Here is a 72089-nt window from a genome sequence, read left to right on the forward strand (position 1 = left end):
GTTCATGTAGATTTCATCCATTTTTCTGTTGTTGGGCGAACCCTGTATCTTTCTTGGGGTCCTGTTTTCTACATAGCCTGCCTGAAGTTGATAGTATCAGTCTAGTCATCTTTGTTTTACATCTAGCATTCTCCTATGAGTGAGTACATACCATGTTTGTCTTTCTGAGTCTGGGTTACCTCACTCAGGATGATTTTTTCTAGATCCATCCATTTGCCTGCAAACTTCATAATGTCAGTGTTTTTCTCTGCTGAGTAGTACTCCATTGTGTATATGACCACATTTAAGGTGTTAAGAGTGAAGAGTAGGCAATCACATTTTTCTTAATAAAGATACAATCATTTTACTCAATAATGGATGAAAGGGCACACAATATAAACAGTAAATAGTCATATCAAAATACCAAACAACAAGAACCAAAGAGAGTACAAATGAATTCAAAACCTTAAACAATAACAAAGAAAACCAAAAAACCCAAAGCAAACAAAACCCAACAAAAAACAAACAAAAAAATTATGCTAAGCAGCTTGCTAAATTAACAGATTAAAGGGTTAGGTTAATCATGCAACAGACTTTGAGGCACAGTCAAAAGCCTGTGGCTGGCCTTGAAAACATGGTAGGAAGGCAGTCACAAATGTAAAAGACCATTTCAAAGCAAGTATAGCAAGGCCCCATGGGACTTGGAATGTGTATTCTTCTGAGGAGGCTTCAATCCAAGGGTGGAGAGCGCCATGGGTTCAAGTGGATTGTGGCTTCTTTGGCCTCCTCAGTTCTCTCAAAGCTGTTGTGTGAGAAAGAAAGTCAATCAGTCCCAGAGGCATCTTGGCTAGGCCACAGGCTAGACAAAATCAGGGCCTATTCACACTGGAAGCCAATGTCAAGAGCCCCCAGTCCCCATGAATGCCATGGTTGCACAGGTTGGAATGCAGTGGTGGCTTACTTGCCTGTGATACTTCCTGCTCCTGCTGCAGCTGCTCTGTCTGCAGGAGGCTCTCATCCTGGGCTGTGACATGTTCCAGGTCATGCTGGAGATTTTCTGACCTAGAGGAGGAAGGCAGTTAGGGAACAGGCCTGGTGGGGACCTGCTGTGTCAGCTGTTGAGCCTGAACCAGCTCTAGTCATCTGGACAGTCCAGCATGACCTCTCAGCTCAGGTCATTCCTTGATTTCCTAGGAGAGTAGTGTCAGAGTGCACCTTAGCCTGGATTTAACTCTGTGTTTTAAAATCTGCTAGAAGACAAACTGAGAACTACACAGTGCTGGACAAGAAATTCCACACATTTCTACAGCTGTCCAGATACAATATTTTGAGAAAAACATAACACTGTATCAAGGTCTGAGTGACAGCTCAGGGCAGATGTACATGGCCCTGATTAGATAACAGGTTAATGAGCAACCTGGGAAACTGAATGTAGTCCCTCTAGAGAGCCTACAAAATAAAAGCAGTGAAGGTTCTGATTATTCGTACAGCACAAAGACCTGCCTGAATTCAAAACCTCAACCCCTAAATAATCTTATGTCCAGAAAAATCTTTTCTCAGGAGACAGATGCACACTGCAGAGAGCTTATAATCAGCAGGAGTGTGCTGCATGCAGATCTAACCAAAAGTAGGAACTTCTCTTTCAATGTGATGTTCTGGAAGGAAAATAAATTAACAAGAGCACACACTGTCCTTCAAAATTAACCCTCCTCCTGCTAAGTTGAGGACTACCATAGGGAGATTTATGGGGAGACATAGGGGACACTGAGAAGATACCAGAGATCTCCGAAGGGAATAAGGGGTACACATTCCTCAGAAACACTAAGGCTCAAACATAGTGTTTCCTGGAGAAGTTCTTGTTAACAGGGCCAGCACAACACCCTGAGGTGGTCTTTCACTGCCTGTGGATGAGAGCCATCCAGATGGGAAGATTCCCAAAAAGGACAGAGATATAGGTACAGTTGACCTACATCTTTCTAACTACTCCTCCCAGTTTGGGCTCCTACCTCATCTCATAAACACTGAAGTGATGTTGCAGCTTTTCTGCCAAGTCCCTTTGCTGGGTGACCAGCTCCTCCTGATTCAGCAGGCCCTTCAGTCTTTCATCCAGGATTTCTTGCTCCTGTTCATTAGAAGATTGTGTTCTCAGGGGAGAGTTCTCACTGTCATGCACACACATAAAGTCAAGGACACACAGAAGTACATTTATGCACCCATGCAAGCCCACTGTAATGCACTAACATGATCAATTTCGCTGCCAATTCTAACAGAAGGAGCAATCACCAAGAATACTATTGAGAAGAAGATTAAATTTCTTTGGATGAGAAATGAACACAGTGGCAATTAGAGATAGGCACAGTACTTTCTCAATAAAGTTAGTTGGTCTCCATCATCATTAAAAATATAACGAGTAATTTCAGAGAAAAACACACACATGAGTTTACACATTCACAAACACTAGTACTTTTAAGCACCCATATCCCCAACACACACACACAAGCATTTACCCATACACATACAGGAAATATGGGCACACAAACACCCACTCACCAACAGGAGGTCATAAACAGAAACCAAAGGAACAATAATGTCCAAATAATAGTCAGCATTCACACACAGAGAGAAGTTCACCACACAGCTGTACACAAATGCATGCACGCACGCACATGCACACGCGCGCGCGCACACACACACACACACACACACACACACACACACACACGCACATGATATAGTCAGTAACACAATATCAGCAAGGAAATGCACTGTGGGATTCCGTGTTGTGAAGCCAATGAGTCAAACAAGACATTTCCTTTGTGTTAGCTGTGTGTAATGAAAAGGAAGAAGTCTAGTTTTTATTTTTAAAATAGCTGTATTGTTTGATTTTGTTATTTATTAAAGAACACATGTATACCAAAGCAATAAGAGTGTATAAACACAGGAGAAACTACTCCCTCCTTTTTCTTTCTGAGCAATTAAAACTTGTGACAATTATATAAGACAAAACAAGACAGAAGGCCCCATTGAAGAACAGGAGATCCAGAGTCCTGGCCAGCCCAAATAGCCCAAACAGATAATTTTATGTTCAGTGAATGACCTTGGTTCAAGGGAACAAGAGAGTAAGCAACAGATGACAACATGGGGTTTCATTATGTAGCCTCTGAACACACCCGTGTATGTACACATTTACATACACCTGTCAGGATCACACACAGACAACAGGAATCAAAAGCAAGCAGAAAAAAAGAAGAGGATATCATATTGAGGAAACAGATAAATTTAGATTATGCACATCAGATGTTTCCACAGAGGCCTACAACAGATCTATCCATCTTCTGGGAACTAAAACTGCCTAGAGGAGAGCACACAGCTTAGTCAAACTATGTTGAGGTGATTGGAGAAAATGTTCTCTTCAAGCCTTAAACCTGTCACCCCAACCCTCAAGCTGTCAAAGTCCTCCCACATCGATGGTCATTCAGTCAGCTCCAGACTGGAAACTCCAGGATGGGAGAACTGCCCAGCACCACTCACAGAAAACAGGGCTGACAAGCTGATACTCAGCTTCTGAGAGTGTGACCCAAGACTTAAGCTAAAGAAAGAGAACAAAATGGAAGGCAGGAAGAAAGGACAAGCCCACTTGCCACCCCAAAAGTTGACAATGAAAAACATTCACTTGGCATTGTCTATGGCTCTAGTCCTTGCAAGCTGCTTCCTACTTATGATCTCACAGGACCCCAGAATGTAAATGAGCCACAGGCCACTGACGTAATGAATGAGAGCTCTGTGATATTCTACAAGTAGCTCCCTGCATGACAGATTCTAATATAATGACATGTAGGTGTGTGGTATCTCACAGACCCATCTCTCTGAATGTACTGCAATTTCAGCAGACCAGGAAGGTTTGCTTTCCAATCAGCTAGTATCTAGCAAGAGGCTAACTCGACAGGAAGACTTGTGAATGATCACAGAAATGGATTCTGGATGGGTGGGTGGGTGCTTACATGGGTGTTTTTATTTTATGGTTGGACAGTTGGGAAGTCTGCCCCTACTGCTTCAGCCTACCTGCTGCTGCTCAGCACAGGGGTCACACACCTTCTCATGGGCCTCCTTTAAGAGCTTCTTCAACTTCTCACAGGTCTCATGCTCTTCAATCTGCTCCTTCAACAGCAGCATGTTCTGATGTCTCAACAGATGGACATTGTTCCTTAGCTGATTACACTCTGGTAGGATCTGGCCATTGAGGTAACTAAACAATCACCAAAACATGGTGAGCCACAGTGAGCCTCTATTTGCCATCCTGCATCCAAGTACCACCAACCATGAAAAGTCTGAGGTCAACAGAACAAGAATGGAGCTCTCAGTAGACTAGCCAGCATCACTCAAATACAGGCTAAATCCAGAGAATAGCCAAATTGCAGACAAATTCAAACTACTTCTGAAAATCCAGGTACCAAAAGGGATCTTGTCCCTCTGAGAAAAGGGTACAGTCCACACCTGTGCTTAACTGTTCCTGATATTGGGAAAGCATCAGCAGGTAGAGGCAAAACACTCTGAATGAGGGCAGAAGTTTCAACAGGAATAACTTCTCTCTACAGATCCCAGGCAAATCAGATCTGTGAAGCCCCTGCCAGCACCCAGAGAACCTGGGCTTCAAGAAATCCCTTCATGGTACAAACCATTATTCTGTCTTAGGTCTCCTGAGTTGGGCAGGACAATAATAGGAGGGCCTCAGTGTTTTTTCACACTTAGCAAAATTGAGTCCAAGAGGCAAAAATTGAAGGGCCACAAGGCAGGCTATGGGCTCAAAGGCACACAGGCTAGAAACAGAGCCCTCACTTTGAGTCAAGGACAAAGAAGTGCAGAATCAGTCCCTCCCAAGCTATTGGCCACTTACCTAAAGTATTCAGTCTCCTCCATCAGCCCCTTGCACTTGTCCAAGACTTCACTCATCTCCAATGGCATTTTCTGGAGAGCCGACATCACCTGCTTGTGTTCCATTTCAAGCATCTCTGTTTCAAAGTTCAGCCTGTGGTAGGGCATGGCCCCAGGAAAAATGAACCCCATGAACACAGGCAACAAGGATCACATAAATAAGGCTGTGTCATGGACTACTCCAGCACAGTAGATGCCACAGCCTGGTATTTAAACACTGGGACTTCCTGGTGCTTATTAAACATTCTATCTTGTGCTCAGAACATAACAGCCAGAAGGTTTAAGGTGAGGGATCCAGTTCATGAGCACCCAGAGTGGGAATGGAGCTATAGATAAGTGCTCTAAGAAGTTGCCATGAATCTGTGCCACATATCTGAAAACACAAGAAACCTATGGTAACATTTCTCCTATCTCTAGAACAGGGATTCTCATTCCTGGGTGCCAATAGCTACACAGTGACCCAGAGCAAACAATTAGTATTTGCCGGGAGGAGCCCCAATTTCGGAATGGTTTTATAAACTGCACAGTGATTCTTATGTTCTAAAACGGTGAGCACAGTGACCAGGAGGTGTGATGCTCAAAATGAGGTTCCTTTGCTTCACCAGTGCTGTAATCTGGACCCATGTTAAATCCTCAGACCCTTTAACAGACCCAATGCTCTAAGGATTGTGCAACACACACACACAGACACACACACACACACACACACACACACACACACACACACACACCACATGAAATCAGGATGCCCAAGATGTTGAAATGTGGCATTGCCACAGAGTATAAGAAGACCAGAGGGGAGCTTCTGGACACACCTTTAGTCAGATGAATAAACCAGGGCATTCCAGCTGCTTTCATGAGCTTTCATACACAATCATCTGCTGGTCAAGTACAAAGATTCTCCACAAACTCACAGTACCTAGCATCTCCCTCAAACTAACACCTATCAAGGTCTCTTGAAGTACATGTTGAGGGTACACACACTACTATCTGTATCCCAAGAGTGCAATTTAGGCCACACATTCTGCTTTTCATTTCGAGGAAGCAGAACAGCCTGTGTCCCTATCTCATTCCTCCCCGGGTTCCAAGTCTGCATCTCAAAGGAACTCATGAAAACTAGTTTAGGCAGCAGGACACCCTGGAATTTCAGCCTCCTGTGCCTCAGGAAACCTGGGATTGATACTGTGGTTTCAAGAAGGTCAGCAGAGAACTGTGCATAATGACTACCTGTTGTTCAAATCCTTGCAAGTATAATTGGCTAGGATACCACGAAGCTCGTTTCTCTCACATTCCATGTCATGTAATCGAATGGTGAGTTTTTCGATTTTTTTCATGTCTTGCTCCTGCTCCTATCTGTAAAGGTGGAGAGTTGGGATGGTGCCTCTCCAGTAGTCCCTGCAGGTAGATAAAACAAATTAACTTGTATTCTTGAATGGCAAGGACCAGGAGAGACCATGCTGAATCCCAAGAAGAAGCCTAAGGGAATGAACGCTAGGGACCCAGGGAACCTTCCAAACAGCAGGAAAGCTATGCTCAAACTCTGCCCACTGAGCTCTGTCTCTGTCCTCAACCACTGTGGATATTACGTGCCTCCCTCCCTAATGCAGTACCCTGGCCCTGGAAGGCATAAGCAATGCCAGCCAAGTAGAATTGGAGAACAGTGTCAGCTACCATCTGATGTGATTGAAGCAAAGCCTGTTGTCCCTAGAGCTTAGCAGCACCAAAACCTAATCACATGTGTTCAGGACCAAAACATCTGCTGATGTGCTGTGTGGCCTAGGTGGTTTCCCTCCCTTCCTATTGGCATCAGATTTCCATGGAAACTGAGTAATCCACTAGGATGAAGTGCAGCAATGCCCTACCGAGAGAGGGCTAGCTCAGTGGTCCATCTGTTTCTCCCAATCCTCTTTCTCAGTCAGAAGGAATTGAAGGAATTCCCAGAAAAGCATCTGCAACCTGGACAAATCATGGCTCTCCTAAACTAACCTTTTGAAACTCTTGACTCTGGGTCTGCTCTTTAGAAAGCCAGAAAAGCTGGACTCACCCATTACTACCCAGAAACTCCCAGCTGCTGAGCTACACTACTAGAAATATCAGCTCAAGTTCACCTCCTCCAGGAAGTGTCTTGTCCCCTGCCCTGGACTCACTGTGCCTTTCCCAGAACCATTTGTTTCTCCAGGTTTTACACTGAGACCAAAGGCCAGCTTCCTTCTGTCTCTCTCTGGTCTCTCCATGTTCTCCATTCTCTCTCCCAAGCAGCCTGCTCAGTCTTACCAACATGTCCATGAGAAATGAAGGAATAACCCACAATCATTGGTTGCCACAAAACTGGTGACATCACAGAGAACACCAAGCACTCTCCATGATAGAATAGAATCTCCATGGAAGGGATGATTAGGGTCACCCCCGGCAGTCCTCACTTATCCACTAACTAGCTCTTCTGCAGTTCATCAAAAGCCATGTTGCCCTTCCCAGCAGCCTTCCCAGAAATACAAGGGAAGACCTTCAGCACCTCCTCCTTACAAAGCCAGAGATCTCTTTCTGTTTCATTAGAATATTTTCACTACTTCATGTATGGGAAGTTGAAGACTCACTTCAAAATACATCTCAGGCAATGATTTTGCCCTTCTTGATATCTGTAATCAATAACATGAGAAAAAATGTTGCTAGGGAATTAAGTCAGAATGGTGAGAAGGAAAGGTTGATCCTCTGATGTCAACAAGAACATTGTGTGGGATTCACAAGGCTTTTTACAATATATGGATATGGTAGGAGTTTGTGGGTGTCCTGTCAGAACAAAGAAATGTCCCTTAGTTAATGAGAAATATTTCCCTGAATCATCAGCAGAATAAATTCAAGCCAACACGACATTAGCAAATGTGGAATCAGTTAGTGACATGTCAGGCTGGATGGTAAGAACTGGGACTCTGCAGGTGATCCCTGAGACACAAGAGCAAACACTGCCAGGAAGAGTGATGGTCCATTCCTCTACTCAGGTGTCAGGAAAGATGAATGGCTAGTGAGAGGCCCGACACAGATAAGAAAGGACAAATGTGTCACAGTCATGGGGACAATATGTAGTGTGTCACTGCTATGTTGCTTCACCTAGTGTGACACAGAGACTAATTTCTTGATCTGGACCTATCTGTGAAGATGCCCATGCCCTTAGGAAGGAGAAGGGCACAGCCAGTTTAAAGAATACTCATGGGAGCATGAGAAATCAGGCAAAGGACACAGGAGACATATGAGGTGTCCTTTACTTTAGACCTTTGCAGAGCTGCACATCACACTTATCAATTTCCTGGCAGCACTGAAATGAGGAGATGGCACCATGTTCAGCCTGGATGGCAAATTCTGCAGAAGACTGGACTGTAGTTTCAGGAAAGTACTTGGTGGAACCAAGAATACATGAGTGATGTGAGGTAAACTATGTCCATTCAGATGTTATATCACCCTGACAACCAAGTTAGACAAAGTTAAGTATCTCAGTAATTCCCTCGTCTAGAAGTCAAAGCACAGTACGGCCCTAGGCATTACCTCATCTCAGTCAAATCTGACCCACTGAAGGATCCTCAGGAAGTAATTGACAGGTGAGTTTTATCCTAGCAATTTCTCAATGACAAGACTTGAGTCTCCCCCTCTGTGGATGTCAGTTCTCCTATCTCTCTATAGGGAGGTGGATGTCTCAGAAATCAGCAGGTTTCCTCTCTCTCCCTAGACAATATGACCCAGGGGACAACCTCCTAAAGCTTATTCACAGCTACAGAGAATGCTCTGTAGCTTCAGAGCCCTCAGCCAAGTGCTTTGAAAAACCAGGAGAAAATTGCTACAGTCACACTCAGGTAGTGTATGGAGGCCCACCTCACTTGCTCTTTGCTTCAGACTCTCCTGTTAATAGGGAAGCCATGCAGGGGCAGAACATGGTCATCAGATTCACAAAGCCATCCTCACTGACAGTCCAAGACACCCAGAGCTGGCAGGAAGGGGGCAGTCTCAGTCCAGGTTCACTGAATCTAACAGCTCTCAGGCTGAACTGCAGACCTGTGTGCCATCAGCAGTTGGTGACTCAGAAACCACAGGGGTCATTTGAAGACAGCAGCACTTGGTGGATCCTGCCCTGCTAGTGGCTGTGATGTAAAGTATGAGAACTTCAGGCTTTGCCAGGGCACCATCCTTCCCCTATTATTACTGGCACACAACTAAAGGACTCCAGTGTGTGGGGGACGGAACACAATTATGGTACAGAAATCTCATTACTTTCTCTGTGCCTCCTCCCCATGCAGAGTGAAAGCAGATGACAGAGCAAAGCAGGTAAAGCCTTGTCAATTCCTGAATCTGCCAAACTAACCATCATGGATCCTTGATCTGGGTCCTCTCTTTAGGAACCCAGAGGAGGATAAGCCTATTCCTTTCCACAAGTTCCCAGTTCTTGAGCCCTAGCTATGGAAGGCTCAACACAATTACAACCAGAAAGTTGCCCAGCCCCTCCTGAACTCACTGCGTCTTCCCCAGGTCCTGAGATTTCTCCATGTTGTCCAGTGAAACCTAGGGCCTGCTTCTTTCTTTCTCGCTCTGGTCTCTCCATGCTGTGTATTCTCTCACTCAACTAGACACCTCAGTCTTGACCACATCTCTGTTGGGGAACCTTACAGCACTGAACTAATGTCCTAAGCTCACGTGGTGTTGCTACAACACTAGTGACATCAGAGAGGGTTCCAAGAGCTCTCAAGGATACAGTAGAATTCCAGAGAAGAGACTGCTGATGTCATGGGGCACAGCCTTTGCTTCCTTGCTAATTCTTCATGAATTGACCAGAAGCTGATGTTTCTTTCCAGGAATCTCTGCTGTGACACAGGGGAAGGCATTCAGCTCCTCCTCTTTACAAAGCTATAGATTTCTTTCTGCTTCATTAGAATCTTTTCACTACTTCACCCATGAGGAGTTGGAACCTCATTTATAAACATTGACAATAGTTGGCCCTTCCCACCCTATAGGGAGGCTACTCATTACCCCCATATTTTCCCAGAATACTCTTCAGTAGGAGCAGTAGTAAATATTACTTAGAAGTTTAGAGGTGGGAGAAACAGTAAGAAAATACAGGATAGCCTGGAGAGGAGCTGAGTGTCTCTGCCCTAGGGTGTTTAAAGGAAAGCCAAGGGGTGGAGCAAAAGACCTCCCCCCAGAGCAGCCAAGTGCTGACCATCTCAGACACCTGCACTCAGGCCCTTGGTCAAATCATCCTCTCTATGCAGACCGGCTGGGTAAAGCCACTAGGAAACCTAAAACTGGGCTCCAACACCATTCTAATACCCATAGCCAATAATATGAGAAATCAAGCATTGCAAGAAATTAGTCAGGATAATGTGGAGGAGGAGGATTGAGTCCCTTGAAGTAAACAAGTCCCTAGAGAAGGCTAAGGTTAAGGGATGGTGGCCATTGGGAATTTATAAGTGAGCTGAGACTCTTCTGAGACCCAAACTGTTGTACAATGTCCTCTCTACATAGACCGTGTGTTAGTCAGGGCTCTGTAGCACAGCAGAAGTGATAAAATGAATCTCTCTATATATTGAAAAGAGATTTGTTATAATTACTTACAAGCTGTACTGTGGCTAATCCAACAATGGCTGGCTATGGATAGAAATTCAAAGAATCCAGCAGTTGCTCAGTCTACAAGTCTGGATGCCTCAGCTGTCTGCAGTCTATGCTGTAATCATAAAGTACTATGCTCCAATGTCAGTGAAGAAATGGATGTGCTAACAAGGTGGAGGAAGCAGAGAGAGAAGGAAAAGCTTTCTTCTTCCAGGCCTTTTTATAGTCTTCCAGCAGAAAGCATGGTCCAGATTACGTGTCGATTAAAGATCTGAATTAAAGGTGTGACTTCCTACCCCAAAGATCCAGACTAGAAATAGATCTTCCAACTTCAAATGAAGTAGAAATGGCCGACAGCAGTGCGCTCAATTTTCTGGGTGTTAGTTGATCTTAGATGTAGTCACCTGACAACAAGAACAGCCATCACAGTTGTGTTCTCTTCTTCACTGGTATTCATGAGCAATTGACCAGAGGGTGAAAGGAAGGAGGGATGATGATCCAAATTCATATCTGGATCTCCTGTAGATCTCATGTCATGATGATGTTCAGTGGCCTTTTTATGACCATGGATGGCTAATATAGGATGAAATACCACTCTGTGCATTCTTGGGTAAGAGGGATCGACTAGAAACCCAGTTACAAAAAAATGCAGTCGATCTCTGTAACTGAAGATTTGGAATTCAAATAATTATGCTATGTCTGGTAGGAACTGTGTTGGAAAAGGGTCCAAGAGGCAGAAAATGGGTACTCCTTCCTTAAAGAAATAGGAAGAAAGCAAACACACTGGACATGTCAGAAAGAGTGGGATCTCAGAAGTAGCCTGTGAATTTGGACTTGAACTCCTACAGACCACATTTTGCTTACTCCATGCATTGTGAGAAAGGAAAATCTCCTACTGAAGAAAGGAGAACCCTGGGAAGACGTCTGTGGGGTCTTCATTGTAAACAACAGCTAGGAGCCTCCGATTGTTTTCTAAGCAAAAACGATTTATTAAGTTTGAAATTTCTCTGGTGGTCAAAGAGGCAGGATTTGGAGACAGCAGCAACAGGAAACAAATCGTACTCCAGAGTTAAATCATCTTACAGAGCTCACCACTGACACTAGCATGATGAGCATGGACACTACAGTGTGTGCCACCAAGAACACTGGGTTTGTGCCTGGTGCTGCTTTAGAAGTTTTCAAAAATCTATGGCTCTGAAAACGGGATACAGCCTTCTCCAAATCATCAAGCAGAAGGGGCCCATCCATTTCTTTAGAACATACGCTTATAAGGGGCAGGATTTCTGATGGGAACTCTTCCACCAAAACAGTGCAAGGATGGTCACAGGTGCTGGCATCCAACAGCCAATCCCCATGCCCACCCTGCAGCCTCCAGAAGGGGCTTCAATAGTCAAATTTACCAAATTTTCCTTTGTGGCTTGTGTGATTGTCACTTATTTTAAAGAGAGTTACATTTTCCAATATAAATTCTTTGAAATTTTCTTCATACATTTGAAACTTCACGTTGGACATAGAATTCTATTCATAGAGGGTCAATGTTCTTTGCAGTAAGCTGAGATTAATGTTTTCCCCTTTATGGCTTGCTGGGATGGCTAATCTTGGCTGTCTACTTAACACGCAGTGAAGGTTTGACTTCCTCAGACTAGCTTGTAGGTGTGCTCCTTTGGCATTTTCATGATTGCTAATTGATTGAGGAGGGCTCAGTCCTGTGTGGGTAGTGGCAACCCCAGGCATGTGAGCCTGGGCCATAGAGGAAAGGTAGCTGAGCAGAACAGTTAGCAGCATTCCTCTGTGGTTTCAAGCCCCTGCCTTTGGATCTTGCCTTGGCTTCCCTTGATGATGGACCTGTGAGGTGAATAAACACTTTACTTTCCCAGATTGGCTTTTGGACTTTTATCAGAGCAACAGAAAGCTAACTAGAACATTTGACATATTCTCAGAGCATGCTCTGATAACCCATCCTTTTCTATGTTGTCTGTAGCCTCTTTTTTCAACAAATACAAAGTTTGTGGACACTGCATCTGTTACAATACCCACTCTACCAATCTCACTGACTGCTTACATAACTCTACTGAAGTATTTTTTATTTTTTAATTTCATATGACGTATTTCTGTCTAATATGGCATGCTCCCTACTTTTCCCTCTTTAAAAGTACCTCTGGATGTTTTTACCTTTTCCACTTTATGAATTATCCTTTGCCCCATAATAGAGTATTTATGGATAAATTATTAAGTTCCACAGAAAAGGGGTCATTATTGCATTCACATTTCCTAATTCAAGATTTATTGCATTAGTATTATCAATTTAGCAAAATTGACCTTTTCTATTACCTACTTATCTACCAAACTTTAAAAACTTCCATTCATTTCAGTCTTGAAGGTATCTCAGAACATCAGCTTTAAGGGTCTTGAATATATTTAGATTTCTCTTGGGTATTTCATAGCTGTTTTTATTAATAGTATGCTTTAAAATTATGCTAGTCCAAATGTCTAATTTGTTTTAAGCCTATTGTGAGTGGAATTGTTTCCCTGATTTCCTTATCAGTTGTTTTGTCATTGGTATAAAGGAAGGCCACTGACTTTTTTGCTTTCTTCCACTGTTATCGATGTATTTATCAGCCTTAAGGGACTTCTAATAAATTATTAGTTTTATTTGTTAAGAATCATATCATCTGCAAATAAGGACACTTTGACTTCCCCCTTTTCTGTTTGTATCCCCTCTATCTACCTCAGTTGTCTTATTGCTCTAGCTAAGAGCTCAAGTACTATACTGAATGGGAGAGGACAGAGTGAATATCCTTTCCTTGTTCCTGAATGTTTGGGAATTGTTTTGACGGTTTTTTTTCACTTAGCATGATGCTGCCATTGGCTTTTTCTACAATGAATTTATTATGTTGAAATATATACCCTATATACCTAGATTCTCCAAGACTTTCATCATGAATGGAGGTTGGACTTCTACAAAGGCCATTTTTTTTCATATACTCAGATGGTCATGTAGTTTCTGTCTTTTATTCCTTTTATGTGGTAGCATAAATATGTAGATTTATTTTATCAAATTATCCTTGCAGGTCTTGGGTGAAGACCACTTGATCACAGTGTGTGATTATTCTTTGATGTGATCCTGAACTTGTTTGCAAGTATTCTATTGAGAATTTATGTGTATATGTTCCTCAGGGTAATTTCCTGTAATTCTATCTACCCATTCATCTATCTATCCATTATTGATCTATCTATCTATCTATCTATCTATCTATCTATCTATCTATCATTTACCTATTTATTTACTTTCCTACCTATCTATGTATCTATCTGTCTCCCTCTCTCAATATCACGGTATTCCTGGCATAAAAAAAAAGGAATTTTAAGAGATCATTCATTTTTTATTTTATTGGATAATCTCAGGAGTATTAGTTGTCCTTTAAATGTTTGGTTCAATACTACACTGATTCTGTCCTGGTCTAGGCTTCTTTTTGTTGGGCCATTTCTAATTACTGCTTCTATACCATTAATTAGTATGAGACTATTATTATTCACATTATCTTGATATAATTTTGGTGGATCACAGACACACAGACATCTAGAAAATTAATCAATATTTTGAAAAGCTTTTTTGAATTTGGTGGAATGAAGATTCTTAAGGTTTGAATTCCCTCCATGTCTCCTTTTTCCTCCAGTGTTTTATTATTTTCATCCTCCTCTTCTTATTGGTTAATTTGGCTAAAGGTGTGTCCATCTTGTTAGTGTTTTCAAAGAATTGACTCTTTGTTTCACTGTATCTTTATATATTTCTGTTTATTTCACTGATTTCAGCCATATTTAATGGGACACCTGTATCATACCCTTTCCACAAGGCTGAAAGACCATCATGAAAGATGGGACAGAAAGATAATAGGAGCCAGAGGTCAGGGAGGATTAGAGCAAACAGTGTCTTCTGGCCATGACAGGACCACTGCACTTATGACCCACAGCACCTGTGGTCACTTATACAATATCAAGCCAGTAAACTTTCAAACATGGTATTGTATTCCCCCAAATATTGTGCATACTAATAAACTTATCAAGGGTCAGAGACAGAGCACAATAATAAACATAAAGGACAAGCAGTGGTAGCACACGCCTTTAATCCTAGCATTCCAGAGGCAGAAATCCATGTGTTCAAGGATTCAGCCAAGCATGGTGACTCACGCCTTTAATCCCAGAAAGCGAGCCTTTAATCCCAAGGAGTGGTGGTAGAAAGCAGAAGGATATATAAGGCATGGAGACCAGAAACTAGAAGCATTTGGCTGGTTAAGCATTTGGCTGGTTAAGCATTCAGGCTTTTGAACATCAATTCAGCTGAGACCCATTCTGGATGAGGACTCAGAGGCCTCAAGTCTGAGGAAACAGGACCAGCTGAGGAATTGGCATGGTGAGATAGCTGTGGCTTGTTCTGCATCTTATCTACCAGCATTCGCCTCAATAACTGGCCTCTGGTTTGATTATATTAATAAGAATTATTCAGATTCCTGCTACAATAGAGTGGGAAGGGTGCTTGAGCCCCTCTCTTGACTGATGAACAAAGGATGAACAATGGCTTCTGGCAGAGAGAGAGTCAGCTTTCTTCAAGAGCCTGTCACTGGGGTTATTTAAACGTAATTTAATGATGAACATACAAAGTTGGGCATCACAGATGTCGGGGCAGATTTGGATGAATTACTGGGAGGAGTTTGGGGTGAATATGATCATAAAGCATTTTATGAAATTCTTAAAGAATAAGTGAAAATACATTGAAGTATATTCATTAAATTACTAATGTAAAGAATGGATTATTGTATAGAAATCATTTATTAAATAGCTTTATTGAATTCTGTTAACTCTAATGTGTCTGTCCACTTGTGGGATCAACCATGGAGCATTATCTATTCTGCCACTAATAATGTTTTATTCCAAATGGTAACCTAAAAAATGGGAAAAGGATTGTTTTTGTTTTTTGAGGCAGGTTTTCTGTGTGTAGTTTTGGTGCCTGTCTGGATCTTGCGCTGTAGACCAGGCTGTCCTTGAACTCACAGAGATCTTCCTGGCTATGCCTCCCAAGTGCTGGGATTAAAGGCATGCACCACTAACACCTGGCTGGGAAAAGGATTTTTATCAACTATTTATCCAATAGAGTGATAATATCAAAAATATGTAAAGAACTAAAAAAAACTGAATATCAGGAAAATGAATGACAATTAAAAATGAGTTACAGAACTAAACACAATTTTCAGTAGGGGAAATTCTTGTGTCTGCAAAACACTTAAAAAATGTTCAGTATCCTTAGTCATCAGGGCAATGCAAATCAAAACTACTTTGAGACTTCATGTTACATGAGGCAGAACAGATAAGTTTAATAACATAAATGACATCTAATATCGCCAGGATGTGGAATACAGGAAACACTCATCCATTGCCAGTGGGAATGCAAACTTGTATGGCCACTTTGGAAATAGGTGTGGCTGTTTCTTGGGAAGCTAGGAATCGATCAAGACCCAGCTATGCCTCTCTTGGCATATACCCAAAGGATTCTTCACCTACCACAGAGACACTTACCTTCTCAACCGTGTTCATTGCTGCTCTATTTATAATAGCCAGAAATTGGAGACATCCTAGGTGTCCCTCAACACATGAATGTCTAAAGAAAATGTGGTTCACTTACAGAGATGGGCTATTACTAAGCAGTTAAAAAAGAAAAAAAAAAAGAAAGAAAACCATGAAATTTGCAGGTAAATGGATGAAGTTAGAAAAAGTCATCCTGAGTGAGATAACCCAGACACCGAAATACAAATATGGTATGTTGTCAATTATATATGGGTATTAGCTATTGAGTCAAAGATATATCAGTATAACCACAGGTTAGGTATAGATTTAGGGACTCACAAGGAGGGAGAGATCTCCATGAAGGGGGAATAGAATAGATTGCTGTGGATGAATGAGTAATGGAGTCTGAAACAGCATGGTCAAATGCGGAGGGACACAGAAGAGGGGTAAATGAAGAAATATAGGGAGGGAGAGGTAAAATTCAGGGCCATTTGAGGGATCTTATGGAAGCCTAATAGAGTAGAACCACTCTAAAATATATACATATATGAGGGATCTAGATGAAACAACCAAAAAGGAAAAAATAAAAATAAAAAAAATCAGGAAGACAGAACCCCAACTGGATGTCTCTTGTCTCCAAATGAAGCTTCCAACACTGGCAATGGGTTACATTTAGTCCATTTGTTGGCAAATGGGTCCACTGTAATTAAGTGAAAGTGGGCCTGTAACTTCATTTGGTTTTCTTGATTTTGTAAGCAAGGCTAACTGAGGCTCAAAAGAAGTAGATGCAGAGTCAGGCATGGTGGCATACCCCTTTAATCACAGCACTTAGGAAGCAGAGGCAGGCAGATTTTTGAGTTCTAGGCCAACCTGCTCTACATAGTGAGTTCTAGGAGAGCCAGAGCTACATAGAGAAACCAAGTCTTGAAAGACAAAACAAAATCAAAAACAAAAACACACCAGAGTTGAGGCACTGTTTTCTTTTCTGTTTGGGAACAGCTTTCACTGAAAAGACAGTACATAGTGGGGAACAATGGTTCCAGCCTGTAACCCCAGCACATAGTTGGCAGAGGCAAGAGGGTAACTGTAATGTTAAATCCTGCCTGGTGTATGTAGTGATTCCTAGGCCAGCTAGAGCCACGTAGCCACGTAGCCACGTAGTCTCATTTTAAAAGGAAACCATCTCTTCTCTACAGTTTAACAGAGTTTAGAATTTACCTGTGAAGCCGTCTGAGCCTGGAGCTTTCAGGGTAATGAGGTCAATTACTAAATTAGTTCCTTGTTTGTTATGGATTCACCACGATACCTGACAGAAACAACTGGGAGAGGAAGGTTTCATTAGGCCTCACTCTATAACAGTGGAGAAGGCATGTGGGGAAGCTTAGTCTGTGGAGTGGGAGGCTGAGGCTGTTTCCATGGCAGCTGCCATGGCAGCAGGCCAGGAAGCTGCCCATAGGCTCAAGGAGCTAGTCCTGAAATAGGCCTAGGCTAGGCTTTATTGCTCAGAGGCTCAGCTATAGGGACCTGCTTCTCCTAGGGAAGTCCCTCCTAATAGTCCCCAAATTCCCGAGGTTGGACCAGAAGCTGGAGGACAACTGTTCAAAGCACCAGACAACCCTGCGGAGAGGTTCCTGAGATGCTGGGAAGCAGTCTTTAGCTGGAGGAAGTAGCTCCTCGGGGAGAGAGGTAATCGGGGTTCTATCTTGTCCTGTGTGTCCCCTTCCTGTCTCTATGTCTCTGCTTCCTGGCAGCCATGAGGTAAACAGCTCCCATCCACCATATATTCCTATTATGGTGATCTGCCCAAGTCAACCAGGAACTGAACTCACCTGAATTCACAGCAGGATAAACCCTCCTCTCCTTAAGCCAGTGTTCTCAACACTCCTAACCCTGCAACCTGTTAATACAGTTCCTCATGTCATGGTCATCCCTGTACCATAAAATTACTTTGTTGTTACTTCATAACTTTAATTTTGATGCTGTTATAAATCATAACCTTAAATCTGATATGCAGAATATCTGACATGCAACTTTGGTGAAAATTTCCTTAGACTCTCCTAAAGGGTCTGTGGCCATGAATTGAAAACCACTGCCTAGGCCATGCTTTCTAGATATTCATAATAATATTATAAAATAGGATAAAATATTTTAAACAGAAGTCATGGCCAGCAATTTACTATAGTACACCAGCATATTATTTTACATCTTAACTCTTTATAGAGAAGCTTAATAGCTAATAATGAAGTTTACATACAGTGGTAGGTAGCATCTGTTATCTGAAAGCTAATGTACATTTTGCCTCATGGTGTATTTCATAGGAAAGATGAGGTAGTTAAGCATTTGTTATGAGTACATATAAAAGTCATCTTTTAACTTTATTTGAAAATGCCAGGTCAATGGGATCAGAGTCTGTCAGTCACCTAGGCAAAATACATCTATGGCAAGAACAGCCTCAGATGGCAAACATAGTTTACAGCTTTCTATGAACAAACCCACTTCCCTATAGCACTCATTCCAAAAGCTATTATCAAATATCCATTCTTGAGTAGTCATAAAAATATTAATAACAATTTCACATATTAGAAGAAGAGCTCTGCTCACCTTAGTAAATAAATTGGATGGCTTAGAGGCAAGACTACAACAAGATTCAGAGTAATGGATTTAACTTCTATTGTGTGGCAAACAGCACTGTAAAATATTTACTCAAGAGCTTCCTTCCCCATCTAGATCAAGGCTGAATGGCAGTACTAACCTTTCAGTTCACAAAGCATTTGGACCACCAACTTCCTAACATTCCCCTCTAAGTCCTGTTTGAAACAGTGTGGCCTCTTCTTGGATAATGATTCTGAATTTAATGAAGGATGAATCAAAGATGTTGGTGTGTATACTAACTTATTTCCTCATATAAATCTTACACCATTTTACAACACAATACTAATTTCATCAGATATATCACACAGATTTTTTATGTTTTGACTTGTCTCTGCTAGTATAAGTGTATGTTATTCCTAAGAAGTAAAAATATTAATATTGTGATCTATTATCACTTGTGTCCCTGAGAACCAGGAATTTAACATTCAAAGCCCTGACTTTGAACTCTATCATTATAAACACTTAACATATTTTATCTTTTTGGTTTATAGAATATGCTCAAATGTAAAGACATCCTAAACCTTTAATACTGCCAAAGAACAAATGTCACATGTCAATTAAAGGTTTAGATATTTAAATGTATTTCCTATTTATTCGTGTAAATTTTGAATACGTTCATCATCTGCAATTACTGGGACTTCTCATAAAATAACAGTTGTTGGTGTTTGGACTTAAATCATACCAGCAATATGATTCCTGTCCCACATTTAGCTGCCAGTGGTCCAGACTTTGGTAGACATGTTAGACTTCATCATGAGTGTATAGTCACAAAACCCAAATATTAAGAACTAAATATCTCATAGAAGGAGTTTGGTAATGTTCCTTCTGTTTCTATTATGTGGAACAATTTAGAGAGTATTGGTACTAACTCTTCTTTGAAGATCTGGTAGAATTCTGCACTGAAACCATCTGGTCCTGGGCTTTTTTTGATTGGGAGACTTTTAATGACTGTTTCTATTTCCTTAGGGGTTATTGGATTATTTAAATAGTTTATCTGGTCTTGATTTAACTTAGGTATGTGATACCTATCCAGAAAATTGTCCAATTCTTTAGGTTTTACAGTTTGTCGGAGTAGAGGTTTTTGAAATATGACCTGATAATTCTCTGGATTTCCTCAATGTCTGTTGTTATGTCCCCCTTTTCATTTCTGATTTTGTTGATTTGGATTCTCTCTCTCTGTCTTTTGGTAAGTTTGGATAAGGGATTGTCTACCTTATTGATTTTCTCAAAGAACCAACTCTTTGTTTCATTAATTTTTTTGTATTGTTCTTTTAGTTTCTATGTTATTAATTTCTCCTCTCACTTTGGTAATTTCCTGGCATCTATTCTTCCTGGGAGACTTTGCTTCTTCTTGTTCTAGAGCTTTCAGGTGTGCTGTTAAGTCACTACTGTGATATTTCTCCAACTTCTTTATGTGGGCATTTAGTGCTATGAATTTCCCTCTTATCACTGCTTTCATAGTGTCCCATAAGTTTGGGTATGTGGTGTCTTCATTTTCGTTAATCTCTAGGAAGTCATTAATTTATTTCTTTATTTCTTCCTTAACCCATTGGTGATTCAGTTGAGCATCATTCAGTTTCCATGAGATTGTAGGTTTTCTGTAGTTTTTGTTGTTGTTGAAATCTAACTTTAAACCAAGGTGGTCTGATAGAACGCAGGAGGTTATTCCAATTGTTTTGTATCTGTTGAGATTTGCTTTGTGGCCAAGTATGTGGTCGATTTTAGAGAAAGTTCCATGGGGTGCTGAGAAGAAGGTATATTCTTTTTTGTTAGGATGGAATGTTCTGTAGATATCTATTAGGTCCAAATGGGTCATGACATCAGTTAAGTCCTTTATTTCTCTGTTAAGTTTCCATTTAGGAGATCTGTCCAGTGGTGAAAGTGGGGTGTTGAAGTCTCCCACTATTAATGTGTGGGGCATTATATGTGGTTTAAGCTTTAGTAATATTTCTTTTACATATGTGGGTGCCCTTGTGTTTGGGGCATAAATGTTCAGAATTGAAACTTCATCTTGGTGGATCTTTCCTGTGATGAGTATGTAATGATCTTCTTGATCTCTTTTGATTGATTTTAGTTTGAAGTCTATTTTGTTGGATATCAGGATGGCTACACCCACTTGTTTCTTAAGACCATTTGATTGGAAAGTCTTTTCCCAACCTTTTATTCTCAGATAGTATCTGTCTTTGAATTTGAGATGTGTTTCTTTTTCTTTCTTTTTTTTTTTTTTTTTTTGGTTTTTCGAGACAGGGTTTCTCTGCATAGCTTTGCGCCTTTCCTGGAGCTCACTTGGTAGCCCAGGTTGGCCTCGAACTCACAGAGATCCGCCTGGCTCTGCCTCCCGAGTGCTGGGATTAAAGGCGTGCACCACCACCGCCCGGCATGAGATGTGTTTCTTGTATGCAGCAGAAAGATGGGTCCTGCTTTTGTATCCATACTGTAAGCCTATGTCTTTTTATAGGTGAATTAAGTCCATTGATATTAAGGGATATTAATGAACAGTGATTGTTCATCCCTGTTGTTATGGGTGGTCCTGTGTGTGTGTACTTCTCTTCTTTGGGGTTTACTGCTGTGGCTTTATCTATTGCCTGTGTTTTCAAGGGTGTTACTGACTTCCTTCGGTTGGAATTTTCCTTCTAGTCCTTTCTGTAGGGCTGGGTATGTGGATAAGTATTGTTTGAATCTGGCTTTGTCTTGGAATGTCTTGTTCATTCGGTCTATGATGATTAAACATTTTGCTGGGTATATTAGTCTGGGCTGACATCCATGGTCTCTTAGTGTCTGCATTACGTCTGTCCAGGTCCTTCTGGCTTTTCAGTCTCCCTGATTCCTAAACCAAACAAGGATACAACAAAGAAAGAGAACTCACACTGATCTCCCTCATGAACATTGATGCAAAAATACTCAATAAAATACTGGCAAACAGACTCCAAGAACACATCAGAACAGTTATCCACCATGATCAAGTAGGCTTCATTCCAAGAATGCAAGGGTGGTTCAACATACGAAAGTTCGTCAATGTAATACACCATATAAACAAACTCAAAGAAAAAAACCACATGATCATCTCACTAGATGCAGAAAATGCATTTGACAAAATCCAACACCCCTTCATGATAAAAGTCTTGGAGCGATCAGGAATACAGGGAACATACCTAAACATAATAAAGGCAATTTACAGCAATCCAACAGCCAACATCAAATTAAATGGAGAGAAATTCAAAGCGATTCCACTAAAATCAGGAACGAGGCAAGGCTGTGCATTCTTCCCATACTTATTCAATATAGTACTTGAAGTTCTAGCCAGAGCAATAAGACAACATAAGGAGATTAAGGGGATTCAAATTGGAAAGGAAGAAGTCAAGCTTTCCCTATTTGCAGATGACATGATAGTATACTTGAGTGACCCCAAAGATTCCACCCAGGAACTGATAAAGCTTATACACACCTTCAGCAACATAGCAGGATACAAGATCAACTCAAAAAAATCAGTAGCCCTCCTATATACAAGGGACAAAGAAGCTGAGAAGGAAATCAGAGACACATCACCCTTTACAATAACCACAAATGACATAAAATACCTTGGGGTAACACTAACCAAGCAAGTGAAGGACCTATATTATAAGACCTTTAAGTCCCTGAAAAAAAGAAATTGAAGAAGATGTCAGAAAACAAAAAAAAACTCCCATGCTCATGGATAGGCAGGACGAACATAGTAAAAATGGCAATTTTACCAAAAGCAATCTACAGATTCAATGCAATCCCCATCAAAATACCAACACAATTCTTCACAGGACTGGAAAGAATAATACTCAACTCCATATGGAAAAACAAAAAACCCAGGATAGCCAAAAGAATCCTGTGTAAAAAAACAACATCTAGAGGCATCACAATCCCTGACTTCAAGCTCTAATAGAGAGCTACAGTAATAAAAATAGCTTGGTATTGGCATAAAAACCAACATGGGGAACAATGGAATCAAATTGAAGACCCTGACATTAATTCACACACCTATGAACATATAATTTTTGAAAAAGAAGCCAAAAGTGTACAATGGAAAAAAGAAAGCATCTTCAACAAATGGTGCTGGCATAACTGGATATCAACCTGTAGAAGGCTGCAAATAGATCCATATCTGTCACCGTGCACAAAACTTAAGTCCAAGTGGATCAAGGACCTCAACATAAATCCAGCTACTCTGAACCTGCTAGAAGAGAAAGTAGGAAGTAGACTTGAACACATTGGCATAGCAGATCACTTCCTAAAAATAACACCAGTAGCACAGACACTGAGAGAAATAATCAATCAATGTGACCTCTTGAAACTGAGAAGCTTTTGTAGAGCAAAGGATACATTCAACAAGGCAAAGCGACAGCCTACAGAATGGGAAAAGGTCTTCACCAACCCCACATCTGACAGAGGACTGATATCCAGAATATATAAGGAACTCAAGAAATTAGACATCAAAACGACCAACAGTCCAATTAAGAAGTGGGCTATAGAACTAAACAGAGAATTCTCAAGAGAGGAAACTCAAATGGCTGAAAGACATTTAAGGAATTGCTCAACATCCCTAATCATCAGGGAAATGCAAATCAAAACAACTCTGAGATATCACCTTATGCCTGTCAGAATGGCTAAGAACAAAAACACTGAAGACACTTTATGCTGGAGAGGATGTGGAACTAGGGGAACTCTCCTCCACTGCTGGTGAGAATGCAAGCTTGTACAACCACTTTGGAAATCAATATGGCGCTTTCTTAGGAAATTGGGAATCAATCTCCCCCAAGATCCAGCTATACCACTCTTGGGCATTACCCAAGAAATGCTCAATCATACCACAAGAGCACTTGCTCAGCTATGTTCATATCAGCATTGTTTGTAATAGCCAAAACCTGGAAACAACCTAGATGCCCTTCAACTGAAGAATGGATAAATTGTGGCACATATACACAATGGGATACTACTCAGCAGAGAAAAATAATGACATCATGAGGTTTGCAGGCAAATGGATGGATCTAGAAAAAATCATCTGAGTGAGGTAACCCAGACTCAGAAAGACAAATATGGTATGTACTGACTGATAGGAGAATACTAGATGTGGAACAAGGATGACTGGACTGCTACTTACTTACATCACCAGTGAGGCTACCTGGAAAAGCGGACCCCAAGAAAGACACGAGGATCGCCCAATGATGGAGAAATGACTGAGATCTACATGAATAACCTGGACATGAGTGGGAGTAATGAAGGGCGAGGGTTCGAGGGAAAGAGAGCGGGAGATCCCAGCTGGATTAAGAACAGAGAGGGAGAACAAGGAATAGGAGACCATGGTAAATGAAGACCATATGAGAGAAGGAAGAAACAAAGTGCTAAACATGCCCACAGAAATCCACAAATATACCTCCACAAAAGACTGCTGGCAATGGTTGAGAGACAGACGGGACTGACCTACACTGGTGATGGGATGGCCAAACACCCTAATAGTTGTGCTAATAGAAACCCCATCCAACGACTGAGGAATCTGAATGCACACATCCATGGCTAGGCCCCAGGTGGAGCGCTGGGAGTCTAATTAGCGAGAAAGAGGAGGGTTTATATGAGCGAGAATTGTTGAAACCAAGGTTGGATAAAGCACAGGGACAAATAGCCAAATGAATGGAAACACATGAACTATGAACCAAGGATGATGGGCCCCCAACTGGGTTAGGCCCTCTGAATAAGTGAGACAGTTGATTGGCTTGATCTGTTTGGGAGGCATCTAGGCAGTGGTACCAGGTCCTGGGCTCATTGCATGAGTTAGCTGTTTGAAACCTGGGACTTATGCATGGACACTTGGCTCAATCTGGGAGGAGGAGACTGGACCTGCCTGGACTGAGTCTATCAGGTCCATCTCAGTCCTCGGGGGAGGCTTGCTCTGGAGGAGGTGGGAATGGTGGGTGGGCTGGAAAGAAGGGGAGGGGGCAGGAAGCGGGAGAACAAGGGAATCTGTAGCTGTTATGTAGAACTGAATAGTATTGTAAAATAAATTAAAATTAAAAAAAAAGAACTAAATACCAAACAGAGTTCTCCTCCAACACAGATAAACTTTCAAGGAAAAAGGAGTTGAGAAAAATATGTAGGTTCTGAGGATTATCACATCACAAACAATAACCTTCAAGAATAAGAAAGTGTCTAGGGATGTATAGTTGGGTGGCAATAAAGACAGGGAAGAGATTGCTTTAAGACTCAGTGTAGCTGTTGCTCCTGGTAGGAGAGAGAACATTGCCATTGGATGGGGTACCTGAAGAGCTTCTGGGGGACAAGAGGGTTCTCTCTTCAATCTGCCTGTTGATTGTGAGACATCCATTTATCACGAGCTGTAGTTGGAGTTATCTCCAGTCCTGCCCAGGCTTGCAGCCATTCTGACCCAAAGAAAAACACAGAAGTTTATATTACTTAAACTGTTTGGCCTAATGTTTCAGGCTTCTTGTTATCTAATTTTTATATCTTAAATTAACCCACAAGGAATTCATCTATACCTTGCCATGTGGCTTGTGGCTTACTGGTATTTTCTCTTGCTTCTCATGGTGGTGGCTGGCAGCGTCTCCTGGATCAGCCTGTTACTTTCCACAAGCCTCCTCTCTCTTTGTCCTGCCTACACTTCCTGCCTGGCTACTGGCCAATTAGCATTTTATTTATCAATCAATTATAGCAACACATTCACATTATACATTTATCCTCAGCACTTTCCTTTTTTCCAAAAAGGAAGGTTTTAACCTTAACATAATTAAATTACATATAACAAAACAATTATCAAGCAAGAATGATAGTTATAATATCTAGTCTATTTTTATTTGGCAAAATTAAAGAAGATATCCTGTCTATCTTATATTTGTGAGTATAAGGTTTTATATCTAACTTATCTTTTATCATCACTAAGGAAATTATAACTATCTAGTTTTTAAATACATCAAACTCCAGAAGGATATAATATTTCCTGAGAAACAGGAGAAGGGTGCAAGCAATTTTCAGTCTTGCAAGGGTAGACGGAGATAGCTGGCAGCCTGGACAGTCTTCCAAAGTTCCTCTATAAAGTTGGTTTATCTGTCTTTAGCCCACAGGCCTAGAGTTTCCCAGTAACTTTTTTCTGTGTCCTGTGGAATATCTGCCTGGTTTCTCTGCAAGGCAGGAACCTGAAGGACCATCTCATCTTATAAAGTTTAGTGTTCACCTTTCTATGGATCTTGTAGGTTGAGCCAATACAACATTTTGTCAAGCAGTCCAGGAAAGAACAGTTTCTTGCCCAAATGGCTACTTTTGTCAAGAAGAAGATAAATTCTATGTAGTGACTTTGATGTCCATCTTCCTCTCTGAAGTAAATCGGTGCTGTCGGGAAATGACATGTCTCACTGTCCAGAAAGTCCAAATTTTTTAAAACATTTTAAATGCTATATTTTAAAGGCCTTTGAATTGTTTGAAGATTACCTACCTAATTGAATTATATCTATGTATACCTGGAAAATTTAACATGACTATAAGTTTGACTATCATAGAAGAATAATTATTAATCTGTATTTTTAATTATCTATTATACATTTAAATGAGTTGTACAAACATAATACCTTAAACAAGAGAAGAAATATACATATAGTATAACAAAATTAAGTTTAAATTTGTATCAATAAACTAAAATCCATAACAAAGTAAAACATTTTTAAACAAGTTGTTTTCTTTAAAAGTAGGTTTATTAATCTACCCTTTTATCTTATCATATCTAAACTATCCCCCCTTTTTTAGAAAGAGATTGCATATATAATTAACCTGTTTTAAATAAAAATATTGGTTTTTCTTGTCCCAACCAGAGGGCTCTTTTGATATGGGACAGAAGACTCTCTCAAACTTTTGTTTTAGCAATATGTTTGGGTTTAGAGAAGGAGTGAGCCAATTTTATTTCCAAAGCCAGCTTGGTATATTTGGGAATTTGGGTGTAGCTTTTCATATTATTTATTGCTGAATGAGGGTGCTGTATTTTTATGGGGGCATAAAGAAAATTTTAGGATTATGGGGTAGTCCGTGAGGCTGTATTGTCTAAGCCAGTTGCCTTGAAATCATTTTAGATGTTGGATCATCTGAACCGTGGTGTCATCGGAGACCTTTCAGGAGGTCTTGGCTGGTTCAACCTGATGTATCTTAATCTGGAACAAATACATAGCCTCTTGATTTTTGTGGAAACAAAAGTAGAGCCTCCTTTTCAAAGCTACATATTTTTAGATCCAAATTTTGAAGTCAAGGTACCTTTAAAATATACATATTGGTTTAACTGAGCAGCCTTTACAATCAAATGTCTCTCTGCAGTTAAAAATCCCAAAGACAACACAATCCATATTTTTTGGTGTAATATCTATCTTTATGTGGCTTATTTTTATATTATTTTTACTTTTTTAAACACTATTTTTTAAAATTATCTATTTTTATATAACTATATATATATATATATATATATATTACTTTTTGTCTATTAAGCCTATATACATTTTGACATATATTGTAAGTCATTTAGAGGTTTATCCCATCTGAATCTGTCTTATTGCAAATCTATTGCTTTAAACTGAAGTATTACTAAGCCTGAATGGCAGCTGTGGCTGCAGGCTCTATCTCAGCTTCCCAACATTGCAGAACTATGTTTACCACCAGTTTTGGAGGAACCATGTTCACCGCTGGACTGTGGGAGGCAGTGGGTCTATGTCTCTATCAAAGCAGTGCGTAGCCCAGAACTCTTTTTTTTTTTTGTCTGTACTAACAAACGCTAAATCCACCATGCAGTGTTATGTGCAGCTTGCAGATGCCTCACTCCCACCATGCTTCAGGTCCTACCATCAAATCGAGGAGCTCAAGCCAACAGGCTGCTGGTAAATTGATAGAGACAACTAGGAAGCTGTTTTTAGCTCTGTTTTAGAATCTTCTTTCTCAGGTTATAGTTGGAAAGTCTTGTTTGATTTTTAGAGACCTTCGACTTTTAAAGTGTTGTAATTTTTAAAGGTTGTGGGATTTTTAAAACTTACACTGTGTTTTATATTATGATATTAACATAAGAATTTGGGGAACAAGAAATAAATGGTTATGGCATTGAGGTGATGTGTGTCATGCTGACAAGGAATATAAAGTCCTAGTTAACTTTATCTGGTGTATACAATGAAGACTCCACAGAAGTCTTCCCTAGTCCTCCTGTATTAAGAAGAGGGAGTTTTTGCCTTTTTATGGTTTGTGTTTTGTTGATGTTTCCAGGATGCAAGAAGGGGTCTGGAGGATTTCAAGTCAAAAACACATGGCTTGAGGAACCCCACTCTTTCTGACTGCTGCATTGTGTTTGCTGTCTTGGGCCTTTCTTCCTTTTTCTTTGAAGAACACTCATTTCTCCCTCCTGTGCCTCTGTCCACCACAGTTACTACCAGGCACATCATAGTTATTTCAATGTCTACTCTCCTATGTATAGAAATTGGATTTCCAGGGGATCCCATCCTTCCCAAGAAACGAGAGATGAGTGTTTACTCCTACTTCAGCCATCCATTACCATAAGGAGGATAAACAGAGTCATCATGACCATGGTATCTACAGCTGAACCAGATGTAACTTATGACTATTTTCACTTCTTCCTTTCAGTGTCTAAGAGAGCAATTTGCACAAGAATATTAGTGAAGATGGGAATATGACTGTGATGGCTATTCTTGGTTGTCAATGTGAATACATATGATATTAACTAAAATCAAAATATATAGAGCACATATATGGGAGATTTCATTTGAAGTAGGTGGATCTACTTCTAGTCCTGATCTTTGATTTGGGAAGTCCAACTTTAATTCAGACTTTAACCCAGATGTAATCTGGATCACTCCTTCTTCTCGAAGCATGTATAATTAAATGGAAGAAGGAAGATTTACTCTTCCTCTGCTTGCTCTTCCCTTGTGATCACATACATTCCTTCACTAGAATTAGAACCTACTTCTTTAAGAGTACAGCATAGACTATAAACAGCTAATACATCCATTCTTATGGATGGAGCATCTACTGGATTAAAGGACTTTCCATCATGACCAGACATTTTTGTATAGGCTGCACCACAGCCTGGAAGTCATTCTAACAAAACACTTTCTAGATATAGAGAACTTCAGCTTATAACTTCTGTTACTTTAGAGAGCCCTGACTAATATACCAGGCATGTAGAGAGGATACTCTAGAGCAGTTTGTGTCTCGGCTATGTCACAAATTCCCAATGTCCACCTTCCTTCAACCATTCTTCAGGTAAGGTTTTGAGGTTGGCCTTCTTGGCTCCTACAACATCTCAGTAATGAGGAAAATCGTGAAAGTTCCACACTTCTCCAATGGAATGCAGTGTAATACAGTTAAATGAGTGTCTCAGATGGAGACTTTCTAGGGTAAGTGAGGAATGGAAACGAATCCCCATGTCTTAACTTTTGTGGGCCATGACTGGGCACCCCCACCCACATGAAGATCAGAGGACAATTTTTCAGAGGTTTGTTGTCTCATTCAATCATGTGAGTCCCAGGGAAGGAACTAAGACCTATAAACCATGCAACAAGTACCTTTGATCACTGAGCCAATTGTTCAACTGAACACATAATCCATGGAATTGAATGAGCTTTGTATATGTGTGTGTGTGTGTGTGTGTGTAAACATATATATATATATATATATATATATATATATATATATATTGATGTTCTGCATGTATATCTGTTATTGTTATCTTTTCATGAAGAGTAGATTCTTCCTACCCTTGTATGACAACACCAGTTTGGCACCCCACAGGATTATTTCCTGCACACATCAACTCTCTGATTCAGTCTCAGAAGTCAGATCTGGTCCAGGGGAGTTTCACAAGAATAAAGTACTCATCTGGAAGGAACCCTTTCTCAGTATACAGTGAGATCTGCTGTGTGAAGAGAGCAGCATGAATCATCCCTTCCCCTTCCTAGCCTTGTACAGGCATGCTTTCCATCAGAGATATGGGGCTTTTGTTGCAGGCTTCATTCACTGTGGCTGGTCTGAAGCTTCCTCCCAACACTTACCTGGAGTATCAATAGGGACTCCTACCCACATCTCCAACACCAGAGGGTCTTCTCAGTTCTGCATTTCATCAGATGGCCCTAATCTGCATTGTCAGTCAGGATGAGATGTGAGAAATCTGCTACAACCCTGACAATAAGTGATGCTGGAGCAGGATCCTGAACCCACAAACACCTTGCATGAATGCTGGCATCCTAAGACAATTACCATGCCTACATCATATATTTGTCCCTACTGGATTCCTGAAATTTCTCTTTTTGGTTGTGGCTGTTTCATTCCAACTAATACAGCACAGATGGCTAGAAGGACAAAAGTCAAGTGCAGGAGCTGAAGTGTTGGCTGCTTCACTTTGAATAATTGTTTCTCTCCCAAAGAACCAAGAGGGCCACTAAAAAGCCTCTGTAACTCGTTTCAGGTAGATTTTGATGCCATCTTCTGGCTGGTGATGGAATTGCATACAGATAGATTACAGCCATTCAGAAGGCAAACACCGATACATATAAATAAAAGACAGAAATCTTTAAAAACCTGTAGCACTAATGCATCATTAAGGCCAACAGAAGCAAAAAAAAAAATAATGTCCCAACTTATCTTTGAATTCATTTTGTCTGTTATTGAGCTATCACTGAAGCTATATTTTAAGGAAATCAGAGACAGATAGCCACAGGTTTTTAATTTGTTTTTATTTAATATTTTGTTGATTCTCTGTTGGTTTCACATCGTGCATCCCAATCCCAGTCTTCCAACTACCTGTTCCCTTGCATCTGTGCTCTGCCCTTGATACCTCAAAACAACTCTGAGATACCACCTTACCCCTGTCAGAATGGCCAAGAACAAAAACACTGAAGACACCTTATGCTGGAGAGGATGTGGAACTAGGGGAACTCTCCTCCACTGCTGATGAGAATGCAAGCTTGTACAACCACTTTGGAAATCAATATGGCGCTTTCTTAGAAAATTGGGAATCAATCTCCCCCAAGATCCAGCTATACCACCTTTGGGCATATACCCAAGAAATGCTCAATCATACCACAAGAGCATTTGCTCAGCTATGTTCATATCAGCATTGTTTGTAATAGCCAAAACCTGGAAACAACCTAGATGCCCTTCAAATGAAGAATGGATAAATAAATTTTGGTACATATACACAATGGAATACTACTCAGCAGAGAAAAACAATGACATCATGAGGTTTGCAGGCAAATGGATGGATCTAGAAAAAAATCATCCTGAGTGAGGTAACCGAGACTAAGAAAGAGAAATATGGTATGTACTCACTCATGGGAGGATACTAGATGTGGAACAAGGATGACTGGACTGCTACTCACACCACCAGGGATGCTACCTGGAAAAGAGGACCCCAAGAAAGATACGGAAATCGCCCAATGATGGAGAAATGGCTGAGATCTACATGAACAACCTGGACATGAGTGGGAGTAATGAAGGGCGAGGGTCGAGGGGAAGAGAGCCTGTGGGAGTGGGAGATCCCAGCTGGATCAAGAATAGAGAGGGAGAACAAGGAATAGGAGATTGGAGACCATGGAAATGAAGACCACATGAGAAAAGTAAGAAATAAAGTGCTAGAGAGGCCCACAGAAATCCACAAAGATACCCCACAATAGACTGCTGGCAATGGTCGAGAGACAGCCTGAACGGACCTGCTCTGGTGATGGGATGGCCAAACACCCTCATTGTCATGCCAGAAAACCCATCCAACGACTGAGGAATCTGGATGCAGAAATCCACGGCTAGGCCCTGGGTGGAGCTGTGGAGTCTAATTTGCGAGAAAGAGGAGGGTTTATATGAGTGAGAATTGTTGAAACCAAGGTTGGATAAAGCACAGGGACAAATAGCCAAATGAATGGAAACACATAAACTATGAACCAAAGGCTGAGGGGCCCCCAACTGGATCAGGCCCTCATATAGGTGAAACAGTTGATTTGCTTGATCTGTTTGGGAGGCATCTAGGCAGTGGTACCAGGTCCTGGGTTCATTGCATGAGTTAGCTGTTTGAAACCTGGAAAATAAAAGGAATAAAAACAAATTCTCAAAGAATAAGTAAAAATTTATTGAAGTATAAGTATTAAATTATTAATGTAAAGAATGTATTATTATGGAGGGATCATTTATTAAGTAACTTTGATAAATAAAAAATGTTAACTCCAATTTGTCTGTCCACTTGTGGATTCACCCATGGTGATTTATTCCAAATGGCATCCACAAAATGGAAAATGGATTTTTTTTGTTTTTATTTTGCAAGACAGGGTTTCTCTGTGTAGTTGGTCACCTGTTCTGGATCTCACTCTGTAGACGAGGATGGCCTTGAAATCACAGAGATCCACCTGGCTCTGACTCATGAGTGCTGGGATTAAAGGTGAACACCACAATTACATTGCTGGAAAAAGGATTTTTATCAACTACATATCCAATAGAGGGCTAATATCCAAAATATGTAAAGAACTAAAATAAACTGGATATCAGGAAAATGAGTGACACAATTAAAAATGAGTTACAGAACTAAACACAATTTTCAGTTGAGGAAATTGTTGTGTCTGCAAAACACTTGAAAAAATGTTCAGTATCCTTAGTCATCAGGGCAATTCAAATCAAAACTACTCTGAGACTTCATGTTTCATGAGGCAGAACAGATAAAATTAATTTAAAAATTGACATCTAATGTTGGGGAAGATGTGGAGTACAGTAAACACTCATCCATTCCTTGTGGGAAGGCACACTTGTATGGCTTCTATGGAAAGAGGTGTAGCTGTTTCTTGGGAAGGTAGGAATCTATCAAGACCCAGCTATTCCACTCTTGGTGTAAACTTAAAGGATGCTTCACCTACCACAGAGACACTTACTTGCTCAAACATGTTCAATACTGCTCTATTTATAATAGATAGAAACTGGAGACATCCTAGGTGTCCCTCAACACAAGAATGTCAAAAGAAAATGTGGTTCACTTACTGAGATGGGCTTTTACTAAGCAGTTAAAAAGAAAACCATGACATTTGCAGGTAAATGGATGGAGCTAGAAAATGTAACTCTATTTAAAATGAGTGACGATAGATAGCCACAAAGGAGAGTTGGTAAATTTGACTATTGAAGTCTCTTCCGGAAGCGGATGGGTGGACATGGGGAGGGACTGTTAACTGACAGCACGTTTGACCATCCTTCCAGTGTTTTGGTAGAGGAATTCCCATGAGAAGCCCTTACCCCTTACTGCAGAGATCAGGTCCCCAAAACAAGCCTGAATCATCAACTGGATGCTAGAGTTTATGTTCTAAAGAAATTCTGCTTGATGATTTGGGGAAGGCTGCATCCCATTTTCAGAGCTGTAGATGTTGCAATCTGCTGAAGCAGCACCAGGAACATTGTCTAAAGCCAGTGTCCTTGGGGACACACACTGCAGTGCCCTCACTCATCATGGAAGTGTCAGTGGGAGCTCTGCAATAAGATTTGGCTCTGGAGTGTTATATGCTTCCTGGTACTGCGGCTTCCAAATCCTGCCTATTTGACTACCAGTAAATTTGACTACAAATCCCAATAAACCATTTTTGCTTTGAAAACAATTTAAGTCTTCTACTGTTGTGTTAAATGAAGACTCCACAGAAGTCTTCCCTGGCCTCCTGTTTTAAGAGGGAGTTTTGGCATTTTTGTGTTGTTTTTTCATTTGTCTTTCCTTTTCAGGATGCAAAACACGTGGCTTGAGGAACCCCACTCTTTCTGACTGCAGCACTGTGTTTGCTATGTTGGGCCTTTCTTCTTTTTCTTTAAAGAACACCCATTTCTCCCTTCAGGGCCCATTTCCACCACAGTTACTACCGGGCACATTATACTTATTTCAATGTCTAATTTCCTATTGTACAGAATCTGGATTCCCTCCTTCCCAATAACCTCCTCCTCCTTCTCCTCCTTCTCCTCCTCTTCCTCCTTCTCCTTCTCTTTAATCATTCTTGGCTATAAGAAGGCCAATAAAGTCATCATGACCACGGGATCTACAGCTGACTCAGATGTAACTTATGATAATTGTCACTCCTTCATTTCACTCTCTAAGGGGGTCATTTACTCAAGAATACTCGTGAAGAGGCAAATATGACTGTGATTGCTGTTCTTGGTTATCAATATGAATACATAGGATATTAACTAACATCAAAATATATACAGCACATCTATGGGAGATTTCATTTGAGATAGAAGAATCTACTTCTAGTCCCGCTCTTTGAAGTAGGAAGTCACACCTTTAATTCAGACTGTAACCCAGATGTAATATGGACCACTTCTTCTGCTGGAAGCATTTATAATGACATGGAAGAAGGATTATTTACTCTCTCTGTGCTTGCTCTTGTCTAGTGAACACATTCATTTCTTCATTGGCATGAGAACCAACTTCTTTAAGATTACAGCATAGACTTCAGACAGCTAAGATACCCAGCCTTGGGGACTGAGCAACTACTGGATTCCTGGACGTTCCATCAGAACCAGCCATCCTTGTATAGGCTGGACAACAGCCTGGAAGTTATTCTAACAACTCACTTCCTAGATAAAGAGAGTTTCAGTTTATAATTTCTGTTACTCTAGAGAGCGCTGACTAATACACCAGGCATGTATAGAGGACATTCTAGAGCAGTTTGTGTCTCAGCAATGTCACAAATTCCCAATGGCCACCTTCCCTTAACCATTCTTCAGGCAATGCTTTGATGTCAGCCTTCTTGGCTCCTATAACATCTCAGTAATGACAATAAAATAGCAGAAGTCCCACATCTCTCCAGTGTAATGCAGAGTAATACAATTAATGAGTGTCTCAGATGGAGAGATTCTAGGTAAGGGAGGAAAGGAAACAAATCCCCATGTCTCAGCTTTTGTGGGCCATGACTGGGCCATGACTTCCATTCCTACAAGAAGAGCAGAGGACAGTTTGTCAGAGGTATTTTGTCTCCATCAATTATGTGAGTCCCAGGGAAGGAACTAAGATGTGTAGGCCTGGCAGCAGGTAACTTTGCCCACTGTACCATCTCTCTAGCTGATCACAACATCCATGGAATTAATGAGCTATATATATGTATGTATGTTGGTGTTCTGTGTGTATATATGTTCTTTATTCATGAAGAGTAGATTCTTTCTACCCTTGTTTGACAACACCAATTTAGAACCCCACAGGATAATTTTCTCCACATATTAACTCTCTTATTCAGTCCCAGAAGTCAGAAGAGGTCCAGGGGAGCTTCATAAATATAAAGCACTCATCTGGATGGAAACTTTCCTCAGTATACAGTGAGATATGATGTGGAAAAAGAGCAGCATCAATTATCCCTCTCCCTTACTAGCCTTGGACAGGCATGCTTTCCATCACATTCAGGCACATGGCTTTTGATGCAGACTTCATCCACTCTGGCTGGTCTGAAGCTTCCTCCCAACACATACCTGGAGCATCAAGAGGGACTCCTAACCACACCTACACCACCACGAGGGTTTCTCAGTTCTGTAATTCAACAGATGGCCCTAATCTTCATTGTCAGTCAGGATGAGATGTGAGAGATCTGCTACAACCCTGACAATGAGTGATGCTGGAGCAGGATCCTGAACCCATGAACACCTTGCATGGATGCATGGCTTTCTAAGACAGTTACCATGCCTGCATCATAAATTTGTCCATACCAAACTCCTGAAATTTCGCTTTGGTTTGGGCTGATTCATTCCAACTAATACACCACACATGGCTAGAAGCACAAAAGTCAATTGCAGGGGCTAGAGAGATGGCTCCTTTACTTTTGAGTAAATGTTTCGCTCCCAAAGAACCAACTGGGCAGCTAAAAAGCCTCCTTAACACCAGTTCAGGTACAATTTGATGCCCTCTTCTGGCCTCTTGTGGAATTGCAATCAGATATATTACAGCCCTTCAGCACACAAAACACCCATACATATGAATAAAAGAAATAAATCTTTAAAAAACTGTTGTTGCACTAATGCATCATTAAGGCCAACAGGAGCAAAAAAAATAATGTCCCAACTTATCTTTGAATTCACTCTGTCTATTATGTGGTTATCACTGAAGCTATATTTCAAGAAAATTAAAGGAAGATAGGTCCAGCTTTTTTAATTTGTTTTTTTAATGTTTTATTGATTCTCTGTTGGTTTCACATCATGCATCCCAATCCCACTCTTCTAACTACCTGTTTCTTGTATCTGTTCCCTGCTCTTGATACCTCCCATCTAAAATAAAACAATTTAAAAGAAAAATGGAAAACCCAAAACCAAAGCAAACAAACAAGAATCTTGCTGAGGAATCTGTAGTGTGGCCCAGTGAGTCACACAGTACATCCTTTCATCTATACATCTTTTCTCGTAAGTGTTCTGGCCTCTGATTTCTACTACACTGTCAATAATCCACCCTCACTGGGACTCCTCTTGGATATAGAATTGATGTCTGTGTCAAAGAGATCCTGTACCTCTGATCTGCAAATCTGGGCCATTACATGTTCTTGCAGTTCATAGATGAAGAGGGTGTTAGGGTGGGATAACTTATAGCCCTGGTTATGAACCTGGGTGGTAGCTGGGTTAGAGAACCCACCAGCTTTCCTTCATCTTCACCACTTGAGCAAGCTCTCCTATTCTCCCCCAGCCAAATCACCCACTGGAGGAGGTAGATTGGACAGAGGCCAATTATCCTGCTCTCATGTGTGGTAATATTGTGTTCCCCAAAATACTGTACCGTAATAAACTTATCTGGGGTCAGAGTGCAGAATAGCCACTAGGACCTAGAGTCCAGAAAATGGTGGCATACATACCTTTAATCTTAGCATTCTGGAGGCAGAGAAACATCCTGATGTCTGTGAGTTCTAAGTCACACTGGAAGCAGACAGGAATGGTGACACAAGCCTTTAATCCCAAGAAATCATGGCTGGAAGCAGAAAAGTATATAAGGCAAGAGGACGAGGAACTAGATAGAGTCTCTTAAGCGTTTAGGCTTTTGAGCAGCAGTTCAGCTAAGATGTATTTGGATGAGGACACAGAGGCTTCCTGTCTGAGGAAACAGGAACAGCTGAGGAACTGGAAAGGTGAGCAGGCTGTGGCTTGCTCTGCTACTCTGATCTTCTAGGATTCACCCCAATCCCTGCATTCAGGTCTGATTTTATTAATGAGATTTGTTAAGATTCATGCTACCCACCTGCCCTCACATCCGAGTCACCCATACTCAGAACACAAGGACCAGCTCTGCTGTTTGGAGAGGCAAGGTGCTGGGTCCAGTCCTCCAATTGTTTCCATAGGTGACTGTCCAACTCTCATGGCCCAGAGGCCACCTCTCCCACCAGCCTCAGATAGCATATCCTCAGGTGGGGCAGACATCTTTCCCTCACCATTGCCAACACAGGTCAGAAGAAGGGGAGCAGAGTCAGCTCTTCTGCTCTCACACCCTCACAGCCAGCTCACCTACACAACCACTAACAATTTAGGTCTACATTCTACTCTGTCCAGGTGCAGGACCCACTCTCCAAGTGCTGCAGTTGGTGAGGGGCAGATCCAGTTCTCCCTGGTGCTGCAGCCTGTGAGAGGCAGGGTGAATTCTTTGAATCCCTATCCTGTCTTCAGTGGTAACAGGAGCCACTGACACCAACAAAAACTGAAGCTGTGGCAGGGTACAGTTTTTAGACATGGCCATTAGCAGCAGCCTAGACCGGGAGGACACCATAGCCCCTGGTGGTAGCAGAGTCCACTAAGAACTGTATATCCCTGGAAGACACAGCCCTTGTCTAAGATGGTCCTGTATGTCTCTTGGTTGGCAATATAGGCCACAAACACTGGCTGCATTAGCAACATGAACCCAGACATGGTGCTAGGTGGCTTGCTGGGCCTGGATGTCAACATGGCCCTATTTGGCAATGCAGATCACTCAGATCAGCATGGACCCACCAGCAGTACCCAAGTGGATCCATGTGGCAGCCCAGATTCCAGGCATCTGCACTGTCTGTGATGGCATCAGGATCTGGGATAGCAATGCAGACCCTGGTTTCAGCAGAGCCAGAGACCCCGATGTGGTTCACGGCAATGTTCCTGGCACAGAGGTCACTCTGGTCCCGGTTGGCAGCACAGTCCTCTAAAACACACATGTGCCCCGTGGTATCATATCCCTTTCACAGTACCATAGTCACAAGTGGTGGCCCAGACTGAAGACAACTGCTGAGCCTTCAGTGGTAATAGGAGTCATCGATATCAACACAAGATGCCCACAGCTGTGTCAGGTCCATGGACAAGATATGGTTGTTTCTCATTAATAGGGTTCACAGGATCATTTCATGAAATGTGTATACAGAATTATATAGTTGAGGGATAGCAATATATATGTCCACAAGGATGCAGTATGGATCCTTTTTTCATCAAGAATTGGGTATACACTGAATTGGCAACACTATCCACATGTAAAGCCCTGTGTATCCCTGTCTTGGCTGGGAACTCACTATGTAGCCCAAGATGGGCACACAGAGTTCTGGTGTTAAAGGAGGTTCTGGAGTTACAGGATGAAAACTTCGCACATGATATTAAGAGTGAAGAGTTGGAAACTGTCTGTCTAGAACAACTTGACCTCAAGACAGTCCATGATAGATTTCCCATCACATAGGGAGGGCTAAGTAGCTTGCCAAAAACATCGAAATTAAACGGATAGAAAAAGTCTTGCTCACCAACATCTCTACCCTCCATGTTGTAGTACCCCTCACAGAAGCCACATTCTGCTGAATGTCAGGGTTCTCAGTAACTCCTGTCTCAGGTTTTATGTGTCTCAAGCTCATTGTTGATGCTTTCTTTTCTTCAGGAGTACTGAGCCAACAGACCCATGGATCTGATGGGGGCTGGATCACCTGGAGGTCACTTGGTGTTTGTCTCACTAGTGAAATCACAGCTAAAGTGGGTGTCTTCATCTGAGGGGGCCTTAAACCTAAGGCTGAAGAATGTCACCTGATAAAGATGTCTGGGACTTCTTTGGCCTCCTCAGGTTTCCCTTGAGACCTGCCCTCAGAGAAGGAAAGATCATCATATCTAATGCAGCCTAGCTGGCACACAGGCTAGACAAACTTTGAACCCAAAGCAATGCTGACCAGAGAAAGAGGTCTTTTTTATTTTATAATTTAATTTAATTTTACATATCAGCCAGTGATTCCCTTATTCTCCCCCCTCCCGACCTTCCCTCCTCTTCCCCCAGCTGAACACCCCCCATTCCCATTGCCTCCAGGGCAAAGACTCCCTTGAGGACTGAGTTCAAACTGGTAGATTCTGTCCAGGCAGGTCCAGTCCCCGCCTCCCAGACTGAGCCAAGTGTCTCTGTATAAGCCCGAAGTTCCAAACAGCCCGCTCATGCACTGAGAACAGGACCCAGTTTCACTGCCTGGGTGCCTCCCAAACAGATCAAGCTAATCAACTGCCTCACTTATCCAGAGGGCCTGATCCAGTTGGGGGCTCCTCAGCTATTGGTTCATAGTTCATGTGTTTCCATTTGTTTGGCTATTTGTCCCTGTGGTTTTTCCAACCTTGGTCTCAACAACTCTTGCTCATACAATCCCTCCTCTTTCTCGCCAATTGGACTCGTGGAGCTCTACCTGGGGCCTGGCCGTGGATTTCTGCATCCTGTTCCCTCAGTCATTGGATGGGGTTTCTAGCATGACAATTAGGGTGTTTCGCCATCCTATCACCAGAGTAGGTCAGTTCAGGCTGTCTCTCGACCATTGCCAGTAGTCTATTGTGGGGGTTTCTTTGTTGATTTCTGGGGACCTCGCTAGCTCTTTGCTTCTTCCTATTCTCATGTGGTCTTCATTTATCATGCTCTTTTATTCCTTGTTCTCTCTCTGTGTTCTTGATCCAGCTGGGATCTCCTGCTCCCCTAAGCTCTCTTTCCCTTGACCCTTGCCCTTCATTAGCCCTACTCACGTCCATGTTGTTCATGTAGATTTCATCCACTTCTCTGTTGTTGGGCGAACCCTGTGTCTTTCTTGGGGTCCTGTTTTCTACATAGCCTCCCTGAAGTTGATAGTATCTAGTCATCTTTGTTTTACATCTAGTATCCTCCTATGAGTGAGTACATACCATGTTTGTCTTTCTGAGTCTGGGTTACCTCACTCAGGATGATTTTTTCTAGATCCATCCATTTGCCTGCAAACTTCATAATGTCAGTGTTTTTCTCTGCTGAGTAGTACTCCATTGTGTATATGACCACATTTAAGGTGTTAAGAGTGAAGAGTAGGCAATCACATTTTTCTTAATAAAGATACAATCATTTTACTCAATAATGGATGAAAGGGTACACAATAAAAACAGTAAATGGTCATATCAAAATACCAAACAACAAGAACCAAAGAAAGTACAAATAAATTCAAAACCTTAAACAATAACAAAGAAAACCAAAAAACCCAAAGCAAACAAAACCCAACAAAAAATTATGCTAAGCAGCTTGCTAAATTAAAAGATTAAAGGGTTAGGTTAATCATGCAACAGACTTTGAGGCACAGTCAAAAGCCTGTGACTGGACTTGAAAACATGGTAGGAAGGCAGTCACAAATGTAAAAGACCATTTCAAAGCAAGTATAGCAATGCCCCATGGGACTTGGAGTGTGTATTCTTCTGAGGAGGCTTCAATCCAAGGGTGGAGAGCGCCATGGGTTCAAGTGGATTGTGGCTTCTTTGGCCTCCTCAGTTCTCTCAAAGCTGTTGTGTGAGAAAGAAAGGCAATCAGTCCCAGAGGCATCCTGGCTGGGCCACAGGCTAGAAAAAATCAGGGCCTATTCACACTGGAAGCCAACGTCAAGAGCCCCCAGTCCCCATGAATGCCATGGTTGCACGGGTTGGAATGCAGTGGTGGCTCACTTGCCTGTGATACTTCCTGCTCCTGCTCCAGCAGCTCTGTTTGCAGGAGGCTCTCATCCGGGGCTGTGACATGTTCCAGGTCATGCTGGAGATTTGGTGACCTAGAGGAGGAAGGCAGTTAGGGAACAGGCCTGGTGGGGACCTGCTGTGTCAGCTGTTGAGCCTGAACCAGCTATAGTCATCTGGACAGTCCAGCATGACCTCTCAGCTCAGGTCATTCCTTGATATCCTAGGAGAGTAGTGTCAGAGTGACCCTTAGCCTGGATTTAACTCTGTGTTTTAAAATCTGCTAGAAGACAAACTGAGAACTAGACAGTGCTGGACAAGAAAATCCACACATTTCTACAGCTGTCCAGATACAATATTTTGAGAAAAACATAACAGTGTATCAAGGTCTGAGTGACAGTTCAGGGCAGATGTACATGGCCCTGATTAGATACCAGGTTAATGAGCAACCTGGGAAACTGAATGTAGTCCCTCTAGAGAGCCTACAAAATAAAAGCAGTGAAGGTTCTGAGTATTCCTACATCACAGAGACCTGCCTGAGTTCAACACCTCAACCCCTAAATAATCTTATGTCCAGAAAATTATTTTCTCAGGTGACAGATGCACACTGCAGAGAGCTTATAATCAGCAGGAGTGTGCTACATGCAGATCTAACCAAAAGTAGGAACTTCCCCTTAAAGGTGATGTTCTGGAAGGAAAATAAATTAACAAGAGCACACACTGTCCTTCAAAATTAACCCTCCTCCTGCTAGGTTGAAAACTACCATAGGGAGATTTATGGGGAGACATAGGGGACACTGAGAAGATACCACAGATCTCCGAAGGGAATAAGGGTTACACATTCCTCAGAAACACTAAGGCTCAAACATAGTGTTTCCTGGAGAAGTTCTTGTTAACAGGGCCAGCACAACACCCTGAGGTGGTCTTTTACTGCCTGTGGATGAGAGCCATCCAGATGGGGAGATTCCCAAAAGGGACAGAGATATAGGTACAGGTGACCTCCATGGTTCTAACTACTCCTCCCAGTTTGGGCTCCTACCTCATCTCATAAACACTGAAGTGATGTTGCAGCTTTTCTGCCAAGTCCCTTTGCTGGGTGACCAGCTCCTTCTGATTCAGCAGGCCCTTCAGTCTTTCATCCAGGATTTCTTGCTCCTGTTCATTAGAAGATTGTGTTCTCAGGGGAGAGTTCTCACTCTCACGCACACACATAAAGTCAAGGACACACATAAGTACATTTATGCACCCATACAAGCCCACTGTAATGCACTAACATGTTCAGTTTCACTGACAATTCTAATAGAAGGAGCAATCACCAAGAATACTATTGAGAAGAAGATTAAATTTCTTTGGATGAGAAATGAACACAGTGGCAATTAGAGATAGGCACAGTACTTTCTCAATAAAGTTAGTTGGTCTCCATCATCATTAAAAATATAACGAGTAATTTCAGAGAAAAACACACACATGAATTTACACATTCACAAACACTAGTACTTTTAAGCACCCATATCCCCAACACACACACAAGCATTTGCCCCTACACATACAGGAAATATGGGCACACAAACACCCACTCACCAACAGGGGGTCATATATAGAAACCAAAGGAACACTAATGTCCAAATAATAGTCAGCATTCACACACAGAGAGAAGTTCACCCACACAGATGTACATAAATGTAGCCTCTGAACACACCCGTGTATGTACACATTTACATACACCTGTAAGGATCACACACAGACAAGAGGAATCAAAAGCAAGCAGAAAAAAAGAAGAGGATATCATATTGAGTGAACAGATAAATTTAGATTATGCACATCAGATGTTTCCACAGAGGCCTACAACATATCTATCCATCTTCTGGGAACTAAATCTGCCTAGAGGAGAGCACACAGCTTAGTCAAACTATGTTGAGGTGATTGGAGAAAATGTTCTCTTCAAGACTTAAACCTGTCACCCCAACCCTCAAGCTGTCAAAGTCCTCCCACATCGATGGTCATTCAGTCAGCTCCAGACTGGAAACTCCAGGATGGGAGAACTGCCCCGCACCACTCACAGAAAACAGGGCTAACAAGCTGAAACTCAGCATCTGAGAGTGTGACCCAAGAATTAAGCTAAAGAAAGAGAACAAAATGGAATGCAGGAAGAAAGGACAAGCCCACTTGCCACCCCAAAAGTTGACAATGAAAAACATTCACTTGGCATTGTCTAGGGCTCCCGTCCTTGCAAACTGCTTCCTACTTATGATCTCACAGGACCCCAGAATGCAAATGAGCCACAGGCCACTGACCTAATAAATGAGAGCTCTGTGATATTCTACAAGTAGCTCCCTGCATGAGAGATTCTAATATAATGACATGTAGGTGTGTGGTATCTCACAGACCCATCTCTCTGAATGTACTGCAATTTCAGCAGACCAGGAGGGTTTGCTTTCCAATCAGCTAGTATCTACAGGAAGACTTGTGAATGATCACAGAAATGGATTCTGGATATGTGGGTGGGCGCTTACATGGGTGTTTTTATTTTATGGTTGGACAGTTGGGAAGTCTGCCTCTACTGCCTCAGCCTACCTGCTGCTGCTCAGCACAGGGGTCACACATCTTCTCATGGGCCTCCTTTAAGAGCTTCATCAACTTCTCACAGGTCTCATATTCTTCACTCTGCTCCTTCCACAACAGCATGTTCTGATGTCTCAACAGATGGACCTTGTTCCTTAGCTGATTACACTCTGGTAGGATCTGGCCATTGAGGTAACTAAACAATCACCAAAATATCGTGAGCCACAGTGAGCCTCCATTTACCATCCTACCTCAAAGTACCACCAACCATGAAAAGTCTGAGGTCAACAGAACAAGAATGGAGCTCTCAGTAGACCAGCCAGCATCACTCAAATGCAGGCTAAATCCAGAGAATAGCCATATTGCAGACAAATACAAAGTACTTCTGAAAATCCAGGTACCAAAAGGAATCTTGTGCCTCTGAGAACAGGGTGCAGTCCACACCTGTGCTTAACTGTTCCTGATATTGGGAAAGCATCAGCAGGTAGAGGCAAAACACACTCTGAATGAGGGCAGAAGTTCTAACAGGAATAACTTCTCTCTACAGATCCCAGGCAAATCAGATCTGTGAAGCCCCTGCCAGCACCCAGAGAACCTGGGCTTCAAGAAATCCCTTCATGGTACAAACCATTATTCTGTCTTAGGTCTCCTGAGTTGGGCAGGACAAAAATAGGATGGCCTCAGTGTTTGTTCACACTTAGCAAAATTGAGTCCAAGAGGCAAAAACTGAAGGGCCACAAGGCAGGCTATTGGCTCAGAGGCACACAGGCTAGAACCAGAGCCCTCACTTTGAGTCAAGGACAAAGAAGTGCAGAATCAGTCCCTCCCAAGCTATTGGCCACTTACCTAAAGTATTCAGTCTCCTCCATCAGCCCCTTGCACTTGTCCAAGGCTTCACTCATCTCCAATGGTATTTTCTGGAGAGCTGACATCACCTGCTTGTGTTCCATTTCAAGCATCTCTGTTTCAAAGTTCAGCCTGTGGTAGGGCATGGGCCCAGGAAAAATGAACGCCATGAACACAGGCAACAAGGATCACATAAATAAGGCTGTGTCATGGACTACTCCAGCACAGTAGATGCCACAGCCTGGTATTTAAACACTGGGACTTCCTGGTGCTTATTAAACATTCTGGAAACACAAGAAACCTATGTAACATTTCTCCTATTTCTGGAACAGAGATTCTCATTCCTGGGTGCCAATAGCTACACAGAGACCCAGAGCAAACAATTAGTATTTCCCTGGAGGAACCCCAATTTCAGGATGGTTTTATAAACTGCACGTGATTCTTATGTTCTAAAAAGGTGAGCAGAGTGACCAGGAGGTTTGATGCTCAAAGTGAGGTTCCCTTGCTTCACCAGTGCCACCACCTGGACCCATGTTAAATCCTCAGACCCTTTCACAGCCCCAATGCTCTAAGGATTGTGCAACACACACACACACACACACACACACACACACACACACACACACACACACACACACCTTATGAAATCAGGATGCCCAAGATGTTGAAATGTGGCATTGCCACAGAGTATAAGAAGACCAGAGGGCAGCTTCCGGCCACACACTTAGTTGAATGAATAAACCCGGGCCCTCCAGCTGCTTTCATGAGCTTTCATACACAATCATCTGCTGGTCAAGTACAAAGACTCTCCACAAACACACAGCACCTAGCATCTCCCACAAGCTAACACCTGTCAAGGTCTCTTGAAGTACATGTTGAGGGTTCACTCACTACCATCTGTATCCCAAGAGTGCAATTGAGGCCACACATTCTGCTTTTCATTTGGAGGAAGCAGAACAGCCTGTGTCCCTATCTCTTTCCTCCCCGGGTTCCAAGTCTATATCTCAAAGGAACTCATGAAAACTAGTTTAGGCAGCAGGACACCCTGGAATTTCAGCCTCCTGTTCCTCAGGAAACATGGGATTGATACTGTGGTTTCAAGAAGGTCAGCAGAGAACTGCACATAATGACTACCTGTTGTTCAAATCCTTGCAAGTATAATTGGCTAGGATACCACGAAGTTCATTTCTCTCACATTCCATGTCATGTAATCGAATGGTGAGTTTTTCGATTTTTTTCATGTCTTGCTCCTGCTCCTGCTCAGGAAAGGTTGAGAGTTGGGATGGTGCCTCTCCAGTAGTCCCTGCAGGTAGATAAAGACAAATTAACTTGTATTCTTGAATGGCAAGGGCCAGGAGAGACCATGCTGAGTCCCAAGATGAAGCCTAAGGGAATGAATGTTAGGGACACAGTGAACCTTCCAAACAGCAGGAAAGCTATGCTCAAACTCTGCCCACTGAGCTCTGTCTCTGTCCTCAACCACTGTGGATAATTATGTGCCTCTCTCCCTAATGCAGTACCCTGGCCCTGGAAGGCATAAACAAGTCCAGCCAAGTAGAATTTGAAGACAGTGTCAGCTACCATCTGATGTGATGCAAGCAAGGCCTGTTGTCCCTAGAGATTAGCAGCACCAAGTCCTGATCACATGTGTCCAGAACCAAAACATCTACAGATGTGTTGTGTGGACAAGGTGGTTTCCCTCCCTTTCTATTGGCATCAGATTTCCATGGAAACTGAAGTAATCCACTAGGATGAAGTGCAGCAATGCCCTACCCAGAGTGGGACAGCTCAGTGGTCCATTTTTTTCTCCCAATCCTCTTTATCAGTCAGAAGGAATTGAAGGAATTCCCAGAAAAAGCAGCTGCAAACTGGACAAATCATGGCTCTCCTAAACTAACCTTTAGAAACTCTTGACTCTGGGTCTGCTCTTTAGAAAGCCAGACATGCTGGACTGGCCCATTACTACCCAGAATCTCCCAGCTGCTGAGCTACAATACTAGAAATATCAGCTCAAGTTCACCTCCTCCACGAAGCGTCTTGTCCCCTGCTCTGGACTCACTGTGCCTTTCCCAGAACCATTTATTTCTCCAGGTTTTACACTGAGACCAAAGGCCAGCTTCCTTCTGCCTCTCTCTGGTCTCTCCATGTTCTCCATTCTCTCTCCCAAGCAGCCTGCTCAGTCTTGCCAACATGTCCATGGGAACTGAAGGAATAGCCCACAGTCATTGGTGTTGCCACAACACTGGTGACATCACAGAGAACACCAAGCACTCTTCATGATAGAATAGAATCTCCATGGAAGGGATGATTAGGGTCACCCCCCGGCATTCCTCACTTTTCCACTAACTAGCTCTTCTGCAGTTCATCAAAAGCCATGTTGCCCTTCCCAGCAGCCTTCCCAGAAACAAAAGGGAAGAACTTCAGCACCTCCTCCTTACAAAGCCAGATATCTCTTTCTGTTTCATTAGAATATTTTCGCTACTCACTTCAAAATACATCTCAGGCAATGACTGGGCCCTTCTTGATATCTGTAATCAATAACATGAGAAAAAATGTTGCTAGGGAATTAAGTCAGAATGGTGAGAAGGAAAGGTTGATCCTCTGATGTCAACAAGAACATTGTGCACGATTCACAAGGCTTTTTACAATATATGGATATGGTAGGAGATTGTGGGTGTCCTGTCAGAACAAAGAAATGTCCCTTAGTTAATGAGAAATATTTCCCTGAATCATCAGCAGAATAAATTCAAGCCAACACAATATTAGCAAATGTGTAATCAGTTAGTGACATGTCAGGGTGGATAGTAAGAACTGGGACTCTCCAGGTGATCCCTGAGACACAAGAGCAAACACTCCTAGGAAGAGTGATGGTCCATTCCTGCACTCAAGTGTCAGGAAAGATGAATGGCTAGTGAGAGGCCAGACACAGATATGAAAGGACAAATGTGTCACAGTCATGGAGACAATATGTAGTGTGTCACTGCTATGTTGCTTCACCTAGTGCTACACAGAGACTAATTTCCTGATCTGGAGCCATCTGTGAAGAAAAAGGAAGGGGGCACAACCAGCTTAAAGAATACTCATGGGAGCATGAGAAGGGCAGGCAAAGGACACAGGAGACATATGAGGGGTCCTTTACTCCAGACCTTTCCAGAGCCGCACATCACACTTGTCAATTTCCTGGCAGCACTGAAATGAGCTAGCACCATGTTCAGCCTGGATGGCAAATTATCAGAAGACTGGACTGGGTCTCTGGAAGGTACTTGGTGGACCCAAGAATACAGGAGCGATGTGAGGTAAACTATGTCCATTCAGATGTTATATTACCCTGACAACCAAGTTAGACAAAGTTAAGTATCTCAGTAATTTACTAGTCTAGAAGTCAAAGCACAGTACTTCCCTGGGCATTACCTCATCTCAGTCAAACCTGACGCACTGAAGGATGCTCAGGAAGTAACTGACAGATGAGTCTTTGTCCTAGCAATTCCGCAAAGACAAGACTTGAGTCTCCCCCTCTGTGGATGTCAGTTCTCCAATCTCTCTATAGGGAGGTGGGTGTCTCAGAAGTCAGCAGGGTTCCTCTCTCTCCCTAGACAATGTGACTCAGGGGACATCCTTCTAAAGCTTATTCACAGCTACAGAGAATGCTCTGTAGCTTCGAAGCCCTCAGCCAAGTGCTTTGAAAAACCAGGAGAAAATTGCTACAGTCACACTCAGGTAGTGGATGGATGCCCACCTCACTTGCTCTTTGCTTCAGACTCTCATGTTAATGGGGAAGCCATGCAGGGGCAGAACATGGTCATCAGATTCACAAAGCCATCCTCACTGACAGTCCAAGACACCCAGAGCTGGCAGGAAGGGGGCAGTCTCAGTCCAGGTTCACTGAATCTAACAGCTCTCAGGCTGAACTGCAGACCTGTGTGCCATCAGCAGTTGGTAACTCAGAAACCACAGGGTCATTTGAAGACAGCAGCAATTGGTGGATCCTGCCCTGCTAGTGGCTGTGATGTAAAGTATGAGAACTTCAGGCTTTCTCAGGGCACCCTCCTTCCCCTATTATTACTGGCACACAACTAAAGGACTCTAGTGTGTCGGGGAAGGAACACAGTTATGGTACAGAAATTTCATTACTTTCTCTGGGCCTCCTCCCCACTCAGAGTGGAAGCAGATGGTACAAAGCAAAGCAGATAAAGCCTTGTCAATTCCTGAATCTGCCAAACTAACCATCATGGATCCTTGATCTGGGTCTGCTCTTTAGGAATCCAGAGCAGGATAGGCCTATTCCTTTCCACAAGTTCCCAGTTCTTGAGCCCTAGCTATGGAAGGCTCAACACCATCACAACCAGAGTTGCCCAGCCCCTCCTGAACTCACTGCTTCTTCCCCAGGTCCAGAGATTTCTCCATGTTGTCCAGTGAGACCTAGGGCCTGCTTCTTTCTTCCTCGCTCTGGTCTCTCCATGCTGTGTATTCTCTCTCTCAACTAGACGCCTCAGTCTTGACCACATCTCTGTAGGTGAACCTTACAGCACTGAACTAATGTCCTAAGCTCACGTGGTGTTGCTACAACACTAGTGACATCACAGGGGATTCCAAGAGCTCTCAAGGATACAGTAGAATTCCAGAGAAGAGACTGCTGATGTCATGGGGCACAGCCTTTGCTTCCTTGCTAATTCTTCATGAACTGACCAGAAGCTGATGTTTCTTTCCAGGAATCTCTGCTGTGACACAGGGGAAGCCATTCAGCTCCTCCTCCTTCCAAAGGTAGACATTTCTCTCTGCTTCATTAGAATCTTTTTACTACTTCACCATGAGGAGTTGGAAGCTCATTTATAAACACTCACCATAGTTGGCCCTTCCCACCCTATGGGGAGGCTACTCATTACCCCCATATTTTCCCAGAATACTCTTCAGTAGGAGCAGTAGTAAATATTACTTAGAAGTTTAGAGGTGGGAGAAACAGATAGAAAATACAGGATAGCCTGGAGAGGAGCTGAGTGTCTCTGCCCTAGAGTATTGAAAGGAAAGCCAAGGGGTGGAGCAAGAGACCTCCCCCCAGCTCAATCAAGTGCTGACCATCTCAGACACCTGCACTCGGGCCCTTGGTCAAATCATCCTCTCTATGCAAACCGGCTGGGTAAAGCCACAAGGAAACCTAAAAATGGGCTCCAACACCATTCTAATACCCATACCCAATAATATAAGAAATAAAGAATTCCAAGAAATTCGTCAGGATGATGTGGAGGAGGAAGATTGAGTCCTTTGAAGTAAACAAGTGCCTGGAGAAAGCTAAGGTTAAGGGAAGGTGGCCATTGGTAATTTGTAAGCGAGCTGAGACTCTTATGAGACCCAAACTGTTGTACAATGTTCTCACTACATACACCGCATGTTAGTCAGGGCTCTGTAGCACAACAGAAGTGATAAAATGAATCTCTATATATATTGAAAAGAGATTTGTTATAATTACTTACAAGCTGTACTGTGGCTAATCCAACTCTGGCTGGCTATGGATAGAAAGTCAAAGAATCCAGTAGTTGCTCAGTCTACAAGTCTGGATGCCTCAGCTGTCTGCAGTCTATGCTGTAATCGTAAATTACTATGCTGTAATGCCAGTGAATAAATGGATGTGCTAACAAGGTGGAGGAAGCAGAGAGACAAGGAAAAGCTTCCTACTTCCAGGTCTTTCTATAGGCTTCCAGCAGAAAGCATGGTCCAGATTACATCTCGATGAAAGATCTGAATTAAAGGTGTGAATTCCTGCCCCAGAGATCCAGACTAGAAATAGATCTTCCTACTTCTAATGAAGTAGAAATGGCCGACAGCAGTGCGCTCAATTTTCTGGGTGTTAGTTGACCTTAGATGTAGTCACCTGAGAACCAGAACAGTCATCATAGTTGTGTTCTCTCCTTCACTGGTATTCATGAGCAATTGACCAGAGGGTGAAAGGAAGGAGGGATGATGATCCAAACTCACATCTGGATCTCCTGTAGATCTCATGTCATGATGATGTTTAGTGGCCTTTTCATGACCATGGATGGATAAGACAGGATGAAATACCTCCGGGTGGTGATGGTGCATGCCTTTAATCCCAGCACTGGGGAGGCAGAGCCAGGAGGATCTCTTTGAGTTCGAGGCCAGCTTGGGCTACCAAGTGAGTCCCAGGAAAGGCGCAAAACTATACAGAGAAACCCTGTCTCGAAAAACCAAAAAAATAAACAAACAAAAAAAAAAGGATGAAATACCACTCTGTGCATTCTTGGTTAGGAGGGATCAACTGGAAACCCAGTTACAAAAGAATGCAGTCGATCTCTGTAACCGAAGATTTGGAATTCAAATAATTATGCTATGTCTGGTAGGAACTGTTTTAGAAAAGGGTCCAAGAGGCAGAAAATGGGTACCCCTTCCTTAAAGAAATAGGAAGAAAGCAAACACACTGGACATGTCAGAAAGAGTGGGGTGTCAGAAGGAGCCTGTGAATTTGGACTTGAATTCCTACAGGCCACATCTTGCTTACCCCATGCATTCTGAGAAAGGAAAATCCCCTACTGAAGAAAGGAGAACCCTGGGAAAACCTCTGTGGGGTCTTCATTGTAAACAACAGCTAGTAGCCTCCTATTGTTTTCTAAGCAAAAACGATTTATTGAGTTTGAAGTTTCTCTGGTGGTCAAAGAGGCAGGATTTGGAGACAGCAGCAACAGGAAACAAATTATACTCCAGAGTTAAATCATCTTACAGAGCTCACCACTGACACTAGCATGATGAGCATGGACACTACAGTGTGTGCCACCAAGAACACTGGGTTTGTGCTTGGTGCTGGTTTAGAAGTTTTCAAAAATCTATGACTCTGAAAATGGGATACAGCCTTCTCCAAATCATCAAGCAGAATGGGCTCATCCATTTCTTTAGAACATAAGCTTATAAGGGGCAGGACTTCTGATGGGAACTCTTCCACCAAAACAGTGCAAGGATGGTCACAGGTGCTGGCAGCCAACAGCCAATCCCCATGCCCACCCTGCAGCCTCCAGAAGGGGCTTCAATAGTCAAATTTACCAAATTTTCCTTTGTGGCTTTTTTGATTGTTACTTATTTTAAAGAGAGTTACATTTTCCAATATAAATTCTTTGAAATTATTCTTCATACATTTGAAACTTCACTTTGGACATAGAATTCTATTCATAGAGGGTCAATGTTCTTTGCAGTAAGCTGAGGTTTATGTTTTCCCCTTTATGGCTTGCTGTGATGGCTAATCTTGGCTGTCTACTTAACACATAGTGAGGATTTGACTTCCTCAGACTAGCTTGTAGGTATGGTCCTTTGGCATTTTCTTTTTTTCTTTTTTTTTAAATCTTTTCAAATGTTCTTTAATTTCATAGACCATATGAAATATACTATATAGGCATACAACAGTTTTGCAGTACAGTTTCAAAGTGTATACAGATTAGAATACAGAGGTTAAACACTGGTGTACTGACCACAGCTTAAACTTTAGATAAACTTCATAGAAAAAGTACAATTCAATATCAGCCAATTGAAAACTTTACTCTTCTCATAATATAAAAAATGGTAATTTGAGATACAATTTTTTTACTAAACAAACTATATATAAACATTTAAAATAATCATTAAAAACTCGACATTAGAATTTATAAAGATTCACTATAAAAATATATTGGCAGTCCCTTCTCTTATACAGGTACCCTTGGCTACCTTACAAAATAGTCTCAAGGCAAGTTGCCTTGGTAACTACTTTAGAACCTGACAAACCTACAGTAAGATGATTATAAACCCTCTCGGGAAGCTTTGGTGTACATCTTCAGGTTATTGAAAAGATTTTAAGGGCATTTGTAAACACTTCATTCTGTTAAAGCACAAAAGAGTAATGCTCTTCAACTGCATACAGGATTAGAGAATTAAAACAAAATTACTACATGCTTGTGAAAAATCGCCCTTACCTTCCGGAAGCAAAAATCAACTATTTAAAACTGTCAAATTTTCCATTCTGATAAAAATGTTACAAATCACCATCTTCATATTCTGTGCCCTTTGCCTGTTAGAACACTTACCAAAACCCCTCAAATCCAACAAAAGCAACTATTAAAACTTATTCAACACACCTGACAATATGACAACTTACAATCAGACCACATAATTTACACACTTAGTAACGTATTATGCTTTCTTTTACATTTGTAATTGAGAATTTATTGGCAGGAAGCAAACACACACACACTCACACACACAAATGAAAAGGCAAATCTTGGAAACAAACAGTAAGAATACAAACTGAGATGGAGCAGGTTCTTCACCAGGGCTGCTGCGGCCGCCACCACCTCTGGCTGGACAGATGTCTAAGTTTCCTTGCTGCAGTCCATTTCCTGGAGTACTTCCCCCGGACCTTCCAGTCCTGCCAGCAGCTTCCTCCTGCTCATCTCCACTTATCCTCTGTCAACCTGCGCACTGTAAAAACCTAATACAAATAGCTTCTTTGACCTCTGAATTTATAAAACTCCACTAAAAAGAAATCCACCTCATTTTAAAGGAAGTCCATAAAAATACTTTCTCTTTAAGAATCAAACACTTTTATGAGAATAAAGATCCTTCAAAGTCTTTACCTCTTCGATCAGAGTTTTGTTCTGGTTTTCCAGAATGGCGACCCGGTTCTCCAGGCACTTCACGTACTCGTTCTTCTTCCTGCAGCACTCTTGAGCGGCTTCTCTGTTTTTCATCAGCCGTATTTCCCTTTTGAGTTGGGGGTCGTCGGTCTTTGTTGTCTGAGATGTAAGAGTCACAGGAGAAGTCATCACCACAGTCTGTGGCAGTGAAGTGGCGGACAGTGTGGTTTGGATCTGGTAGGTCTGCATGTCTCCTGATGTAGTCTGTACGACCACCTGGTTGCTCGGGACGAGTATTTGCTGTCCTTCTGAAGTCTGTGCATACTGGGGGATTGTACCTTGCTGAGTACTGCTGGAATTTGTCATGGCTAATGTCTGCAGTCCCTGTACTCCATCTGTGCCTAGACTGGCCAACTGTAAGGCTCCGTTTGGGGCAATGGCAATGTATTGTCTGCTGCTGGTCTGATAGATGGGGGTTGGAACAGACATTGACGTGACAGCAGAAATACCAGGACTTTCTCCGTCTCCTTTTGTGCCCCGTGTATCTTCAGAAGAAAGGTCTTTCAAAATTTTCCTGATGGGCTATCTGAGAAATGTGAGTTCCCTAAACTGTTGAACCAGGCTGAGGTGCAGTCTCTGGAGTGTTACTCTTGTGGGAACCTTCCATAATCAACCACAGCGGGAGCCGCCTGGCCGCTGTCCTGGTCGGGAACTTCCACTCCCCCTGTCCCTGGCATTTTCTTGATTGCTAGTTGATGGAGGAGGGCTCAGTCCTCTGTGGGTAGTGGCATCCCCAGGCATGTGAGCCAGGGCCATAGAGGAAAGGTAGCTGAGCAGAACAGTGAGCAGCATTCCTCTGTGGTTTCAAGCCCCTGCCTTGGGATCTTGCCTTGGCTTCCCTTGATGATGGACTGTAACCTGTGAGGTGAAAAAACACTTTACTTTCCCAGATTGGCTTTTGGACTTTTATCAGAGCAACAGAAAGCTAACTAGAACATTTGACATATTCTCAGAGCATGCTCTGATAACCCATCCATTTCTATGTTGTCTGTAGCCTCTTTTTTCTACAAATACAAAGTTTGTGGACACTGCATCTGTTGCAATATCCAGTCTACCAATCTCACTGACTGATTAAATAACTCTACTTAAGTATTTTGTATTTTTTTAATCTCCTATGACATATTTCTCTCTAATACAGCATGCTTCCTATTTTTCCCTGGTGGGTTTTTTTTTTTCCGGTTTTTTGGTTTTTTGACACAGGGTTTCTCTGTGTAGCTTTGCGCCTTTCCTGGAACTCACTTGGTAGTCCAGGCTGGCCTCGAACTTACAGAGATCCACCTGGCTCTGCCTCCCGAGTGCTGGGATTAAAGGCGTGCGCCACCACCGCCCGGCCTTTACTTTTCCCTCTTTAAAAGTACCTCTGCATGTCTTTACCTTTTCCACTTTATGAATTATCCTTTGCCCCATAATAGAGTATTTATGTCTAAATTATTAAGTTCCACAGAAAAGGGGTCATTATTGTATTCACATTTCCTAATTCAAGATTTATTGCATTAGTATTATCAATTTAGCAAAATTGGCCTTTTCTATTACTTACTTATCTACTAAACTTTAAAAACTTCCATTCATTTCAGTCTTGAATGTCTCTCAGAACATCAGCCTTAAGGGTCTTGAATATATTTAGATTCCTCCTGGGTACTTCATAGCTGTTTTTATTAATAGTGTGCTTTAAAAGTATGCTAATCCAAATGTCTGATATATTTTAAGCCTGTTGTGAGTGGAATTGTTTCCCTGATTTCTTGATCAGTTGGTTTGTCATTGGTATACAGGAAGGCCACTGACTATTTTGCATTCTTCCACTTTTATCGATGTATTTATCAGCCTTAAGGGACTTCTAATAAATTATTAGTTTTATTTGTTTAGAATCATATCATCTGCAAATAAGGACATTTTGACTTCCCTCTTTTCTGTTTGAATCTCCTCTATCTAACTCAGTTGTCTATTGCTCTAGCTAAGAGCTCAAGTACTATACTGAATGGGAGAGGACAGAGTGAATATCCTTTCCTTGTTCCTGAATGTTTGGGAATTGTTTTGAGGTTTTTTTCCACTTAGCATGATGGTGCCGTGGGCTTGTTGTACAATGACTTTATTATGTTGAAATATATACTCTATATACCTAGATTCTCCAAGACTTTCATCATGAATGGAGGTTGGACTTCTACAAAGGCCATTTTTTTTTATATACTCAGATGTTCATGTAGTTTCTGTCTTTTATTCCTTTTTGTGGTGGAAAAAACATGTTGATTTATTATATCAAATTATCCTTGCAGGTCTGGGGTGAAGACCACTTGATCATGGTGGGTGATTATTCTTCGATGTGATCCTGAACTTGATTTGCAAGTATTCTACTGAGAATTTGTGTGTATATGTTCATCAGGGTAATTTCTGGTAATTCTATCTACTTATTCATCTATCTATCCATTATCTATCTATCTATCTATCTATCTATCTATCTATCATTTTACCTATTTATTTACTTTCTTACCTATCTATGTATCTATCTATCTCCCTCTCTCAACATCACGGTATTCCTGGCATAAAGAATAATTTGAGAGATCCTTCATTTTTTAATTTATTGGATAGTCTGAGGAGTATTAGTTGTCCTTTAAATGTCTGGTCCAATTCTACACTGATTCTGTCCTGGTCTAGGCTTCTTTTTGTTGGGCCACTTTTAATTACTGCTTCTATATCATTAATTAGTATGAGACTATTTAAATTATTCACATTATCTTGATATAATTTTGGTGGATCACAGACATCTAGAAATTCATCAATATTTTGAAAAGATTTTTCCAATTTGGTGGAATGAAGATTCTTAAGGTTTGAATTCCCTCATGTCTCCTTTTTCCTCCTCTGTTTTATTATTTTCATCCTACTCTTCCTATTGGTTAATTTGGCTAAAGGTGTGTCCATCTTGTTAGTGTTTTCAAAGAATCGACTCTTTCTTTCAGTGTATCTTTATATTTTTCTTTTTCTTTCACTGATTTCAGCCATATTTAATGGGACACCTGTATCATACCCTTTCCACAAGGCTGAAACACCATCATTAAAGGTGGGGCAAAAAGATTATAGGAGCCAGAGGTCAGGGAGGATTAGAGCAAACAGTGTCTTCTAGCCATCACAGGACCACTGAACTTATGACCAACAGCACCTGTGGTCACTTATACAATATCAGGTGATTAAACTTTCAAGCATGGTATTGTATTCCCCCAAATATTGCGCATGCTAATAAACTTATCTGGGGTCAGAGACAGAGCAGCCACAATATTAAACATAAATGAAAAGCAGTGGTAGCACATGCCTTTAATCCTAGCATTCCAGAGGCAGAAATCCATGTGCTCAAGGATTCAGCCAAGCATGGTGACTCACGCCTTTAATCCCAGAAAGCAAGCCTTTAATCCCAGGAGTGGTGGTAGAAAGCAGAAGGATATATAAGGCATGGAGACCAGAAACTAGAAGCATTTGGCTGGTTAAGCATTTGGCTGGTCAAGCATTCAGGCTTTTGAACATCAATTCAGCTGAGACCCATTCTGGATGAGGACTCAGAGGCCTCCAGTTGGGGAAACAGGACTAGCTGAGGAATTGGCATGGTGAGATAGCTGTGGCTTGTTCTGCATCTTATCTACCAGCATTCGCCTCAATAACTGGCCTCTGGTTTGATTATATTAATAAGAATTATTCAGATTCCTGCTACAATAGAGTGGGAAGGGTGCTTGAGCCCCTTCTCTTGACTGATGACCAAAGGATGAACAATGGCTTCTGGCAGAGAGAGAGTCAGCTTTCTTCAAGAGCCTGCCACTGGGGTTATTTAAACGTAATTTAATGATGAAGATACAAAGTTGGGCATCACAGATGTCGGGGCAGATATAGATGAATTACTGGGAGGAGTTTGGGGTAAATATGATCAAAAAGCATTTTATGAAATTCTTAAAGAATAAGTGAAAATACATTGAAGTATATTCATTAAATTACTAATGTAAAGAATGGATTATTGTATAGAAATCATTTATTAAATAGCTTTATTGAATTCTGTTAACTCTAATGTGTCTGTCCACTTGTGGGATCACCCATGGAGCATTATCTATTCTGCCACTAATAATGTTTTATTCCAAATGGCAGCCTAAAAAATGGGAAAAGGATTGTTTTTGTTTTTTGAGGCAGGTTTTCTGTGTGTAGTTTTGGTGCCTGTCTGGATCTTGTGCTGTAGACCAGGCTGTCCTTGAACTCAAGAGATCTTCCTGGCTATGCCTCCCAAGTGCTGGGATTAAAGGCATGCACCACTAACACATGGCTGGGAAAAGGATTTTTATCAACTATTTATCCAATAGAGGGATAATATCCAAAATATGTAAAGAACTAAAAAAAAACTGAATATCAGGAAAATGAATGACAATTAAAAATGAGTTACAGAACTAAACACAATTTTCAGTAGGGGAAATTCTTGTGTCTGCAAAACACTTAAAAAATGTTCAGTATCCTTAGTCATCAGGGCAATGCAAATCAAAACTACTTTGAGACTTCATGTTACATGAGGCACAACAGATAAGTTTAATAAAATAAATGACATCTAATATCGCCAGGATGTGGAATACAGGAAACACTCATCCATTGCCAGTGGGAATGCAAACTTGTATGGCCACTTTGGAAATAGGTGTGGCTGTTTCTTGGGAAGCTAGGAATCGATCAAGACCCAGCTATGCCTCTCTTGGCATATACCCAAAGGATTCTTCACCTACCACAGAGACACTTACCTTCGCAACCGTGTTCATTGCTGCTCTATTTATAATAGCCAGAAATTGGAGACATCCTAGGTGTCCCTCAACACATGAATGTCTAAAGAAAATGTGGTTCACTTACAGAGATGGGCTATTACTAAGCAGTTAAAAAGAAAAAAAAAAGAAAGAAAACCATGAAATTTGCAGGTAAATGGATGAAGTTAGAAAAAGTCATCCTGAGTGAGATAACCCAGACACAGAAATACAAATATGGTATGTTGTCAATTATATATGGGTATTAGCTATTGAGTCAAAGATATATCAGTATAACCACAGGTTAGGTGTAGAATTAGGGACTCACAGGGAGGGACAGATCTCCATGAAGGGGGAATAGAATAGATTGCTATGGATGAATGAGTAATGGAGTCTGAAACAGCATGGTCAAATGCAGAGGGACACAGAAGAGGGGTAAATGAAGAAATATAGGGAGGGAGAGGTAAAATTCAGGGCCATTTGAGGGATCTTATGGAAGCCCAATAGAGTAGAACCACTCTAAAATATATACATATATGAGGGATCTAGATGAAACAACCAAAAAGGAAAAAAAAATAAAAAAAATCAGGAAGACAGAACCCCAACTGGATATGTCTTGCCTCCAAATGAAGCTTCCAATACTGGCGATGGGTTACATTTAGTCCATTTGTTGGCAAATGGGTCCACTGTAAATAAGTGAAAGTGGACCTGTAACTTCATTTGGTTTTCTTGATTTTGTAAGCAAGGCTAACTGAGGCTCAAAAGAAGTAGATGCAGAGTCAGGCATGGTGGCATACCCCTTTAATCACAGCATTTAGGAAGTAGAGGCAGGCAGATTTTTGAGTTCTAGGCCAACCTGCTCTACATAGTGAGTTCTAGGAGAGCCAGAGCTACATAGAGAAACCAAGTCTTGAAAGACAAAACAAAAACAAAATCAAAAACAAAAACACACCAGAGTTGAGACACTGTTTTCTTTTCTGTTTGGGAACAGCTTTCACTGAAAAGACAGTACATAGTGGGAAACAATAGTTCCAGCCTGTAACCCCAGCACATAGTTGGCAGAGGCAAGAGGATGACTGTAATGTTAAGTCCTGCCTGGTGTACGTAGTGATTCCTAGGCCAGCTAGAGCCACGTAGCCACGTAGTCTCATTTTAAAAGGAAACCATCTCTTCTCTACAGTTTAACAGAGTTTAGAATTTACCTGTGAAGCAGTCAGAGCCTGGAGCTTTCAGGGTAATGAGGTCAATTACTAAATTAGTTCCTTGTTTGTTATGGCTTCACCACAATACCTGACAAAAACCATTGGGAGAGGAAGGTTTTATTAGGGCTCACTCTATCACAGCAGAGAAGGCATGTGGGGAAGCTCAGTCTGTGGAGTGGGAGGCTGAGGCTGTTTCCATGGCAGCTGCCATGGCAGCAGGCCAGGAAGCTGCCCATAGGCTCAAGGAGCTAGTCCTGAAGTAGGCCTAGGCTAGGCTTTATTGCTCAGAGGCTCAGCTGTAGGGACCTACTTATCCTAGGGAAGTCCCTCCTAATAGTCCCCAAACTCCCGAGGTTGGACCAGAAGCTGGAGGACAACTGTTCAAAGCACCAGCCAACCCTGTGGAGAGGTTCCTGAGATGCTGGGAAGGAGTCTTTAGCTGGAGGAAGTAGCTCCCCGGGGAGAGAGGTAATCAGGGTTCTATCTTATCCTGTCTGTTCCCTTCCTGTCTCTATGTCTCTGCTTCCTGGCAGCCATGAGGTAAACAGCTCCCATCCACCATATTTTCCTATTATGGTGATCTGCCCAAGTCAACCAGGAACTGAACTCACCTGAATTCACAGCAGGATAAACCCTCCTCTCCTTAAGCCAGCGCTTCTCAACTCTCCTAACCCTGCAACCTGTTAATACAGTTCCTCATGTCATGGTGATTCCTGAACCATAAAATCACTTTGTTGCTACTTCATAACTTTAATTTTGATGCTGTTATAAATCATAGTTTTAAATCTGATATGCAAGATATCTGACATGCAACTTCGGTGAAAGTTTCCTTCCACTCTCCCAAAGGGTCTGTGGCCCATGAATTGAAAACCACTGCCTAAGCCATGCTTTCTAGATTTTCAGAATATTATTATAAAAGAGGATAAAATATTTTAAACAGAAGTCATGCCAGGCAATTTACTATAGTACACCAGCATATTATTTTACATCTTAATTCTTTATAGAGAAGCTTAATAGCTAATATAAAGTTTAGCCGGGCGGTGGTGGCGCACGGCCGGGCGGTGGTGGCGCACGCCTTTAATCCCAGCACTCGGGAGGCAGAGCCAGGCGGATCGCTGTGAGTTCGAGGCCAGCCTGGGCTACCAAGTGAGCTCCAGGAAAGGCGCAAAACTACATAGAGAAACCCTGTCTCGAAAAAACCAAAAAAAAAAAAAAAAAAAAAAAAAAAAAAAAAAAAAAAAGTTTACATACAGTGATAGGTAGCATCTGTTATCTGAAAGCTAATGTACATTTTGCCTCGTGGTGTATTTCATAGGAAAGATGAGGTAGTTAAGCATTTGTTATGAGCACATATAAAAGTCATCTTTTAACTTTATTTGAAAATGCCAGGTCAATGGGATCACAGTCTGTCAGTTACCTAGGCAAAATACATCTATGGCAAGAACAGCCTCAGATGGCAAATGTAGTGTACAGCTTTCTATGAACAAACCCACTTCCCTATAGCACTCATTCCAAAAGCTATTATCAAATATTCATTCTTGAGTAGTCATGAAAATATTAATAACAATTTCACATATTAGAGGAAGAGCTCTGCTCACCTTAGTAAATAAATTGGATGGCTTAGAGGCAAGACTACAAGATTCAGAGTAATGTATTCAACTTCTATTGTGTGGCACTGTAAAATATTTACTCAAGATCATCCTTCCCCATCAAGATCAAGGCTGAATGGCAGTACCACCCTTTCAGTTCACAAAGCATTTTGACCACCTACTTCCTAACATTCCCCTCTAAGTCCTGTTTGAAACAGTGTGGCCTCTTTTTTGATAATGATTCTGAATTTAATGAAGGATGAATCAAAGATGTTGGTGTGTATTCTAACTTATTTCCTCATATAAATCTTACACCATTTTACAACACAATACTAATTTCATCAGATATATCACACAGATTTTTTATATTTTGACTTGTCTCTGCTAGTATGTGTGTATGTTATTCCTAAGAACTAAAAATATTAATATTGTGATCCTATTATCACTTGTGTCCCTGAGAACCAGGAATTTAATATTCAAAGCCCTGACTTTGAACTCTATCATTATGAACACATGACATATTTTATCTTTTTGGTTTATAGAAAATGCTCAAATGTAAAAACATCATAAGCCTTTAATACTGCCAAAGAACAAATGTCACATGTCAATTAAAGGTTTAGATATTTAAATGTATTTCCTATTTAGTCTTGTGAATTTTGAATATGTTCATCATCTGCAATCACAGGGACTTCTCATAAAATAACAGTTGTTGTTTTTTGGACTTAAGTCATACCAGCAATATGATCCCTGTCCCACATTCAGCTGCCAGTGGTCCAGACTTATGGTAGACATGTTAGACTTCATCATGAGCGTATAGTCACAAAACCCAACACATTAAGAACTACATACCAAACAGAGTTCTCCTACACCACAGATTAACTTTCAAGGAAAAAGGAGTCGAGAAAAATATGTAGGTTCTGAGGATGATCACATCACAAACAATAACCTTCAAGAACAAGAAAGTGTCTAGGGATGTATAGTTGGGTGGCAATAAAGACAGGTAAGAGATTGCTTTAAGACTCAGTGTAGCTGTTGCTACTGGTGGGAGAGAGAACATTGCCATTGGATGGGGACCTGAAGAGCTTCTGGGGGACAAGAGGGTTCTCTCTTCAATCTGCCTGTTGATTGTGAGACATCCATTTATCACGAGCTGTAGTTGGAGTTATCTCCAGTCCCGCCCAGGCTCGCAGCCATTCTGACCCAAATAACACACAGATGCTTATATTATTTAAACTGTTTGGCCTAATGTTTCAGGCTTCTTGTTATCTAGATTTTAAATCTTAAATTAACCCATTTCTATTCATCTATACCTTGCCACGTGGCTCATGGCTTACTGGTACTTTTCTCTTGTTTCTCATGGTGGTGGCTGGCAGTGTCTCCTGCCTCAGCCTTTTACTTTCCACAGTTCTCCTCTCTCTTTGTCCTGCCTACACTTCCTGCCTGGCTACTGGCCAATTAGCATTTTATTTATCAATTAATTATAGCAACACATTCACATCATACAGGTATCCACAGCACTTTCCTTTTTTAAAAAAAAAAGGAAGGTTTTAACTGTAACATAGTAAAATTACATATAACAAAACAATTATCAAGCAAGAATTATAGTTATAATATCTAGTCTATTTGTATTTGGCAAAACTAAAGAAGATATCCTATGTATCTTATATTTGTGAGTATAAGGTTTTATATCTAACTTATATTTTATCATAACTAAGGAAATTATATCTAATTTTTAACTACATCAAAGACCTCAGAAGGATATAATATTACCTGAGAAACTGGAGAAGGATGCAAGCAACTTTCAGGAGTCTTGCAAGGGTAGACCAAGACAGCTGGCCGCCTGGACAGTCATCCAAAGTTCCTCTGTAAAGGTGGGGTATCTGTCTTTCTCCCACAGGCCTTGAGTCTCCCAATCACTTTTTTCTGTGTCCTGTGGAATGTCTGGCAGGTTTCTCGGCAAGGCAGGAACCTGAAGGACCATCTCATCTTATAAAGTTTAGTGATCACCTTTTTATGGATCTTGTATGTTGAGCCAATACAACATTTTGTCAAGCAGTCCAGACAAGAACAGTTTCTTGCCCAAATGGCTATTTTTGTCAAAGAGAAGATAAAAATCTATGTAGTGTCTTCGATGTCCATTTTCCTCTCTGAAGTAAATTGGTGCTGTTGGGAACAGACATGTCTCACTGTCCAGAAAGTCTAAAATTTTTAAAACATTTTAAATGCTATATTTTGTAGGTCTTTGTAGTGTTTGAAGATTACCTACCTAACTGAATTATATCTATGTATTCGTGGAAATTTTAACATGACTATAAGTTTGACTATCATAGAAGAATAATTATTAATCTGTATTTTTAATTATCTATTCTATATTTAAATGAGTTGTACAAACATAATACCTTAAACAAGAGAAGAAATATACATATAGTATAACAAAATTAAGTTTAAATTTGTATCAATAAACTAAAAATTCATAGCAATGTAAAACATTTTTAAACAAGTTGTTTTCTTTAAAAGTAGGTTTATTAATCTACCCTTTTATCTTATCATATCTAAACTATCCCCCCTTTTTTAGAAAGAGATTGCATTTATAATTAACCTGTTTTAAATAAAAATATTGGTTTTTCTCTGTCCCACACCAGAGGGCTCTTTCGATATGGGACAGAAGAATCTCTCAACCTTTTGTTTTAGCAATATGTTTGGGTTTAGAGAAGGAGTGAGCCAATTTTATTTCCAAAGCCAGCTTCGTATATTTGGGAATTTGGGTGTAGCTTTTCATATTATTTTTTGCTGAATGAGGGTGCTGTATTTTTATGGGGACATAAAGAAAATTTTAGGATTATGGGGTAGTCTGTGAGGCTGTATTGCCTAAGCCAGTTGCCTTGAAATCATTTTGGATGTTGGATCATCTGGGCTATGGTGTCATCGGAGATGTTTCGGAGGGTCTTGGCTGGTTAAACCTGGTGTATCTTAATCTGAAACAAATCCATAGCCTCTTAATTTTTGTGGAAACAAAAGCAGAGCCTCCTTTTCAAAGCTACATACCTTTAGATCCAAATTATGAAGTCAAAGTATCTTTAAAATATACATATTGGTTTAACTAAGTAGCCTTTACAATCAAATGTCTCTCTGCAGTTAAAAATCCCAAAGACAACACAATCCATATTTTTTTGTGTAATATCTATCTTTATGTGGCTTATTTTTTATATTATTTTTACTTTTTTAAAGACTATTTTTTAAAACTATCTATTTTTTATATAACTATATATATATTACTTTTTTCTCTATTAAGCCTATGTACATTTTTACATATATTGTAAATCATTTAGAGGTTTATCTCATCTGAATCTGTCTTATTGCGAATCTATTGCTTTAAACTGAAGTATTACTAAGCCTGAATGGCAGCTGTGGCTGTTGGCTCTGCCTATCTCAGCTTTCCAATGTGGCAGAACTATGTTTACCATCAGCTTTGGAGGAACCATGTTCACCGCTGGACTGTGGGAGGCAGTGGGTCTATGTCTCTATCAAAGCAGTGCGCAGCCCAGAAAATTCTTTTTTTTTTTTTTTGTCTGTACTAACAAACGCTAAATCCACCACGCAGTGTTATGTGTACCTTGTAGATGCCTCATTCCTGCCATGCTGTAGGTCCCACCATCATATCAAGTAGCTCAAGCCCGCAGGCTGCTGGTGACTTGAGAGAGACAACTAGGAAGCAGTTTTTAGCTCTGTTTTAGAATCTTCTTTCTCAGGTTATAGGTGGAAACTCTTGCCCCACATTGGGCACCATTTGTAGCTGGAGTTATCGCCAGTCCCGCCCGGGCTCACAGCCACTCACATCCAAATAAACACACAAGAAGCTTATATTATTTAAACTGTTTGGCCTAATGGCTCAGGCTTCTTTTTATCTTGTTCTTATATCTTAAATTAGCCCATTTCTATTAATCTACATGTTGCCACATGGCTTGTGGCTTACCAGTACTGTACTCTTGCTTCTCATGGTGGCAGCTGGCAGTGTCTCCCCACTCAGCCTTTCACTTTCCACAATTCTCCTCTCCTCTCTCTGCCTACACTTCCTGCCTGGCTACTGGCCAATCAGTGTTTTATTTATCAATCAATCATAGCAACACATTCATAGCCTACAGATATCCACAGCAATGATATCCACTAAATCCTGCATTTGTTTTGGGTATTTTAGCTGTTTGCTTTTAAAATACAGTAAGAGCTGGTGGGATATGGCCTAGATGAGAAAGAAACTGTCTGTACATCCCAATGAACTCAATCCCAGAACTCACCTAAAATCCAGAACCACGGCACACATCCGTGATTCCTTCACACCTAGCAGAGAAATGCTCTGCAGGCTGGAAATTGCCTGGAAGCTGGAAGGCCAGCTGCACTGGAGTTCACAGTACATCTAGGGAAAAGAGAGCCCCGCCTCAACACGGTAGAAGGAGAGAGCCAACTCCTGAATGATATCCTCAAACACCAACAGGTGCCCTAGTCGGGGTACCATTGCTGCAATCAAACACTGTGACTAAAAGCAAGTTGAGGTGAACATGTTTATCTGTCTTACACTTCCACATCACTGTCCATCACTGAAGGAAGTCAGGGCAGGAACCTGGAGACAGGAGCTGATGCAGAGACCATGGAGGAGTACTGCTTGCTTACTGGCTTGCTCCCCATAGATTTCTCAGCCTGATTTCTTGTAGAGCCCAGGACCATCAGCCCACAATGGTCTGGTCTCTCCCATATCAACCAATAATTAGAAAAATGCCCTAAAGTCTTGCCTACATCCTGATCTTATGGAGATTTTTTTTCAATTGAGGGTCCCTTCTCTCTGATGTCTCTGGCTTGTGTCAAGTTGACATAAAGTTAGTCAGCACAGAAAGTAAGCTGTGGTATGTGTACATCCATATTCTCCCTCTCCCCCTCTCTCTTTCTCCCCCTCTCTCTTTCTCCCCCCCCCCAACACATACAATGTTCTAATTTGCTTTTATGTTGCTGCGATTCAACACTCTGTTCAAAAGCAAATTAGAGAAGAAAGGATTTATTTCATCATACAATTCAAATGTCACAATTCCTGAGGAAATTCAGGGCAGGTATTCAAGGCAGGAACAGAAACAGAGCCCATGGAGGAGTGCTGCTTACTGATGGGGGTTCTTGTTCTTACTCAGCTACCTTTCTTATACAGCCAGCCCAGGCTTACCTGCCTAGGGATGGCACACCTACAGTGTACAGGGCCCTCCTATATCAATCATTAGTCAAGAAAAGTCCCCATAGACAGGTCTATATGCCAATATGAGGGAGGTAATTCTTCAGTCAAGGTTCCTCTCCAGCTTGTCAAGTTGACAGAGAAGGTGGCCTCACATTCCCACAAATAAATATTAAAAAACAAATAAAGAGTATTTATTTTAATAAGAAAAAACCCATGCTTTCTGCCTCATATTTTGCATTTTTTAAAACATGGAAGCTTATCGTGCTGGGTAAGATTTCTAGCAGTGTTTTATGTCCCCCAGTCCCTGTAACTTCACGAGTGTGTTTGGAATGGACACATGCATGGAAGCCAGAGGACAGCATCCAGTGTTGTTCAACTTTCTTATTTCTTTTTAAAAACTAATGGGGTCTTTTGTTGTCTGGAGCTCTCCATTGGCTAGGCTGGCTCACCACTGAGCTCCGGAGATTGCCTTGGCCCTCTGTTTCTAATGACCAGCATGCACCACCATCCCCAGCTTCCAGCCCCCCCCCCCCACACACACACACACACATAGGTTCTGTGGATCAAACTCGGGAGCTTGTGCTCATGCAGCAAGCACTTCCTGACTGAGCTATCTCCTGAGCCCTAACTTAACATACCTTTAATTCTGCTCCCCTCCCCCACCTGCCAGCTTCGGGGTTTTTGCTTGTTAAACATACACAGAGTCAAATTTACTTTTTTCAGTTTAGAGTTCTGAGTTTGGACATAGATTAGTATTGTGTAACCATGACCAGAACCAAGAAAGAAGACACCTCTGTCCTCCCAGAATTCTCTATGCTACTATACTTTATATATACTATACTTTTATATATACTATACTATATGATACTATATGATACTATATGATACTATACTATACTATACTATACAGCCCCCACCCTGCCCTACCACTTACAATTTTGCCTTTTCTGGAATGTCAGGGGATGACATAATACAATAAATAGCCTTCTGAATCTTGCTTATTTCGTTGGCAATAATGCATTTTGTGTGATGGCATGTATCCATTCTTGTTCATCACTGCATACTAATTTATTTTTTTCTTTTTTTGCCTATTTCTCCTTTGGTTTCTTTCCAGTTTGGTGAAATTGATATGGAGACTGCCTACATTGAGAAGAGAAAGGAGATAGCAAAGATAAGAGACCAGATACCCCTCCCCTTGCAGAAAGAGAGAGAATGATGGAGAAGGATGTACCCAATGATGTTCCTGTGCCCTCAACCCCAGAGGCTCTGATGCAGTGGTATTGTGCTTCCCAAAATATTGTGTACCCTAACAAACTTATCTGGGGTCAGAGAACAGAAAAGCCACTAGATACTTAGGCTAGAAAATGTTGGCACTCAAGCCTTTAATCCTAGCACTCCAGAGGCAGAAATCCATCTGGGATCTCTGTGAGTTCAAGGTCACATTGGAAATAGCCAGGCATGGTAACACATGCCTTTAATCTCAGGGAGTAAGCCTTTAATCCCAGGGAGTGATGGTAGAAGGCAGAAAGATATATAAGGCATGAGGATCAGGAACTAGAAGCATTTGGCCTGTTTAAGCATTTGGCTGGTTAAGCTTTTAGGTTTTGAGCAGCACAGTTCAGCTGAGAGCCATTCAGGTATGAGGACACAGAGGCTTCCAGTCTGAGGAAACAACATCAGCTGAGGATCTGGCCAGGTGAGGTTAGCTGTGGCTTGTTCTGTCTCTCTGATCTTCCAGCATTCACCCCAATACTTGGCTCTTGGTTTGATTTTATTAATAAGAACTTTTAAGATTCCTGCTACACTCTGGTGTAGTGTTCTGTGTGTGTAACTTGGGGATTGCTTTTGAACTTACTCCCCAAGTGTGTTTCTGCTCTTTGCATACACAACCCTCCTCCAATCTCTTTGATATTGAGCATAAACTTTAATTTTTTCCTGCAGAATTATGTAGGAAAGCTGCCTTGTTTTGTATAAAAATCCCCATAATAATCATCCCATCTGCAATGATGTTAATTGGCTTAAGTTTGGAACACATACATAAAATAGGGATGTTTTATGATTAAATGAACAATACTTTTGTTTGACACTAAATGGTTCTACAGTTACAATTCCTTTCTTGTACAACACCACATTTCCTGCAGTGAATTGTCTCATTTCCCCATTTTCTTGTTTCCCATATACTCTCCTGTTAGTTCATCAGCAGATGAACAGATCCTGACCATCCATTCCTTTCTTCCCTGCAGCCCTTATCCCTGGCCTTTCAGTCCTAGTGGTGGGTTTTTTCTGCACTATCCTGAGAACCACATTCCTTATTCTGTTGGCTGTATGCTCTCTGTAGCACCCTGTGCCTCCTGTCACTCTGTGCCCTCATGTCACTGAGTCACACCTGTCACTGGCTCCCTCTGGAAAGGTACAGGGCAGGTAAACTTTTAAAAAATGGTTATTGCAAACCATTGTGTTCTGTGTTCATTCTTGACAACTTGGGCATTCCTCTTGCCCATTGATGTCATTCCATCCTTTTTTTCTAAATGCCAGTGCAAATCACAAGAAGGCAGGAGCTGCTGTAATACAGACAAGTCTTCAGCGGTCTAAAATTTCATAACGGCATCCCTGGTGTGATCTTTTCAGCCACATTGCTTGATGCTCAGTGGACTCAACCTACACTTGACGTCTTATATCATGGAGCCCTACTGTCTCATATTTCTTCTCTGATACTTTCTGTCCCTTCACTTTCTCTGTTCCTGTTCATGTCAGTGACTATTTGATATCTTGGATTGATATGTATATTTTTATCTGCTATTATTTATATCTTTGCCTTTTTGGCCACCTCTCAATGTAGAGTTGATGGTATCATCTTTCTTGCTTTTTCCGGATAGCCTCTCCTTTACATAATTTCTCAAATATGATCTTTTCTAATCCAATATATTCTCCTGCTTTATTCTCTAGTCTCCTTCTGGGAGATTTTTTTTCCTTGATTGCTTGGTTTTCTCTTTTAAATGCTAGAAGATTTTCCTCAATTTTTTGAATGTCCTATATGTCTGTTTGTATTTATAGTGAGACACTAAAAAAACAGGACAGGGTTAAACTCTCCAGTGCATAGTCAGGGACTGTCTAATGGCTGGGGCTCCCTTACAGTGACTCAATGGAACATGTATGTTGAGGTTTATGAATCTCTTTTGAGTCTGTACAAGAATGGTTTTTTTCATGCCAAATTTTAGAAATGAATATTCTACAAGCTCCATATTTCATTTACACAGCTATAAGGAGAAAATATGTAGGAAGTTTACATGGAAAATACTGGAAACTTCAACGATAACACATATGGTAATAATCAGCTTAATTATAACACAACAGGAGAGAAAATTCAATTTCCCAGGATGAATAAAGTTTAAAACTTAAGCAAACAAACAATTAACTCTAGCAAATAGATTTTTCTATGGTATACAAAGGTTCAGGATTATGACTTATGATAACTATTGTGTTTCAGAGCTTACACATCCTGGAGACTGTCTGCCCTTAGAAAGCAAATATTTAAGAAGAGGTATAATTCTGCTTTCAGCAGTCAGAGCATGTGTAAACTCAAAAATTCACCAGAAGACAGAAGGAGGACTTTGCCCTTTTGGTTCAGAATCTTATTGTGTTCTTGATACCATGAAATGTAAAGTCCTCTGTTATTCATCTCTCACTGATGTACCGAAAATAACACTACACTAAATCTAAAATATTTAATCTAATTAAGCTCTAATTTCTCATCAAATACATTTTTGCCTTGTAAACCACTACCCCTTTGTCACTTTAGCCACATGTAAATTAAATTGTTTTCAAGGTAATAAATTTTACCTTGGTTAGTCATCTTCTGAGAAATGTCCAGTCTTCTGCTTCCTGTGGGGACACGAGGAAGTGGGGGCTAGAGGTGACAATTTTAGCTGCCATCTTTCCTGAGATAAGAAAAGGAAAGTAGTAGGAAGGGACTCACTGTTTAGTGTGTCGTCTTTCCTTCACATCATCCGGATTTCCAGAAAGTAACTCATTCCCATCTGCCTTATATTGCATTCCACAGCATCTTAGTGGAGTCCTGGGAGGAAGCAACCAGAGCAAAGACTGTATGTGCCCAGCGGGAAATATTCAACTGGAAGTTCTGATGAGAGCCTTTGAATGTGAGAAGTGCCTTCACGAGATCATTCAGGGAAGATATGAGAACAGATTTTATTTTACTATTTATTTTTGCTCAGCTGCTCATACTGGCGAGAAAACAGAAGTACCGGCTGTTGAACTGCTGCCCTGACTGTCTATGGCAGAAACTCCTGTCTCAATGCACACGCCTTTCTTCTCTCAGGAGCCCAGTTTCAGAGTACCTTGCTCTTTGTAGTGGTTACTCTGCATGATCAGCCTAATTGGATTGAGAAGTGCCTAGACTAGCAAATCTCACCTCTAGGTGTGTCTGTGAGTGTTCTCTAGAGATGATCAACTAAAGGGGACTCTCCCTGAATGTGGGCCATGCTATCCCAAGGCTGGGGGTCCGGGTGGAATAGAAGAGGAATCGGGAAAGCCGCTGGTGTGTGGTTCTCTGTACATACTTCCTATCTGTCATGAGGTGAGCTGCTTTGCTCCACCCCACACTGTTGCTGTCATCACGTCCTGCCTGACCACAGGCCCCAGGAGCATGCCAACCATCCACTGAAGAGTCCTGAAACTGTTGGCCAAACACCAGTCTTTCCTTCCTTTGAGTTGGCTTCCTGGGGTGCATGTCACAGGATGGAAAACTAGCACACCATCTGCCCGAAAGACGGAAACTCCAAGCTCCCCATCAGGATGGCAACTCCGAGCCTCTGCTGCAGCCACATGTGGCCATGTGTGTTCTAGTCTCTGAAAAAGTGTACAAACATGGTATATGGAACTTCTGGAAGGTCTCCTGAAGATGAAAACAACTTGCTTTCTTCTCTCCCTCTGTCCTCTTTCCTTATAATCAGGTGAAATTTGGTTTAACTAACTGCCATCTTGAATCTTGAAGACTTTGCCATACCCCGTCAGACTGATGACTCTGACATCATGAAGAAGGCTAGGCCATGGCATCTTCTTACTAAAACGTGTCATTAAGTGACTTCCCTAACCCATTTCGGGGCCCAGATAAATAAAACTGTCCTATTCTGTGTCTTCTAAACTTTCAGGATTCTGAGGGCCTGTGCACCAGGATGCCTCTTACAGAATTTCCCTCCTCAGTCCTAGCTTACAGCTATCCTGTTACCCAGGATGCTTCTCTAGAATTCCCTTCTTCTGCAGACATTTTAATCAGATAAACTTAGATCTCAAGTACAACTCAGCAATATTATACTCGGACACGGAAGTCAAATGAATTAGACCTACCAAACACTATCCAATACTTTTGTTTAAACATAAACTCTAGACCAGGTCCAATCTTTTGGCTTCTCTGGGCTACACTTGATGAGGAAGAATTGTTTGGGACCAAATGTTAAATCTAGCAGTGTCTAAACTGTGACTAAAGGGTTATGAGAACATACATATGTTTATTTTCTTGTAATATTGTGTCAGGATACTGTCATCTACAAAGTTCACAGAGAAACATTGAATCAAAATATTAAAAAGGGGGAGGGGGAGAAAATCACAAAACTATCTCATTATGTTTTAAGATTTTATGTTGGGCCACACTCAAACTAACCTGTGTAGTGGTATTTGCTCTGCCCATGACCTTGGACAGTACAACCTGTGCTTCTTACCTTTGTACATGACCCTTTAAAAAGAAAGGAGACAGCCGCGTGGCGGTGGCACATGCCTTTAATCCCAGCACTTGGGATGCCTTAGAGGAAGTGGGAATAGGGGGATGGGATGGCAGGGGAAGGCTGGGAAGTAGAAGGGGGATGGGAGGGGATCTGTGGTTAGTATGTAAAATGAATAGAAATTTTTTTAATAATAAACAAATATTTTTTAAAAAGAGAGGAGAGATGGGTCACTTGGTTCCTTCTTTTTTTTTTATCCTGTTGTAAATGGCAAGAAGCACCACCTCCTTTGGGCTGTATAGCCCAAGGTCATGGGCAGAGCAAATACCACTACAAACCTGGGTCATGTGTGGCCTGTAGGCTGTGGGTCGGATATCTCTGCCTTAGACTCATCAACCCCTATGCTGCATCTCTGAGGTTTCCCTGTATCCAAATTCTCTCTGTCACTCCATTCAGTGACTCTGATTTGTCTTCTGGAGTATAGGATATTTTCTGAGCTACCCATGTACAACTCTCCCTGTTTTGTTTTTCTCAAGTGATGATCATTTTGATCAGAGACACACATTAGGTAGGTCCTGGACTTCATCTCTCTTTCCACCCCTCCTCACAATTGAATCCAGAGCCTCTAACCTTAATTTTGCCTGGGAGGTAAAATTTCCTACTGAAGCTCTAACAAATTACTACCAACTTAATAGCTTAAAACAGCATAGATTAAGGCCGGGCGGTGGTGGCGCACGCCTTTAATCCCAGCACTCGGGAGGCAGAGCCAGGCGGATCTCTGTGAGTTCGAGGCCAGCCTGGGCTACCAAGTGAGCTCCAGGAAAGGCGCAAAGCTACGCAGAGAAACCCTGTCTCGAAAAACCAAAAAAAAAAAAAAAAAAAAAAAAAACAGCATAG

The 72089-nt window shown here is 41.5% G+C and overlaps 2 protein-coding genes and 1 pseudogene across 2 annotated transcripts; all 3 read right to left on the reverse strand.

The window, feature by feature from the left end:
* Positions 1-317: 317 nt before the first annotated feature.
* Positions 318-6817, reverse strand: LOC143267154 (disks large homolog 5-like). The gene is made up of 6 exons (XM_076544052.1): positions 6139-6817; positions 4874-5005; positions 4042-4225; positions 1986-2101; positions 945-1041; positions 318-781 (listed from the first exon to the last, which is right to left on the reverse strand). Exons 1-6 carry the CDS (start codon positions 6243-6245, stop codon positions 776-778), a joined length of 642 nt encoding a protein of 213 aa, XP_076400167.1. The 5' UTR covers positions 6246-6817; the 3' UTR covers positions 318-775.
* Positions 6818-40012: 33195 nt separating this feature from the next.
* LOC143267352 (disks large homolog 5-like) lies at positions 40013-48638 on the reverse strand. Its single transcript, XM_076544820.1, has 7 exons — positions 48410-48638; positions 45172-45340; positions 44038-44169; positions 43204-43387; positions 41669-41784; positions 40628-40724; positions 40013-40464 (listed from the first exon to the last, which is right to left on the reverse strand). The coding sequence occupies exons 1-7, from the start codon at positions 48540-48542 to the stop codon at positions 40459-40461; spliced, it is 837 nt and encodes a 278-aa protein (XP_076400935.1). The 5' UTR covers positions 48543-48638; the 3' UTR covers positions 40013-40458.
* A 3882-nt stretch (positions 48639-52520) lies between these two features.
* Positions 52521-53247, reverse strand: LOC143267353 (cyclic AMP-dependent transcription factor ATF-1 pseudogene; annotated as a pseudogene).
* Between the last annotated feature and the right edge of the window lie 18842 nt (positions 53248-72089).

The sequence above is a fragment of the Peromyscus maniculatus genome, chromosome 9 (assembly GCF_049852395.1).
Source record: "Peromyscus maniculatus bairdii isolate BWxNUB_F1_BW_parent chromosome 9, HU_Pman_BW_mat_3.1, whole genome shotgun sequence".
Classification (NCBI taxonomy): Eukaryota; Metazoa; Chordata; class Mammalia; order Rodentia; family Cricetidae; genus Peromyscus; species Peromyscus maniculatus.

Bases quoted from the DNA above. Each gene is read 5' to 3' on its own strand.
- LOC143267154 (XM_076544052.1), bottom strand. From the start codon at position 6,245: ATGAAAAAAATCGAAAAACTCACCATTCGATTACATGACATGGAATGT. The intron at 5,006-6,138 runs GTAGTCATTATG...GCCCTACCACAG, and splicing joins TGCAAGGATTTGAACAACAG to GCTGAACTTTGAAACAGAGA. The intron at 4,226-4,873 runs GTAAGTGGCCAA...GTGATTGTTTAG, and splicing joins GAGGAGACTGAATACTTTAG to TTACCTCAATGGCCAGATCC.
- LOC143267352 (XM_076544820.1), bottom strand. From the start codon at position 48,542: ATGTGGTCAAGACTGAGGCGTCTAGTTGAGAGAGAGAATACACAGCAT. The intron at 45,341-48,409 runs GTGAGTTCAGGA...ATCTACCTGCAG, and splicing joins CTGGACCTGGGGAAGAAGCA to GGACTACTGGAGAGGCACCA. The intron at 40,725-41,668 runs GTAGGAGCCCAA...TTCCTCCTCTAG, and splicing joins TTCAGTGTTTATGAGATGAG to GTCACCAAATCTCCAGCATG.